The sequence below is a fragment of the Erpetoichthys calabaricus genome, chromosome 3 (assembly GCF_900747795.2).
Source record: "Erpetoichthys calabaricus chromosome 3, fErpCal1.3, whole genome shotgun sequence".
NCBI lineage: Eukaryota > Metazoa > Chordata > Cladistia > Polypteriformes > Polypteridae > Erpetoichthys > Erpetoichthys calabaricus.
The window spans coordinates 293,849,594-293,921,682 of NC_041396.2; the positions used below are offsets into that span (position 1 = coordinate 293,849,594).

At 43.7% G+C, this 72,089-nt stretch overlaps 1 protein-coding gene across 1 annotated transcript; it reads right to left on the minus strand.

Annotated features, from left to right (window-relative positions):
• Nucleotides 1–21,263: 21,263 nt before the first annotated feature.
• LOC127527129 (uncharacterized) lies at nucleotides 21,264–25,817 on the minus strand. The gene is made up of 2 exons (XM_051924781.1): nucleotides 25,123–25,817; nucleotides 21,264–21,285 (listed from the first exon to the last, which is right to left on the minus strand). Exons 1-2 carry the CDS (start codon nucleotides 25,800–25,802, stop codon nucleotides 21,264–21,266), a joined length of 702 nt encoding a protein of 233 aa, XP_051780741.1. The 5' UTR covers nucleotides 25,803–25,817.
• Between the last annotated feature and the right edge of the window lie 46,272 nt (nucleotides 25,818–72,089).

Consider the following 72,089-nt stretch of genomic DNA (forward strand, 5'->3'; position numbering starts at 1 on the left):
TCATATAGTGCCTTTCACATCTATCTATCTATCTATCTATCTATCTATCTATCTATCTATCTATCTATCTATCTATCTATCTATCTATCTATCTATCTATCTATCTATCTATCATATAGTGCCTTTCACATCTATCTATCTATCTATCTATCTATCTATCTATCTATCTATCTATCTATCTATCTATCTATCTATCTATCTATCTATCTATCTATCATATAGTGCCTTTCACATCTATCTATCTATCTATCTATCTATCTATCTATCTATCTATCTATCTATCTATCTATCTATCTATCTATCTATCTATCTATCTATCTATCATATAGTGCCTTTCACATCTATCTATCTATCTATCTATCTATCTATCTATCTATCTATCTATCTATCTATCTATCTATCTATCTATCTATCTATCTATCTATCTATCATATAGTGCCTTTCATATCTATCTATCTATCTATCTATCTATCTATCTATCTATCTATCTATCTATCTATCTATCTATCTATCTATCATATAGTGCCTTTCACATCTATCTATCTATCTATCTATCTATCTATCTATCTATCTATCTATCTATCTATCTATCTATCTATCTATCATATAGTGCCTTTCACATCTATCTATCTATCTATCTATCTATCTATCTATCTATCTATCTATCTATCTATCTATCTATCTATCTATCTATCTATCTATCTATCATATAGTGCCTTTCACATCTATCTATCTATCTATCTATCTATCTATCTATCTATCTATCTATCTATCTATCTATCTATCTATCTATCTATCATATAGTGCCTTTCACATCTATCTATCTATCTATCTATCTATCTATCTATCTATCTATCTATCTATCTATCTATCTATCTATCATATAGTGCCTTTCACATCTATCTATCTATCTATCTATCTATCTATCTATCTATCTATCTATCTATCTATCTATCTATCTATCTATCATATAGTGCCTTTCACATCTATCTATCTATCTATCTATCTATCTATCTATCTATCTATCTATCTATCTATCTATCTATCTATCTATCTATCTATCATATAGTGCCTTTCACATCTATCTATCTATCTATCTATCTATCTATCTATCTATCTATCTATCTATCTATCTATCTATCTATCTATCTATCTATCTATCTATCTATCATATAGTGCCTTTCACATCTATCTATCTATCTATCTATCTATCTATCTATCTATCTATCTATCTATCTATCTATCTATCTATCTATCTATCTATCTATCATATAGTGCCTTTCACATCTATCTATCTATCTATCTATCTATCTATCTATCTATCTATCTATCTATCTATCTATCTATCTATCTATCTATCTATCTATCTATCTATCATATAGTGCCTTTCACATCTATCTATCTATCTATCTATCTATCTATCTATCTATCTATCTATCTATCTATCTATCTATCTATCTATCATATAGTGCCTTTCACATCTATCTATCTATCTATCTATCTATCTATCTATCTATCTATCTATCTATCTATCTATCTATCTATCTATCTATCATATAGTGCCTTTCACATCTATCTATCTATCTATCTATCTATCTATCTATCTATCTATCTATCTATCTATCTATCTATCTATCTATCTATCTATCTATCTATCATATAGTGCCTTTCACATCTATCTATCTATCTATCTATCTATCTATCTATCTATCTATCTATCTATCTATCTATCTATCTATCTATCTATCTATCTATCTATCTATCTATCTATCTATCTGCTGAACGATGTCACACGCAGCCTAACATTCTCCATGGCTTCTCCAGAGACTTTCACATCTGTCTGTCAGGATGAACCTCCTCTCATCTGTGAAAAACACAGGGCACCAGTAGTGGACCTGCCAGTTCTGGTATTTTATGGCAAATACCAATTGAGCTCCTCGGTGCCCACTAGAGAACGTTGGGCCCTCACGCCACCCTCATGAAGTATGTTTCTGATTGTTTGGTCAGAGACATTCACACCAGTGGCCTGCCTGCCAGAGGTCATTTTGTAGGATCTTGCAGTGCCCATCCTGTTCCTCTTTGCCCAAAGGAGCAGATAGCGGTGGGTCCTGCTGATGGGTTAAGGACCTTCTACGAGGGTCCAGCTCTCCTGGAGTAACTGCCTGTCTCCTGGAATCTCCTCCCCTTGAGACTGTGCTGGGAGACACAGCAAACCTTCTGGCAATGCCACGTTTTGATGTGCCTGCCATCCTGGAGAAGTTGGACTACCTGTGCCAGCTCTGTAGGGTCCAGGTATGGCCTCATGCTACCAGTAGTGACACTGACCACAGCCAAATGCAAAATGAGTGCCAAAACAGATGAGGAGGAAAAAATGTCAGTGGCCTCCCTCCACCTGTTAAACCATTTATTCCTGTTTTGGGGGTCGTCTCATTGTTGATCCTCTAGTGCACCAAAGCCCCTCTGCTACTTAACTGACCAGATCAATAACCCAGAAGAGTCATGGACTTGATGCTGTACTCGGATTACCAAAGTGGTCCTTTCATTTTTTTGAGCAGTTTATTTTTTGTGGTCTGTCACATTTGGCACAAGTGGCAGAACAGAGAAGCAAACTGCATAAGTGCCGCTGCCAGCAGTTTCATCCCTGAGATTTCTGCACCCACTCCTTTGCCAATGCCAACCACCGAGTGGTTTACCTGTTCCAGTACCAGATCCCTTAGCATTCAGAGCTATGGCAGATCTCAGTGCCATCCACTTCACCCCTGGGTACACTGATTCCCATAGTGATACATATATATATGTTCTGCAAGTTCTGCGCCAATTGCTTTTCTAAAAAGTGTTTCAGATATTTCTGCCAGGCACTTCACAACAGAGCGGCTCGCTCAGTTTCAGCATCAGGCTGGCAGCTTGTCACCAGCTTTGTCTTTCCACTTGACAGGACGTGTTCTCTAGGAGCTTCAGTGAACTAAATAGATTATCCAAGGAGTTTATTGGAAACAACACTGAAAATCTTAATAAAAGTATTAACAAAAAAAAAATGGAAAAACAAAGCAATCAAGGGAGTAAAAAGTAAACAGTGTAAGTAAAGGAATCCCAAAAGACTAAATGAACAATAATTAAAGAACTCAAAAAAAAAACAAAGAAATACTCAAAGGCAGGCTTCCAATTAAAAGGAATTAATTAAAAGAAAATGTCAACTAGAACCAGAAATAAAATGTCAATTACTGTATTAAATAGCTACAACCATGGGCAATGCAAATGGGGGGGGGGGGGGGGGGGCAAGACCCCCCAATCCACACACATTTGTCCCAACACTAATTCTTAAAAATTAATAGATAGATAGATAGATAGATAGATACTTTATTAACATTATGGATTGACATTTTAAAGGTCTTTGGTTTACATAATAAAATTTGCATAATAAAAATCAAATAAATCAAAAAGTACTGTTCCGTGAAACATGTAAAATGTAACCATTTTAGTGACTGGAACTCCACTGATCTTTCAGGTGTCACAATTAAAGCACAGACACAAACTCCTTCACATTCAAGGCATCGCCTCACCTTGTGTGCCGGGTACTCATCTTTGCCAGAATGCCCACTAAATTGTCCTCAGCAGTGCAGCTAGTGATTTGCTTAACTGAACTCACACAGTCGCCATGAGGAAAAGCAGGAATTACATTTGGTGGACATTTTCAAAAAATGATGAAAAGATTCACCTGTGCATTTTAATGTTTCTATGAGTTCTGTGCTTTGTGATGGATGATGTGTTGAAGCTTCTTGAAGAACTTTAAAGATTCTGTGTCTCCAGAGTTAGACGTGTCCAAGTCAGGACAATGTAACAGTTAATACCAATATATGGATGCAGTTTTACTTGAGAGTGCACTACACAAGACACAGATAACCCTTATCACACACATGCCAGTAGGAGTCAACTAAAGGGCCTGAATAGTGACAACTCCATGTCCAACCAGGGGGAGGCGGAGTGCACTAACTGCCCCTCTCAATCCATCGCAGACCATTCTCAGGAAATCCCACAGGATTTTGGCGCCTCCGATGATGTCACTTCCTGTTCCGGAACACCTGATAAAGTCACTTCTGGCTTTGGTGCATTCCAACAACGACACTTCCAGTTCCACTTCTGACAACACCACTTCCGGTCCCGCCTCTGATGATGTCACTTCCCCTTCTGGCCCTGATGACGTCATTTCCTACCTTGGCCTTTAAAGCCGCCATATTGACTTCATATAGTCAGTTCTGCTTAGGACTCTGTCTCCTTTTGAGAAATTCCTTTTCTGCAGGCAAGATATTCTATCTATCTATCTATCTATCTATCTATCTATCTATCTATCTATCTATCTATTATATACTGCCTTTCACATCTATCTATCTATCTATCTATCTATCTATCTATCTATCTATCTATCTATCTATCTATCTATTATATACTGCCTTTCACATCTATCTATCTATCTATCTATCTATCTATCTATCTATCTATCTATCTATCTATCTATTATATAGTGCCTTTCACATCTATCTATCTATCTATCTATCTATCTATCTATCTATCTATCTATTATATACTGCCTTTCACATCTATCTATCTATCTATCTATCTATCTATCTATCTATCTATCTATTATATAGTGCCTTTCACATCTATCTATCTATCTATCTATCTATCTATCTATCTATCTATCTATCTATCTATCTATCTATCTATCTATCTATCTATCTATCTATCTATCGGGCCTTTTACGTCTATCTATCTATCTATCTATAGTGCCTTTCACATCTATGTATTATATAGTGCCTTTCACATCTATGTATTATATAGTGCCTTTTACATCTATCTATCTATCTATCTATCTATCTATCTATCTATCTATCTATCTATCTATCTATCTATCTATCTATCTATCATATAGTGCCTTTCACATCTATGTATTATATAGTGCCTTTTACATCTATCTATCTATCTATCTATCTATCTATCTATCTATCTATCTATCTATCTATCTATCTATCTATTATATAGTGCCTTTCACATCTATCTATCTATCTATCTATCTATCTATCTATCTATCTATCTATCTATCTATCTATCTATCTATCTATCGGGCCTTTTACGTCTATCTATCTATCTATCTATAGTGCCTTTCACATCTATGTATTATATAGTGCCTTTCACATCTATGTATTATATAGTGCCTTTTACATCTATCTATCTATCTATCTATCTATCTATCTATCTATCTATCTATCTATTATATACTGCCTTTCACATCTATCTATCTATCTATCTATCTATCTATCTATCTATCTATCTATCTATCTATCTATCTATCTATCTATCTATCTATCTATCTATTATATACTGCCTTTCACATCTATCTATCTATCTATCTATCTATCTATCTATCTATCTATCTATCTATTGCCTTTCACATCTGTCTATCTATCTATCTATCTATCTATCTATCTATCTATCTATCTATCTATCTATCTATCTATCTATTATATAGTGCCTTTCACATCTATCTATCTATCTATCTATCTATCTATCTATCTATCTATCTATCTATCTATCTATCTATCTATCTATAGTGCCTTTCACATCTATGTATTATATAGTGCCTTTTACATCCATCTATCTATCTATCTATCTATCTATCTATCTATCTATCTATCTATCTATCTATCTATCTATCATATAGTGCCTTTCACATCTATGTATTATATAGTGCCTTTTACATCTATCTATCATATAGTGCCTTTCATATCTATCTGTCTATTATATAGTGCCTTTCACATCTATCTATCTATCTATTATATAGTGCCTTTTACATCTGTCTATTTATTATATAGTGCCTTTCACATCTATCTATCTATCTATCTATCTATCTATCTATCTATCTATCTATCTATCTATCTATCTATCTATCTATCATATAGTGCCTTTCACATCTATGTATTATATAGTGCCTTTTACATCTATCATATAGTGCCTTTCATATATATCTGTCTATTATATAGTGCCTTTCACATCTATCTATCTATCTATTATATAGTGCCTTTTACATCTGTCTATTTATTATATAGTGCCTTTCACATCTATCTATCTATCTATCTATCTATCTATCTATCTATCTATCTATTATATAATGCCTTTCATGTCTATCTATTATATAGTACATTTACAATATGACACAATACAATGTATTTTTGTATAACCCTAAATCACACAAAAAGTGCTGCATTGGGCTTTAACAGGCCCTGCCTCTTGACAGCCCCCCAGCCTTGACTCTCTAAGAAGACAAGGAAAAATTCCCAAAAAAAACCCTTGTAGGGAAAAAATGGAAGAAACCTCAGGAAAGGCAGTTCAAAGAGAGACCCCTTTCCAGGTAGGTTGGGCATGAAGTGGGTGTCAAAATAATACAATACACAGAACAGAACACAAGTAATCATCAATACAATATAATAGTACAATAGAAATGTTACAAGTACAGAGCAGAATTCAACAGTAGGTGATATCCCATAATACGATTTTATACGGCACCCAGGTGCTCGTTGGTCTACTTCCGGCAGCACTTCTGGGTGTGGTGGAAGTGCTGCAATCAAGGGCTCAGAAGCAGCTGTAGCACACCCCCTGGCAGCGCCTGCAGAACCCAACAGGGCTGCACCAAATTTGAGCTCCCATGGAACCCTGCAGGGGTCCGAGGCACCACTGCAACCCAGGGGGTGCTGCCACCTAGCGCTCCGGGGGACGTAATGCTCTAGATACACATCCTCCCCAGTCCTTCCAGCATAGAGGCATCCCAGCCAGGGGCCTTTGCCACAAGGGGTATTTCAACCTTATTAAACCAGGGTGCCTCGTAGCTTTTGGTAGTGCTTAAGCATTGGTTTCAAATCTATCATTTTTGGCCCATTGCTCAGAATATGTTATATGAGAATTAGTCCACGTCCCCTCTGGGGCTTCATTTTCTATCCTGGCATCTCCCTGGGAAGCAAAAATCAATGCCTTATAAGTGTATGTAAAATCATCATTTCCAGCTCCTTAGACCTGCTAACCATGCGGGGAACAAATTGCAAATGCCTGGCCTTGCTGTCTTCAGAAGGCAATTCGTGGATTGGATTTTCAAGCAGCCCCAGCCGACTGCCTGTCCCCGCTGCATCACAGTTAATTAAACAAGCCGCGTCAGAGATGGTCTTTCATTTTGTCTGCCTTGAGACACCTTTGCTATAGTGGCTTGAATTAATTATTTAAAAGCACCGAACAATGAGGGCGTTGCTGCGGAGACCTTTGAATTTATTGCCTGGCCTTAAAGACGCTGACTGCATGGTGAAGGTACTCTTCATAATCCGTCACTACCGTGTCCTCATCAAAGGAACGCGTGATCTCTCCTTCAGGCTCTTTAATGAGCCGCTGTTTCCATTAGGCTGTTAAAAAGAAAAAAAAAAGAAGAGGATCGAGATAGGGAGCTGTCATAAACAGGCAGTCCATTTGTTAGAAAAACTGATAAGGTGACCTCACATCCATTTGTGGTAGTAACCCCCTGAGTTGACCAGACCCACCCATCTTAACACCACCAATGACTTCCAATCCCCTCCTTGGGAATCGCAAGATGTGGCAAAACCAACCCCTTCATCATGTCCCACCTGATGAAACTAGGTAGCTCAAAAGGCCTAAAGTCGCGGAGCAGTAGAGTCAGAAGCCGAAAATTCAAAACTCGTAATGCTATCCAAAAACGTGACTAGAAAAGCAGCTGACTAAGTAAATTCACCAACAGCTCCGTCTAAAAGTGTGGACTGTGAGTGCCGGACAACGGTAGCCTGGTGATGTCACAGGCCACGCCCACCCCGTATCACATGGCCTGTTTGTTGTGATCTCATTCGTTTTTTTGTGTCAATTCCTGCATGGATTTCAGTGATCTACATGTCTAATGAGAGATTTTGGCACTCAGGGATTTTGAATATCACATCATTTTTGCATTAGAAGCCTATCTGTGAATTTCCCATTGGGATTAATAAAGTATCTACAGTAATTCCTCCTCCATCGCGGGGGTTGCGTTCCAGAGCCACCAGCGAAATAAGAAAATCCGTGAAGTAGAAACCATATGTTTATATGGTTATTTTTATATTGTCATGCTTGGGTCACAGATTTGCGCAGAAACACAGGAGGTTGTAGAGAGACAGGAACGTTATTCAAACACTGCAAACAAACATTTGTCTCTTTTTCAAAAGTTTAAACTGTGCTCCATGACAAGACAGAGATGACAGTTCCGTCTCACAATTAAAAGAATGCAAACATATCTTCCTCTTCAAAGGAGTGCGGGTCAGGAGCAGATCATTTCACAGAGATAGAGAAAAGCAAACAGATCAATAGGGCTGTTTTTCTTTTAAGTATGCGAAGCACCGCGGCACAAAGCTGTTGAAGGCGGCTGCTCACACCCCCTCCGTGAGGAGCAGACAAAGTGAGACAGAGTTTGTTTTTCAATCAAAAATCAATACGTGCCCTTCGAGCTTTTAAGTATGCGAAGCTCCATGCAGCATGTCGTTTCAGGAAGCAGCTGCACAAAAGATCACAACGTGAAGATAATCTTTCAGCATTTTTAGACGAGCGTCCTTATCGTCTAGGTGTGCAAACAGCCCCCCTGCTCAATCCCCCTACGTCAGGATCAGAGAAAGTCAGCGCAAGAGAGAGAGAAAAGTAAGCCGGGTAGCTTCTCAGCCATCTGCCAATAGCGTCCCTTGTATGAAATCAACTGGGCAAACCAACTGAGGAAGCATGTACAAGAAATTAAAAGATCCATTGTCCGCAGAAATCCGCGAACCAGCAAAAAATCCGCGATATATATTTAAATATGCTTACATATAAAATCCGCGATGGAGTGAAGCCGCGAAAGGCGAAGCGCGATATAGCGAGGGATTACTGATTACAGATATCTATCTATCTATCTATCTATCTATCTATCTATCTATCTATCTATCTATCTATCTATCTATCTATCTATCTATCTATCTATCTATCTATCTATCTATCTATCTATCTATCTATCTATCTATCTATCTATCTATCTATCTATCTGACAAAGTTTGTAGCGTTTTGTTTTTTTTTAATGGACGACCCCATTTTGAGATATTTGCATCTGTTGTTTGCATTAACTGCTTTGCGCAACCCTTCTGGAGCCCTATGAGCAACGGCATGCAATTCCAAATTTGTGGATGCTGTGGAAAATACTTTGCATGCACATAAAGAAGAGTCTTAAGTCATCATTAGAAATGAACTCTAAAATGCGCATCCTTTTATTACTCCAACTGGTGGAGCCTCATCATATGAGCAACAAGGTGCCCCACATCTAGACTGGTTGGTCTTCAAAAAGCAGCAGTGTGATAAGCAGCGGGTCCCCAGCTTAGAAGGAATGGCCAGTTTTTAAATAAATAATCGCCACACTTGCGGCTTAAAGAGTGGTGGCCGGAGCGGTTCCCTTTTCTGCTCATGTCCGTAATTGATGTTAGGAGCTGCTAATCGCCGCACCTGTGCCACATCCCCATTATAAATAGTAGGAGCATGAGTGTGGAGATTACGTAAAAGAAAGATTGGAAAAGAGAGTGAAGGTTAGAGGAGGAGGAAGACGACGAAGAAGAAGAAGAAGAGGAAGAAGAAGCTGAGAACCATTGCAGGTGTGAGCAAGCGAGCAGGAAGAGCAGGCTTGCTGGTGGTTGCAGGCAGCTGGTAAGTGAGCCCTAGCGACACTTGGGGGTAGGGATGGGAATCGAAAACCGGTTCTTGTTGAGAACCGGTTCCCACTGTTTCAATTCCTTGGAATTGTCTGCCATTTTTGCAAACGATTCCCCTATCGATTCCAGTCGCCTCGAATGACGTCACCACATTGCGTAGCATCATTTACCCAGCAGGAAACATGGCGCCTAAGTGGCACAAACGCTCAAAAGTTTGGTTATACTTTACAAGAAAGGATGACAACAGGGCAACTTGCAATACTTGCAAAGTAGATATTTCATCAAAGGGAGGAAACTCTACGAATATGCAAAAGCATTTGCTCACAAAACATGCGATAACCGTAAATGAATGCCGTGTTTTTAATCCGCTCTGGACTAGTGAATTTCAACCCAGCAGCAGCGGTAACATTTGCAGGTCCTCTCCCGTTAATACGGCAGGTAACTAATCAACTAACATTGCATATTATGTTAGCGCGATTTGCCTTATTGCAAAACCTGCTATTGCTGTACATTGCATTTAGATGACCATGACGAGAGAGGCAGACAGAGTCCGGCTGTCTCAGATGCTGGCAGTTCTCGCTGCAGTCTACCGGTAGCTTCTCCTTTCACAGAGGCGGGGAAAAGTAAAATGACACAGGCCAGGATAGACGAATGTCACCGAGCAGTGACTAAGTTTGTGGTAAAAGGCTTGCACCCGTTTGCCACAGTAGATGCCCCCAATTTTCGGTAAGTGAATGTGTTTAATTGTAGGCTAAATCAGTGAATGTCAAAGTTGCATGTTCTCCTCTTACCAGATGTTTCATCTGTTTCCATTTATATATCTTTTAGAGAAATGACAAAGACTCTGAACCCTAAGTACAAAGCCCCAAACAGAGACAGTTTAACCAACCACTTGATCCCTGCTTGGTATGCGGTCGAAAAGGCAAATCTGATTTCTGAGCTGAAACATGTGTTGAAGGCAGCCATCACTGCAGATGGATGGACAAGTTTTAGTCAAGATCATTACCTCACAGTAACGCTGCATTATGTCAGGAATGGCCAGGCTCAAGAAAAAGTCCTCAAAACCAAACCAGTGTACCAGGCACAGACAGGAACAGCTGTAGCAGAGGAGATTGATGAGATCTTGGAGGAGTATGGTATCAAAGACAAGGTTGTGGCAGCCACTGTTGATAATGCGGCCAACATGGATGTAGCTGTCAAAAAGCTACAAATTCTCAAGTTTCCATGCTTTGCACACACCCTGAACCTTGGAGCTCAGAAGCTCTACAACTGTCCTGCCATTTCCAACTGGGCGGCAAGAATTCGCTCTGTGATTGTATGGATGAAGAGGTCCCACATGGCAAAAGTGGTCCTGAAGCAGAAGCAAGAATTGCTCAGTAAGCATAGTAAATAGTTTTTTAAGATTGCGTACATGTAAACAATTAGATCATGATCAAATTAAATTCATAAACTAAGATAAGGAATATTACATTAGCATTTAAGTTGTGGATGTGTTACCCCTCAGAGCTGCCCAAGCATATGCTCCTCCTAGATGTAAAGACCAGATGGAACTCTCTGTATTTGATGATGGAGAGATTCTGCGAGCAGTTTCCTGCCATCCAGGCTGCAGCCATCGATCCACGGATAAGAAAGTCCATGGAAAAGGAAAGGTGAGTAGTATTGAAAAATAATGATAATATGGCTTAACTTGGACTCAGGTTTTATTTTTGTTTGTTTTATGCAACATATCTGTTGTATTTTTGTTTTGTTGATATTGCAGACTGGCTAAAATGGGCAATGATGAGTTTGTGCTGCTCATGCGGAAGCACTACACCTCCACACTAGCAGTCTCCAGCGACAGAAGTCCGACCTGTGGAGAGATTTTGCCCATCCTGCAAAAGCTACAGCAACACTACACCATACAAGAAGATGACTCTGCCTTCACAAGGAGAATAAAGGAGAACATTTGGAAAGATCTTTCCAAACGATACCAGGTACAATTGATGATTTATTTATCATAAATAAAATGACAGTTATAAATACTTAAGGATAGTCATGATGTCACATTTTCCTCCCTTTTAAAAATTTAAGGACGCTGATATCCAGAGATTCCTGGAGGAGGCCACCATCTTGGACCCCCGATTTAAATCCAAAGTGGATAAGGATGAAGTCTGGGACAGGATCAGGGAAGCAGCAATTGCAGCAAACACAGAGGCAGGAGCAGATGAGGTATTTCAATATGACAGTGTCATTCATTGTAGCACATTTCCATTGTGAGAGTGAGACCTTTCATCTATGGATCTGTGGTACTTAGTTTGATTTGTTTGTTTATTTGTCACTTTCTACTCAAGCACCTGGAGCAAGGAGACACACAGGGAAAGTTGTTCGAAGATGAAGATGAGGATGAAGAAGACTATGTAAGTTTAGCTCATTGTGATGATAATTTAGATGTCATTTTTTGCTTAATTTTTTATTATGTCCATTTCATTTCAGGCGCCACCAGTAAAGCAAAAAAAAAAATGGCCTTGGAGGAACTCTTTGAAGAGGAGGACAATGAGCTGCAGTCATTCCAGCAACGGCAGCCTGTTCTTTCCCTGGCCCAGAGAGTGGATCAGGAGATCCAGCTGTACAGAAGCCTAACCCCCATCCCCTGCAAGGATAACGCCACCCTATGGTGGTGGAGCAAGAGAGAGACTCTGCCCCTGCTGTCAGGACTGGCTGAAAGCTTTCTGTGTGTGCAGGCATCCTCCACCCCGTCTGAGAGGGTGTTCTCCACAGCTGGAGAGACCATAAGTCCAGAAAGATCACGTATCCTTCCTGAAAAAGCAGATATGCTTATATTTCTGCAAAAGAATTGTTAATTTCCATAGTTGATGGTTGCAGAATTGCACACTGCAATTGGACTTGAGTTGATTGTATTTGTTGCTGGCTGATGTAGTTTTATTTTTGAGTGCTCAGCTCATATATACTTTTAAAAAGGAGAGTGTAAATGTTACTGGACATTCTTGTGTAATTGCCACAGTAATTTATGTTATACTTTGTTATTGCTACAGAAGAATATTTATTTTATTATTATTTTACATTTACAAATTTTTTTCTGGGGACCCCGTGGCACCCCATCGAGGAGCCGTAGGCTGTGGATCTCTTAAGATCTCACTGTTGGGTTTGTAAGGTCATGCTACTCCTAAATTTCTACCTTGTTCAAAGATAAGATATAAAACAAAGTTCTAAGCTAATCGACCTGTGTGTTCTCATTTTTTAAAAATAAGAATCGATAGGAGAATCGATAAAGAATCGAATTGTTAAACAGAATCGAAAATGGAATCGGAATTATGAAAATCTTATCAATTCCCATCCCTGCTTGGGGGCGGATGGATTGGGTGGTGGAAGTGCTGCCGTCCAGGGCTCCGGAATTCTCCAGGCACCCACTGACGGTGATCACTGTCCCCAACACGGCTGAGCTTCCAAGCTCAGTGGTCCCAGTGTTCTCCAGGGTTGTCGCCCTTTCGTGTTCCAGGGGAGGTATTGTCTCCAATGTATCGCCTCCCCCAGTCCTTCCATCACAGGGGCTTCCTGGTGGGGCAAGTTCCCCGGTCGTCTGCCACACTATGTATGTGTCTTAAGCTTAAGGGGCGACAGTAGACCATCTGAGTACACTTGTCCTTGCAGAAAATAAGTAAAGGGTAAATAGAGGGAAATACCACGATAATACAAGTACCAGTCAAAGGTCCCAAAATAGGTACAGTAGAGCCTCGATTATCCAAGGCAATGTCGGCAGAAGCGACTTCAGATAGTTGAAAACAAGGAAAAAGTGGATGACAAGTTGGGAGGTGACACAGAGAGAGAGATCAGCTGATGTTACCAAGGAAGTGCACCACTCACAGCGGTCAGAGGTGGGCTCTGCACGGCTCATAGACGGAGCCCTCCATTTAGCTCACTATACTTTGTCACTTATGAGGAACGGCCTGTGTCCTTACCAATGGAAGGAACGGGGGGAGAGAGTGAGCACAGGGTATTATCTGTCCTCCTGGCCATCGGATCTGACTTTATTCTTTGTTTCATAGTATTGCCAAATCTTATTTTATCTTCATCTTGTAAGCACTTTGAGAAACATCATGTGTATGAAAATGTGCTCTAGAAATAAATGTTGTTGTTGTTATCTCCCGTAGATGGAGCGCTTCAACTCAGCCCCGTTAAGTTGCATAGGTGCCGCTAGGGGGTGCTGCAGGTACTGGGGAGTCCTACTTCATGGGGTTTCTGCCTTACCTGCAAGTCCTTTCAAAGCACGTCTGCGGAGCACCGTACCTACTCCCCGGTGGTAGATAAAAGGAGTTACCTGCCTCACATCGAGGAGCCAGAGTTGGGAGGTGGAGGACAAAGCTTCCCAGGAGGAGTGGAGGCGGAGGGAAGCGTTTCCCACAGCTGAATAAAAGCTGCGTTTGTTGCTGGTCTTGTGCCTTGTGTCTGTCTGCATCGGGTTTGGAGAGCTGGTGTGCCCCCTACAGGCCGCCTACTACAGATCCAAGAAGACTCCACACTGGAATGGCTGCCAAAGTACTGAGGAAAGGGACAGAATACTTGTGTCAATGGGAGAGATGAATTGTTAATTTTTAGTAAATATGCAAAATTCCTAAACTCCGATTCTCGCTTTGTCACTCTGGCAATATTGAGTGTTTCTTGAATAAAGAAAAAGTGAATTGAAACAATTTCAGCACAAGGCTGCAACAGAGCAAAATCTGTAAAAAAGTGAAGGCATCTGAAGACATTCTGAAAGCAATGTCTTCTTCTTCTTCTTTCGGCTGCCCCCGTTAAGGGTTGCCACAGTGGATCATCTTCTTCCATATCTCTCTCTCTCCCTGCATCTTGTTCTGTCACACCCATCACCTGCATGTCACATCCATAAATCTTCTCTTAGGCCTTCCTCTGTTTCTCTTGCCTGGCAGCTCTATCCTTAGCACCCTTCTCTCTCCTCTGCACATGTCCAAACCAACGAGATCTCACCTCTCTGACTTTGTCTTCAAACCGCCCAACTTGAGCTGACTCTCTAATGTCCTCATTTGTAATCCTGTCCATCCCGTCAGACCCACTGCAAATCTTAGCATTTTAACTCTGCCACCTCCAGCTCTGTCTCCTGCTTTCTAGCCAGTGCCACCGTCTCCAACCCATATAACACAGCTGGTCTCACTACCATCCTGTAGACCTTCCCTTTCACTCTTGCTAACACCCGTCTGTCACAGATCACTCCTGACACTCTTCTCCACCCATTCCACCCTGCCTGCACTCTCTTTTTCACCCCTCTTCCACAATCCCCATTACTCTGTACTGTTGATCCCAAGTATTTAAACTCATCCATCTTCGCCAATTCTACTCCTTGCATCCTCACCATTCCACTGACCTCCCTCTCATTCACACACATGTATTATTCTGTCTTGTTCATACTGACCGTCATTCCTCTCTTCTCCTCTCATATCTCCACCTCTCCAGGGTCTCCTCAACCTGCTCCCTACTATCGCTACAGATCACAATGTCATCAGCAAACATCATAGTCCACAGGGACTCCTCTCTAATCTCGTCTGTCAACCTGTCCTGACCACTAGGGGGCGCAATAGACAGTTTAAATCAAAGGTGTATTCATACAAACACTTTTTCTAAAAGGCTTCAAATGTGACATAAACACAAATACAGTCCTTCTTCTCTCTCTTTCATCTCCTCCACACCTGCCAGGCACGCTCCATCCATCCTCCACACCCGACTACAACTCGCCAGGCTCAGATTGAGCACAATCTATTAACTATAACCCTTCTATTGCAAGCACTTCCTGGTCAAATGGGAGTCCCTGAAAGTAGGGATTGTGAATCCCGGCTGCTCCCCTTGGCCTACAGGGCTGCCCCACAGTACTACAGGTCCCAGCATGCCTTGCAGGTGTCTTTGCGGGAATCCCAACCCCGGGATGCTGCCATCTAGCATACTGGAAGAGAAAATATTCATTTCCCTCACACCTTCCATCACACGGGTAGAGATCCATATTCAGTCCTGGCCCAGATGCCGCCCATTAAAACGTAGATAACAGAAAAGAGAAACAGACAAAATACATGGGGTTGAAACAAAAATGGAAAACCCTGTGCCACTCACAGGACCTCCCGGCACTGCTCTGTATAAAACATCGGTGAGTTCAAACACAGTTCATCACGGTCTGCTATGCACATCCCATAAACAAGGCAGATTGCTTTTAATGTTGTACCTGTGCTCTGTAAATGATGATTGCCCACTTCATAAAAGATCATTCAGAGCACACAAAAAGATGGAAAACATGGTCAAGGGAATAGCAAACACATGAAATAAAAAAACAAATGAGAGCCGAAAAGTACAGAAAGCGATGAACAAAACAGGAAATCAGAAAGAAAAGAAAACAGAAATACAAAACGCCTTTGGGGGGGGCTGCTTTGATCTTGATGATTGTTTTTCGGTCCTGTGTCACGCGTTTACACACTCTAGTAGAGCTGGCACTGTAATTCTACTGCCACTCCAGGGGTTGGCGCTGTGTCCTAATGCCCTTGTCGCTTCCTCTCTCTGCAGACCGGATGACTGACAGCTATAACACTGCTGACCTCACGTCCGGTGTCCATGCACTTGGACCCGCCTCTTCCTGCCAGGAGGACTGAAAACTGGAAGCCCCACCTTCTTTGCCAGTTCAGTCCTGAACTCACGTCTGGAAAGACGTCTCTGCAGTTATTACATTTTTTTGTTGTTTTTGCTTTGTATTTCAATTATACGGGGATCCCAGGGTGGACTCTTTATCGCTGTCCTTTGATTCTTTTACACTTGAAATTGATTTCTTAACACTTTGACTCCTACGAGTTAAACCACAGTAGGCTATCTATAGTCAGCACTGCCAGGCAAAAGGAAAAGAGAAGGTTTATGGATGTGGTGAGAGAGGACATGCAGGTGATGGGTGTGACAGAGCAAGATGGAGAGGACAGGGAGATATGGAACAAGATGATCTGCTGTTGCAACCCCTAATGGGAGCAGCCTAAACACGAAGAAGAAGACTATCTATAGTCAGATGCCAGTGATGAGGCTGGCTGCAGCTCACATACTCCCTTGATCCCGGGACATCGACAGTCACAGACCGACAATGCAGTCTTGAAAGAAATGAATGAATAAATAATCCGGAATAAAACTAGTGACTTTTGTGGACGTTAAAACTCAATAAATGATTAAATTACCCAAATGATTCAAATCCATAGTTAAAATGCTGGCAGGACCCGACCCTTTAAAACCGCTCAGGAATTTTGGTGCCTCCTTCCAGAATCACATTAGGTCTGTTCGACACTTTTTAAAATCTGCCTCACGTTCCCACCATCATACTGTGGTGTTGATCAGGGAACCCCTTGGGCCCTGCTCCTTTGTCCCGCCGCCATACATCGGCTTTTCAGCAGGCACCTACTTGGAGCATTCAAGGATCAGGAGCGACCTTAGCCTATAAGCACTGGCCACTCGCTCACCCTGGGGCTACTTCTTGACCACTTGTGTCTACACTATAGCACCGGCTAAGCCACGATCCGCCATCTCCTTTTTTCTTTCTTCTTTCCCTTTAACCTCAATTGCAGGCCAAAAGCCTGGGTCTTGAGTTTGAGGCTAGGCTGGTTTTGGAGCCTTGTGGCCCGTCTTTTCATTTTGAAGTCTTTTTTGACTTTTTTTTTTTTATTTTATTTATTAATTTTATTGCAATCATTCCATACAAACAGAACAATTTATAACAAAAAAAAAATTGAAGACAAATAAAACTTGACTTTTTTGAGCTAGGAAATTAGAGCATAGGCAACATATGTGTGGAAGATGTATGTTTTAGGACTGCATTCTTTTTAAACAGTATGTATGTTTTTTTAATTTTATTGCTATTTAACAGTATATTAATATAGCGATAATTAGCTATGGTTCTTAGGGTATGTGGTGAAGTATTAATAAGATGTAAACGGTTCTGTAAGACCCTGGGAGGCCTGGAGGGGCTGGGTGGGTGTGTGGTGCCCATCCTGATTAAGCTGAAATAACCATTTGTGAGCTTGATGGCCTGTGGGAAGAAATTGTTCTTACATCTGCTTAATATTAATCTACAGTCGTAGCCAAAAGTTTTGAGAATGACACAGATATGAGCCCGCAGGGCTCAGTACTGGGACCTTTACTGTTTTCACTTTACATGCTTCCACTGGGATCTCTCATTAGGAAACATAGTGTTAATTTTCACTCGTATGCAGATGACACCCAGTTATACCTTTCATTTAAATCAAACGAAGTTTCTCCAATGTTGTCTTTAATTAGTTGTGTTAGTGAATTAAAGGAGTGGATGAATAAGAACTACTTGTCTTTAAATACAGATAAAACAGAGATGTTAATTGATGGAGAGAATGATGCTGATCACAATAATATTTTGTCATCATTTAACTCAGTTGGAATCCCAGTCAATTTTACTGAATCAGCCCGCAATCTAGGAGTTATCTTTGACTCTAGCATGTCATTTAAAGCGCATATTACAAAGTTGTCCAAGACATGTTTCTTCCATCTTAAAAATGTTAGGAAATTAAGGCACTTTTTAAATAAACAGGATTCTGAGAAACTAATTCATGCATTTATCTCTAGTAGGATTGACTACTGCAATGTGTTCACTGGATGTTCAAACTGTTCTTTATACAGCCTCCAGTTAATCCAAAATGTGGCTGCAAGAATTATTACAAGAACAAGAAAATACGAACACATAACTCCAGTTCTTAAATCCTTACACTGGTTCCCGGTTAAGTTTAGGGCAGATTTCAAAATCCTTCTTTTAACATATAAAGCATGAAATGGTTGAGGTCCGGCTTACCTGTCTGAACTTATCATGACTTACAAACCAGAGCGCACATTAAGATCTCAAGATGCCGGTCTGCTTATGATTCCAAGGATTAATAAAATAACAGTGGGAGGTCAAGCTTTTAGTTACAGGGCTCCTAAACTGTGGAATGGTCTGCCTGCTACTATAAGAGATGCCCCTTCGGTCTCAGCTTTTAAATCCCGGCCAAAGACTCACTACTTCAGTTTAGCACACCCTGACTAGAGCTGCTGATTAACTGTACAGACTGCATCTCAGTTGTTAGTCATTAGCACTTAAACATAAGTAACATGACAGTTATAATTGTATACTAACTCTCACTTATTCTGTTTTTCTTCTCGGTACTCAAATCAGGCACTTGGTGCCACGGCCCACCTGCCAAGTTGTTTTGCCTGCCTAAGGAAAAGTCATCTCTGATGGAGGATCGCAGGAATCGTGGGAAAGAGGGGTCCTTTCATCGGATTGGCTGGCCCAGCACTGTTTCAGCCATGGAATGGCCAAAATGGGGAGGCAGCTTGAAGGATGAGGTCTCCAGGACTCTATACAAATCCAAATCTTATTATGGGATATATCATCTACTGTTAAATTCTGCTCTGTACTTCTAAAATTTATATTTTTTATTTCTTACTATATTGAGAAATTGTTCTGTTCTGTGTATTATATTGTATTGTATTGACCCCCTTCTTTTGACACCCACTGCACGCCCAGCCTACCTTGAAAGGGGTCTCTCTTTGAACTGCCTTTCCTAAGGTTTCTTCTATTTTTCCCTACAAGGTTTTTTTGGGAGTTTTTCTTTGTCTTCTTAGAGAGTCAAGGCTGGGGGTCTGTCAAGAGGCAGGGCCTGTTAAAGCCCATTGCGGCACTTCCTGTGTGATTTTGGGCTATACAAAAATAAACTGTATTGTATTGTATTGTATATGAATTTTCACAAAGATTGCTGCCTCAGTTTTTAGGATGGAAATTTGCATCGACTCCAGAATGTTCTGAAGAGGATCAGATGAACTGCAATTAATTGCCAAGTCCCTATTTACCATGAAAATGAACTTCATCCCTAAAAACTACTTCATGTCAGCCCTGCCATAAAGGGACCTGCTGACTTCACCTCAGTGGTCCTCTCGTTCACACGAGTGACAGTGATGAGGACAAGGCTGGAGGTCACTCTGTCACGCTGATTGAGTTACAACAGAGAGGTGAAGAAGGCTTCAGGGCTCCTAAGAGAGTCCAGCAAGTGCCAGGATTGTCTCCTAAAGTGGATTCAGCTGCGGTCACCACCAGGGCAGAGCTGGCTCAGGATTGGCAGCAGGCAGGTGGAAGTGAGGTGAAGACTTTGGGAGGATGGCCTGGTGGGTGTCAAGAAGGGCAGCAAAGAAAAACATCAGGGATAGACTGATATTCTAGGATTGGACTGCTGGGGAGACTGGGGTCAAGTCATTGTCTCTGATGAATCCCCTTTCTGATTGTTTGAAAAGGTGAGAGGCACTACCATCAGTCCTCTGTCATGCCAACAGTAAGGCATCCAGAGACCATTCATGTCAGCCAAGGCAGTGGGCTCACTCACAGTTTGGCCTAAGAACACAGCCAGGAATAAAGAATGGGACCAAAACATCCTCTGAGCACAACTTCTACCAACCATCAAAGGACAGTTTGGTGACCAACAATGAACAATCCAGCAGGATGGAGCACTGGGCCATAAGGGAGAACTAAGTGGCTCGGGGAAGAAAACATCGAAATTTGGGGTCCACAGCCAGGAAACTCCCCATTGAGAACCTCAAGAGGTGGGTGGACAAACAAAAACCCACCAATTCTGACAAACTCTGAGCATTGATTCTGCAAGAATGGGCTGCTGCCATCAGTCAGGATTGGGCCCAGAAGATGATGGACAGCCTGTCAGGGCGAATTGCAGAGGTCTTGAAAAAGAAAGAAGGGCCAACACTGAAGATAGCAGGGTGAGTCAAAATTATGTTAACATTTGAATGGTGGAAACAATTTATTCACAAAACATACTTCATATGATTTATAGGAATGTCTCAACCTGTTTGCCATCATGTTCAGCACACAAAAACCAACGAGCAACAGTACCATTTTAAAGCCTGGACACACATTTCAGGGGGAACAGATGTCTGTATTCTGAGGGGAACACTAACTGTCTGTATTCTGTCCTTCATGTCATTGATATCAGAGCTCCTTCACCAGACCCCATTACCAGAAATCACAGGGTGTCAAATCCGGAGAGTGTGGAGGCCATGGCAATGGTCCATCAACCTGGAAAGGTGTGGTTGAGATCAAAATAATCCATTAGTGATAACATAATTTTGACTTACCCTGTTTTGACTCTTTGCATGAACTTCATGTCATTGTTAATAAAAGCCTTTGAAACTTTTGAACTGCTTGTAATTCTACTTCAGTGTACCATAGAAACATCTGACAAAAAGATCTACAAACACTGAGGCAGCAAACTTTATGGAAACCAACACTTGGGTCATTCTCAAAACTTTAGGCCATGACTATACAACGCCTTGCTGATGGAAGAAGTTCAAAAAGGTTGAGGCCCTGGTGTGAGGGGTCAGTGATGATTTTCCCAGCCCATTTCATGACTCCGGTCCTGTAAGGTGGGCAGACTGGCACAGATGATATGTTCATCAGACCTGACTATTTGTTGTAGCCTGTTTTTGTCACCTTTAGTCACTGATCCGGACCACACTGTTACAGATGAGCGGAGAGCAGACTCACTGACTGCTGCTGTGTTGAGCTGAATCAGCAGCTCCTATGGAAGGTTGAACTTCCTCAGATGGCGCAGGACGTACATTTGCTGTTGTGCCATTCTTTATGATGGGTCGTACATTGGCCTCCCATTTTCAGTCCCAGACAGATTATGGATCTCAGAAATGTGAATGTTTCCACAACTGTCACAGTAGTGTTAAGTATGGGGGGGTGGGGGGGCGCTCCTAAAGTCCACTGTCATCTTCCACAGCGTGTTTAGCTCCAGATTGTTCTGACTACACCAAAGGGCCAGCTGCTCAACCTCCCATCTGTATGCAGACTTGTCACCATTCCTGATAAGCCCACTGATGGTTGAGTCATCTTACTTGTCATCATCCTTAGAGGTGCAGTCATTAGTATACAGAGGAAGAAGAGCAGTGGGGACGCCCATGTTGATCGTGTGACTGCGTGATGTGATTTCCCCCTGATGTTTCACTATTGGCAGTGGAGGCAGAGACAGAGTGCTGGGTGAGTTTCACCTGGAGGAGTTCCAGGATGATGGTGTTGAATGCAGAGCTGAAGTCCACAAGCAGAATCTTTGCGTATGTCCCTGGGTTGTTGCAGGATGTGGTGCAGACCCATGTCAACTGCAGCATCCACTGACCGGTTCTGTCAATAAGAAAGCTGAAAGGGGGGTCCGAGAAGGGAGCTGTGGTGTCCTTCAGGTGAGCTAACACCAGTCACTCAAAGGTCTTCGTGACCACAGATCTGCTGTCATTCAGTCCTGTTATACTGCATCTTTTGGGGACTGGTAAGACTGGGGCTTGTTTGAAACATAAAGGAACTTCACAAAACAACAACATTTATTTCTAGAGCACATTTTTATGTAAATGATGTGCTTTACAAGATGAAGAAAGAAAAGTTTATAAAAAAATAGAAATATAAAAATAAGATTAGGCAATACTAAATAACAAAGAATAAAGTAAGGTGTGATGGCCGGGCGGACAGAAAAAAACAAAAACAAAATTCCAGAGGGCTGGAGAAAAAAAAAAAACAAAATCTGCAGGGGGTCCCAAGACCACCCAGCCCCCACTGGGCATTCTACCTACCATAAATGATCCAACTCAGTCCTCATGATTTTCAGGCTTCACATGGAAGATTTACATGATGATGCTGGTCATCTGGACCTCTGGCCTTTAATCCATTAATGGAGGGACTGCATGGTGCCCTGATCAGGTGGTGGGGGCGCAGATCGGCACCACAGAAAACCAGAAAAAGAACAGCAGAGAAAGTAGGAGTGAGTACGGGCTGTGGAGCCACCATGAATGAGAATGATAACTCAATGCTGTCAACACGTGCGCTTTGGAGGCAGGCTAAGGGCTTAACTAAGGGTGGCAAACAAGAGTGGGTTTGTTTGAAGTGTACTAACCTTTCCTCCCCTTCTCCTACAGATCCCCCGATGGGAAACCAACTTAGAATACTTCCTGCTTCCCTTGCCTAACCGCGCCTCCTACTAAGGTCACTTCCGGCCTCAATTATTGGACCCCAGCTCTTCGCACGAGTAGGAGACAGCCAACAAACCCTAAGGTGAGTGAATACTCGAGATAAGGGGCTACGAAGGAGTAATAACGTCTCTCTCTTCAGAAGCAAAGACGGAAAATAAAAACACCCTACCCCGTTCCAGGACTCATCATGGCCGACTCCCACCGTCACTTCCTGCTCCCTCCCGACGACTTCACTGACGGTCCCACTATGGTGACGTCACTACCTCTTGTGTCATTTCCTGTAGCCATTTTGCTTGTTTTTGTTTTCCCTATAAATACCCCACTGTTTCAGATCTCTATTTTTGAACCTGCTGTTCATTTTCATTTTGACCTGTCCATTGGACATTATAAGGGGCGATTCCCCAACACTTGCAAACGACTGGAGCTCGAGTTATTTCTAATTTACGCTGGCTATTAGAAAAGCGCAACTCCTTTTGTGTTTAGTTGTCCCTGTTCTGGACATGGAACCAGACGCAGCTCTGGCGTCATTTATTGAAACTTTGAGTTGTTTTGTTTTGTATGCTATACAATAAAAGGGGTGGGCGGTCAGGGGCAGAGGGGGTGGTCCACTCCAGGTGGCACATTTTTGGGGGCAGCATTATTGGCCAAAAGGCTCAGTACAATTCGTGTGTAAGCAGCAGGGTTCAGAAAAATATCACTCATGAATAAAAAAAGTACAATTCTCTGATTTTTATCCACAAATGCTTCAAAAATAATTATCAGACTGTCATTCTGTGACAGCATCAGATACAACAGTTGAAATTTATAAGGCAATAACAAAAATAAACAAACATTACACCGATAATAATTTCTAGGAAGATAAACAACTTTTTTATTATTTTGTTTCGTTATCGATCCGAATGCGTTCTTGTTCTGCGCAGAAAACTTCCCCTCCTATCACCTGTACACTACACTGGTTCTGGTTTTTGCAGCGTAATTATATTAAACTAATAATAAGAACACGGCTTATCAGTGCGTCTCTATCATATTCTTGTCTAGTTGATGCTTATAAATAATTAAATGTGAAAAATTATTGATATTTCTCTATATATGAATAAATCTAGGCAAAATGACGTCTCTATACGTCATTTTAATTTTCTATTTAAATAGGATAACATATTCAGATACGTTGGAGGGCAGCAAATTGAAGCACCGGCCCACCCTGAGTGGTGCGAACTCAAGCTACGCCACTGTGGACAGTTCCCCAAACCTTTTTCTGCCTTCTTTGTGTATCTTAACAAATGCATATATAGAATATCAGAGTCGCACTAAAATGAAGCTCTGAGAAAGCCATGTTCACATAATGTGTTATTCTTCTTCTTTCGGCTGCTCCCGTTAGGGGTTGCCACAGCTGGTCATCTTCTTCCATGTCTTTTTGTCCTCTCCATCTTGCTCTGTCATACCCATCACCTGCATGTCCTCTCTCAGCACATCCATAAACCTCCTCTTAGGCCTTCCTCTCTTCCCCTTACCTGGCAGCTCTATCCTTAGCACCCTTCTCTCATTATACTCATCATCTCTCCTCTGCACATGTCTGAACCAGCGCAATCTCACCTCTCTCACTTTGTCTCCAAACCGTCCAACTTGAGCTGACCCTCTAATGTCCTCATTTCTAATCCTGTCCATCCTCGTTTTAAGTAACTATGGGCATGAATAAAATTAGAGAACCTCACATTTTCTCATACATCCCACTCAAATATTAGTATGGGGATGAAAAGTTATCTGCTGGCTGGAAAAGCTACTTTAAAATATTTTTCAGAGTGAAAAAACAGAATCTGTGTTCAAACTGAAATTATTCAGCTGCTTTTCACTTCCTTAAAAGTGAATTTTCTCCAACGTCATTCTCAGTTCCCTCCTTTACGGTGTTCTACCTCACAAAACAATGCATTCCAACATATCAGAAAAACAACAAAGGATACTAAGAACTAGGAAAAATTTCAACAAGAATTTCTTGAACCTTCAAAAGACTCACACAATGACAAGTAGTATTTGCATACAGGCAAGGGCTTTAAGTGCTGCAATAAAGGTGTGGATCACTAAGCACAGCAGTTATGAAAATGTGTCAGACGTCTTTGGAATGCAACCTAACCTTAAATTCTGTAATTTTACTCAGCAATTTAATTGCTCATTCACAGTCGAATATAAAAATGGACGATTTTTCAGTCTTTCCACTGATAACTACAATATCTTTTTCATCTTTCAGCTGCTTCTGTTAGGGGTTGCCATAGCAGATCATCTTTTTCCATGTCTTTCTGTCCTCGTCATCTTGCTCTGTCACACCCACACCTGCATGTCCTCTCTCACCACATCCATAAACCTTCTCTTAGATCTTCCTCTTTTCCTCTTACTTGGCAGCTCTATCCTTAGCATTCTTCTCCCAGTATACCCAGCATCTCTCCTCTGCACATGTCCAAACCAACGCCATCTCGCATCTCTGACTTTGTCTTCCAACCATCCAACTTGAGCTGACTCTCTAATGTCCTCATTTCTAATCCCATCCATCCTCATCACACCCAATGCAAATCTTAGCATCTTTAACTCTGCCACCTCCAGCTCTGTCTCCTGCTTTCTGGTCAGTGCCACCGTCTCCAGCCCATATAACATAGCTGGTCTCACTACCGTCCTGTAGACCTTCCCTTTCACTCTTGCTGATATCCGTCTGTCACAAATCACTCCTGACACTCTTCTCCACTCACTCCACCCTGCCTGCACTCTCTTCTTCACCTCTCTTCCAACATCCCCGTTACTCTGTACTGTTGATCCCAAGTATTTAAACTCATCCACCTTCACCAACTCTATTCCCTGCATCCTCACCATTCCACTGACCTCCCTCTCATTCCCACACATGTATTCTGTTTTGTTCCTGCTGACCTTCATTCCTCTCCTCTCTAGAGCAGATCTCCACCTCTCCAGGGTCTCCTCAACCTGCTCCCTACTATCACTACAGATCACAATGTTATCAGCAAGCATCATAGTTCATGGGGACTCCTGTCTAATCTCGTCTGTCAACCTGTCCATCACCATTGCAGTTTGTTAAAGTGCTCTACTGTATCAGCCTGGTAAATTTCTATCAGTCAGCTCTTCCAGATTTTAGGTGCCTAACAGTAGAAGGCCGTCTCACCACTTCTTTTAAGTTGAGCTCTTGGAATTCTAAGAAGATCCTCATTTGAAGATCTAAAGTTACGATCTGGTGTGTAAGGTGACAGAACGGAGCAGATAATTTAAGGCTTTGTCAACCATAAGCAGCATCACAACATGAATGATCTGTTGAAAAACGAGTAAAGACAGGGGCCAGCTGATCTGCATGGATTTTTAAGCTGGAGGGTGAGACCCCATGTAGACCTGGGGCCTCATGTATAAACGGTGCGTACGCACAGAAATGTTGCATACGAACATTTCCACGCTCAAATCGCAATGTATAAAACCTAAACTTGGTGTAAAGCCACGCACATTTCCACGGTACCTCATACCTTGGCGTACGCAATTTCTCCACTCAGTTTTGCAGACTGGTGGCACCCAGCGTCAAAGCAGTGCTACTGTTCCTGTGTGGTCGCCCTTTCTTTCTTAGCTCCACATTCCTGACGCGGCTTTATAAATACACTGAAACTAACTGCATATTGTTTATTAGTGTAATGCATCTGATTGTAATTAACCTGCAGCAATATAATGGTCCAGGGAATAGCCATAGTATTCCAAATACCATAACTGCTTTAGCGTTGTAACTCTCACTGCATCTTCTTCTTCTTTCAGGGTTGTAACAGCAGATCATCTTTTTCCATATTACTCTCGCTGCACCACTCAGAGTATTTATATCACTGTATCTGAGTGGGGAATCTGATCTGAGCAGCTGATCAGAAAGAGAATTATCGGTATACAGTATGAAGCAGACGCTGACTCAGCCATGGCAAAACGCTTTTGAGACTTCGCGGTTTAGAAAAAGTTTCATCCCAAGAACTCTAAACGCACTCAATCAGTCCATCAAGTGCTCCTTGTAGAACTATTTACTTATAAGTACAATCACCTCACTGTAAACGTGCACTACAGTTATAATATTGCACAACCTGTGGCACTTTATAAAGCGCGTATTTACATATGATGACGGTATTCATTTTTAAGATGAAATGCAGCAAAATATGTTGATTATATTATACAGATAAAACTTTAACTTCATTTAAACAATCTGCATTGTTAATAAACATGTGAGGACACGGTGCCGCAGCGCTAGCTAGTTCAGGGATTGTTCCTGCCTTGCGCTGTATTCTTGCTGGTGCTGACGCTGACTGGAAGGATAGACGGATATAATAATTAAACATGTACTACGAAGATATTTCAATGTTACTTAAATGTTTTGAAGAATCGGCGTTCTAAGCTTACAGATGGCTTAACGTCTATTACGTCTATTACATAGCTGATTGTGTGGCGAATGGGTATTTGGAGAAAGAAAAGTAAGGACAGGAATTGGAGGTTAGTACGTTTGAAAGAGACAGTACTGCTGTGATAAATTATTTCATCGAAGGTCGCGCATGGTGCAGCAAGCCTCTTGCGTGAGATATGAACAAGCACTGCGCCACCGTGTTCCCATGTTTAATAACATGCTTTCATTCCTATCATCATGAAAAAGATATCACGTATACATCTCAGTATTTTAATTATTCAGAGACCTGTAATATCTCGAATGTAATGGATTATGTGTCCTGTCGGAGAAAGAGAAAGTCCGTTTAAGAAGCAGTTAGTGATTCACACATATAGAGCACATAGAAGATCAAATACAGAACAAAGCATTTAATGTGTCACTTTAGTTACAATGGGATTTGAGAAACTAGTAAATTAAACGATTTTAAGATGAAGTTTATGATGTTCTACTTTAATGGCAAAATAAACTACGTGATTAAAGTGGAAATTTCGAGATTAAAGTTGACATTTCGTGCTTTTTTCCCCACTGTGTGCCTATTTTTTTGTCTGTACCCTAATAAACTTTCATATGACACTCAGACGGTCCGCTACGAGTCGCCTTTTCACGGCAACTTTGATATGTGATTTCTTTTTTATTTCGGGCACTGTGCGACTTTGTGAACTTGAGCCTTCGAGTTTCTCTGTCACTCGATCAGCTTCCTTTTGTTGATTATACCACTGTTTAAACCAACAAATAGTACGTTTTTCCTTTGCCTCCACTTGGTATTCGCTGAAATTCTTATATTTTCCCCTGTGCTTTTCCCATTGTCTTTTCTCAGAAGGCTATTTATATTGATTTGCATATTCAAAGAGGCGTAATTCTGGGAGGAGTTGGGGCGGGACAGAAGGCGCGTGCACGTACGTTACTTTTCACGCTGATCAGGATTTATGTAGTGGAAGAACGTGAAAGTTTGCGTACGTACAGATTCCTGCATCTGGATTTTTCTGTGCGTACGCACATTCCCGCTTTTGTGCTTACGCCATGTTATAGTACGAGTTCTACGCACGGCGTTATACATGAGGCCCCTGATGCTTTCTTAATTTGAAGAGTTGATACACATCCTTTCCAGAGATATTCAATGCATGTTGAGTGGGAGAATGTGTGTATATGGGGGACCGGAGGGGAGAGTCGTAAAGGTCTGTACATTGAGCGGGCTGGACATAATGTCGATTGCATTCTGGGGCTTATCAAACTTCCAACAAACAACAATCCGTCTGTCAGCCTGTAGCGGTCAGGAGCCGCTAAGATTCACACCGTCAAAGGTGACGGTGATTTATTTATTTTAATAGAGGAGAATCCCAGGAATGTCCCCAGCCTTGGATCGCCCCACACACACTCACAACAGAGACCAATAAAGCACACTGGGAAAGGCAAACAATTAAGCATATAATGTAACAAAATTAACTAAACGAAAACAGTAATACCACCCCTGACCCCTTCGGCGATATTACATTTAACATATATACACGCAAACACCACACAGCAAAGTCCATGAAAACCAATCCGGATGAAAAATGGGAAGTGACGAAATTAAGCCCAGCGATCTGTAGGTTGAAAGGGTGAAGGGAAAACACAGTCCTACCGGTAGTTACTGAAAGGATGAAATCAGATGGATGGTTCAGGAGCGCTCCACTCTTTCGGAAAACCAATGAATCCAACACAGTCCTCAGTGCACAGGTAGACAGACGATCCAGACCCCAACAAACAAATACATTCCTGGACACAATGATTAATTAGAGTTCCAATAAGAGCAGGCAGCAGGACAGATGAACGCAACACACAACGCACCAAACAAAACAAAACCTTTTTTCCTTTTGCCTTCTGCCCTCTTTTAAACCTCCTTTGACCACCTTTGACCCCAGCAGCCCCTGCAAGGACTGCTGGGAGATGCAGTTCTTATAAAGTAGCACTGCTACAAGCCACTGCAGTGTAAGGGGATGGTTTCCTGTAATTTGTGATGTTTTGTAGTCCTTTCCACCCTGATGCAGGGACTTTGGCTAAAAACGGGTTTGTCATCTTTTCAGCGTAACTCTTTTTAGCTAATCTGATTTCTTTTGTCAGTGTGTTCCTTGCCTTTTCAAACCGTTTCCTATCCTCACGTCTATAGGGGGCTTCCTTGGCCTGACAAAGCAGCTTGAGTTTGTTGTTAAATTTTGACCAGTTGGGATAGGGGTCTCCAACAAACCATTGCGCATATAGTAGGATGATAAAGGGGGTGGACTAAACAGACTCTCGTTACCAGATGCAGCCTTAACTAGCTGTTAAATAGGGGATTGGGAATGGGGGACTCCAACAAAACCAGGGTCCACTCAGCAGGATAATGAAATGGGTGGCCTTATAGGCTCTCTTTACCAGAGAGTGCTTTCATTAGCCATTTTATTAAGGGGATTGGAATAGGGGGCTCCATTAAACCAGTGTCCATTCAGGATAACAGTGCAATGGGTGGCCTGACCTGGGATCTTCTAATCGCAATAATCTCAAACCCACATGAACATTTCAAGGGGTCAGTGCCTGGCAGCACTAGATAGAAAATGAACTTTGGCAGGGCATTAGTCCGCAGCAAAGCCCACTCACAAGCGCTCATGGCCGACTTGTCATAAATGTCGGGTTGGTGGGGTGGGCAAAAAAATCTTGATTGAGTTTCAGCAGCAGAGGATGGCAGCAATGCTGCTATTTACAGGTTTATAGGGTTATATAAATGAAGCATTAAAACCGCCAACGCTTCGAGAAGCCTGCTCTTTGATACACATGGCAGAGCGGAGGTTTGGAGAACTTGCTGGAAGGCAGTGGAGGCCACTTTGGAGTTGTTTATTTTGATTTCTATTTCTAGGAAATTTTTCTGCTATTTTGGAATAACCAGGAGATCAATGTAGTGCTTCATTTCTCATAACATGAACAGCAACAACAACAACAATAATAATAATAATTGGTATGCCAGTCTTATCCACTTAATTCTTCCAAAATAACATTAAGTTGAGTTTTGAAGGTCCCTAAAGTCCTCTGGTCTACCACAATACTTGCTCTCTTATTCCATGAGTTTCTGTTTCTCTGTGTGAAATGAGATAGATAGATAGATAGATAGATAGATAGATAGATAGATAGATAGATAGATAGATAGATAGATAGATAGATAGATAGATAGATAGATAGATAGATAGATATGACAGGCACTATATAATAGATAGATAGATAGATAGATAGATAGATAGATAGATAGATAGATAGATAGATAGATAGATAGATAGATAGATAGATAGATAGATAGATAGATAGATAGATAGATATGACAGGCACTATATATAATAGATAGATAGATAGATAGATAGATAGATAGATAGATAGATAGATAGATAGATAGATAGATAGATAGATAGATAGATAGATAGATAGATAGATAGATAGATAGATAGATACTTTATTAATCCCAAGGGGAAATTCACATACTCCAGCAGCAGCATACTGATACAAAAAAACAATATTAAATTAAAGAGTAATAAAAATGTAGGTTAAAACAGACAATAACTTTGTATAATGTTAAATGTTAACGTTTACCCCCCCGGGTGGAATTGAAGAGTCACATAGTTTGGGGGAGGAACGATCTCCTCAGTCTGTCAGTGGAGCAGGACGGTGACAGCAGTCTGTCGCTGAAGCTGCTCCTCTGTCTGGAGATGATCCTGTTCAGTGGATGCAGTGGATTCTCCATGATTGACAGGAGTCTGCTCAGCGCCCGTCGCTCTGCCACAGATGTCAAGCTGTCCAGCTCCATGCCAACAATAGAGCCTGCCTTCCTCACCAGCTTGTCCAGGCGTGAGGCATCCCTTTTCTTTATGCTGCCTCCTCAGCACACCACGGCGTAGAAGAGGGTGATCGCCACAACCGTCTGATAGAACATCTGCAGCATCTTATTGCAGATGTTGAAGGACGACAGCCTTCTAAGGAAGTATAGTCGGCTCTGTCCTTTCTTACACAGCGCATCAGTATTGGCAGTCCAGTCTAATTTATCATCCAGCTGCACTCCCAGATATTTATAGGTCTGCACCATCTGCACACAGTCACCTCTGATGATCACGGGGTCCATGAGGGGTCTGGGCCTCCTAAAATCCACCACCAGCTCCTTGGTTTTGCTGGTGTTCAGTTGTAGGTAGTTTGAGTCGCACCATTTAACAAAGTCCTTGATTAGGTCCCTATACTCCTCCTCCAGCCCATTCCTGATGCAGCCCATGATAGCAGTGTCGTCTGTGAACTTTTGCACGTGGCAGGACTCTGAGTTGTATTGGAAGTCCGATGTATATAGGCTGAACAGGACCGGAGAAAGTACAGTCCCCTGCGGCGCTCCTGTGTTGCTGACCACAATGTCAGACGTGAAGTTCCCGAGATGCACATACTGAGGTCTGTCTTTAAGATAGTCCACGATCCATGCCACTAGTTATGAATCTACTCCCATCTCTGTCAGCTTGTCCCTAAGGATCAGAGGTTGGATTGTGTTGAAGGCACTAGAGAAGTCTAGAAACATAATTCTTACAGCACCACTGCCTCTGTCCAAGTGGGAGAGTGATCGGTGTAGCATGTAGATGATGGCATCCTCCGCTCCCACCTTCTCCTGATATGCAAACTGCAGAGGGTCAAGGGCGTATTGAACCTGTGGCCTCAGGTGGTGAAGCATCAGCCTCTCCATGGTCTTCATCACATGTGACGTCAGAGCAACAGGCCGGTAGTCATTCAACTCACTAGGATGTGATACCTTTGGGACTGGGGTGATGCAAGATGTTTTCCAAAGCCTCAGGACTCTCGCCTGTTCCAGGCTCAGGTTGAAGATGCGCTGTAGAGGACCCCCCAGCTCCGATGCACAGACCTTCAACAGTCGTGGCGATACTCCATCTGGACCCGCTTGGCGCGAAGTCTCCTCAGCTCTCTGCTAACCTGCGCTGCTGTAATTGTGGGTTGGGATAAACTCTCTCCTATGCTGGTATCAGCAGAAGGATGGGTGGAGGGTGCAGTACTCTGAGGTGAGAGTGGGTTAGGGTGGTCAAACCTGTTAAAAAAGTTGTTCATCTGGTTTTCTCTCTTCACATCTCTCTCAATGGTGGCACCCCACTTCGAGCTGCAGCCAGTGATGATCTTCATCCCATCCCACACTTCCTTCATGCTGTTTTTCGGCAACTTCTGCTCCAGCTTTCTCCTGTACTGCTCCTTCGCCGCCCTGAGCTGGACTCTAAGTTCCTTCTGCACGCGCTTGAGCTCATGCTGATCACTGCTTTTAAAAGCCCTTTTCTTCTGGTTCAAACGGCCCTTGATGTCACTTGTAATCCATGGCTTGTTGTTAGCATAGCAGCGTACAGTTCTTACTGGAACTACAATGTCCATACAGAAGTTGATGTAGTCAGTAGTGCAGTCAACAACCTCCTCAATGTTCTCACTATGTGATCCCTGCAGGATATCCCAGTCTATATTTCCAAAGCATTCTCTCAGATCCTGCTCTACCTCAGGGGACCACTTCCTGAATGAGCGTGTGGTTGTAGGTAGGACCATCACTCTTGGTTTGTAGTGAGGCTGAAGCAGAACCAGGTTATGATCTGCTTTCCCAAGCGCAGGCAGAGGGGTGGCACTGTATGCGTCTTTAACGTTTGCATACAGTAAATCAATAGTCTTATTTCCCTGGGTGTTACAGTCCACATACTTGGAGAAGGCAGGTAATGTTTTGTCCAGCGTCACATGGTTAAAGTCTCCAGCGATTAGCACAAGCGCCTCAGGGTGCTGCGTTTGTAACTTAGCAACAGCAGAATGGATGATGTCACTCACTGTCTCCACGAGGAGGGATGTAAACAATAACCACAATGACGTGTCCAAACTCTCTGGGCAAGTAATAGGGATGCAGACTTACGGCCAACAGTTTGATGTCCCTGCAGCAAGTGGAGACTTTGACGTTAACATGTCCAGAGTTACACCACCGTGTATTAACATAGAGAGCGAGTCCTCCTCCTTTGTGCTTCCCACAGGTACTTGCATCTCTGTCCGTTCCAACTGTGCTAACCCCGGGTAGCTCCACATTAGCATCTGGGATGGTGGTAGTTAGCCACGTTTCACTAAAACACAACAAACTGCATTCTCTGTAGGTCCTGACATTTTTTACCAGCGCAGCCAGTTTGTCGATCTTATTTGAGATTGAGTTCACATTTCCCAGAATCACAGAAGGCACCAAAGGCTTAAAACGCCACTTACTCGCAAGCCGCTTCATTTTTAGCTTAGTGCCGGCTCTGCTGCCACAATACCGCCTTCTTACCTCGTCAGGTAAATAGGGAACCACACCGGCACTGGCATTTGTTCTCAGCGCTCGAAGTTGAGTACTTGAATAGGCGAGTCTCGGCGTGTAAAAATCCATGCCCACGTTGTAAAAGTAAGTGTGTCCAGGGAACGAATCCACATAAAATAAAGTGATAGGAGTGATCAGTAAAAAAGAGAAAAATAAAAGTAGAAAAATGAAGTCGTACACAGAGCTGCTGAAAAGGCTACCACTCTCAGCGGCGCCTGAGTCAATTGAAGTCAATGCAAGTTTACAGCGTCAGCTATTTCACTGTCTGTATTTTTAATTCCCCTTTACTATTTCTAGATAGATAGATAGATAGATAGATAGATAGATAGATAGATAGATAGATAGATAGATAGATAGATAGATAGATAGATAGATAGATAGATAGATAGATAGATAGATAGATAGATAGATACTTTATTAATCCCAGGGGGAAATTCACAATTCTGATGCACTTCACCTGCTCCTTGAGTGATCTTTTACCACTGTCACACACGTGCGATTAGGAGGCAGTCAAAGAGCCTAAAGGTGAGTGAACTATCACGAGATATGGGTGTCACGTGGTACTTACCTGGATCTTCTTTCTACAGAAAACCCGAAGAAAAATAATGACCTCCACTTCCGAGTATCAAAATGGCCACGACTACGTCACTTCCAGCCATCGTCAATGACATCACTTCCGGCTCCTCAAGATCACATCACTTCCGACTCACTGCAATGACGTTACTTCCGGTTCCTGTTCATAACGTCACTTCCTTCCAACCGTTTCCTTTTCACAAAATCCTGTCTGTATTTAAACGATCATTTTCACAAAGTAAAACTGTCAATTGTATTTTCAATCTTGAAGACTTTTGATCTTTTTTTTTCATATATTGTCTTAGGGCAATATACGGGGACGGTCCCCAAACCTTTTTCTTGTCTTTTGACTTATTTTCTCGGGATTTTTTCCACACCACTAAAATACTGAAAGAATCTCTTAGGGTCGTCTTTTGCCTTATCTGCTGTATTCCTCTCCAACTGTCTGTTATCCTCCCTGATATCCTTCTTAATGGTTGCCCTCATGTTCTCATACACCCTACAATTCACATTGCAGTTATTCGTCTTACACGCCTTATAAAGCTGTTTTTCCTTGGCAGCTTCAGTGTCATGCATACCCACCTGCCTCCTGGTTCTTTCTAGTCAGGACAATGCAAATAATAATAATGATCCTCTAACTGGAGTAACATAAGAGACACAGATGGTGGCAAAATAAATGAAATGATCGATACGACAACATGACTGTAGCTCCAGACTTTAAATGCATTTCAAATGACTGATTTAATTCAAAGTCAAAACATAAAGGGCTCCCTAATGGGCCTACAATACAACTTGTATTAAATCTTGGCAAATCTCATCCACCATTGCTCATTACCGTGAATTGACTGATGACTCTCCTCACGCTCACTACTGGCTTGCTATAAATTTCTCTGGTTGGCTTCTTGTCACAAACTCTCTGACTTAACGCTGATGCTGCACTCTCTGTGCAGGACAAAGAGAAAACATGGGTTGGTGTTTAAAGATAATCGATAATCTTTGATTACATCAAATTTTGTAATTATATGTTATTAATATGCTTGTTTTTTTTAAGGATATTTTCATGTGTGAGGGACAGCTGCTGTCCTTACCTGACCAGGACACCCTCGTAATGGAAGAATAGGGGGAGACATTTTCTTTACAGCACTGCCTCCCCTGAAACACTAGATGGCACTGAACCCAGGCTGGAATCCTTGCATGGGTGCCCACAGGGCATTCTGGGTATTATAATCCTGTAGGGTCCCATGGGGGCAGCCTGGGGGAGCTGCAGGATTTGGGAGGCCCTGATCTGTGGGACTCCAACTTCACCCAGAAGTACTTTGAGGCTGCAGCTCCACATCACTGGAAGCACTCCTAGGCGCTACATAAAGAAGCTGCCTTCCTCACATGGTTGAGCCAGAATCAGGAGGAGGAGGAGGACAGCACTTGCATGGAGGAGTGGAGGAGGCAGAGACCAGTGACAGAAAGGAAGAAAAGAGTTGTGTTGTTTGTAATTTACTTGAGATTGTGGTGGTGGGAAACGCTTATAGGGAAGAGATTCCCATAATAGAAGACTCTTTAGCCTTTTAATTTGTGTCTGAGCCTGTTTGTGTTGGTGTCGTGAGCTGGAGTTCCCTCAGGTGTCCACACATGGTTTATGGGAGTATTTTGGTAAGATTCTGACTTTGCTGTCACTAAAGGGTACCAGTTAGGATGTGTTTCATCTAGAAAAAATGCTCACGAAAGGTACTTAAAACTCCAATGTTCTTTTTATATTAGTGGACAAGTTAATCCAGGAAAAGCTTAAATTATTACTTTTGATTTACATGTGGGCGGCACGGTGGCGCAGTGGGTAGCGCTGCTGCCTCGCAGTTGGGAGACCTGGGGACCTGGGTTCGCTTCCCGGGTCCTCCCTGCGTGGAGTTTGCATGTTCTCCCCGTGTCTGCGTGGGTTTCCTCCCACAGTCCAAAGACATGCAGGTTAGGTAGATTGGCGATTCTAAATTGGCCCTAGTGTGTGCTTGGTGTGTGGGTGTGTTTGTGTGTGTCCTGCGGTGGGTTGGCACCCTGCCCCGGATTGTTCCCTGCCTTGTGCCCTGTGTTGGCTGGGATTGGCTCTAGCAGACCCCCGTGACCCTGTGTTCGGATTCAGCGGGTTGGAAAATGGATGGATGGATGGATTTACATGTACATCCTCATCCTCATCAACTGTGTACCTACTAACGAATGGCCACCTTCTCTGTGAGGAGTTAACAATACCTTAACAACTACCTCAGCTGCCTCCACTACAAGGACTGAGTCTCAGAGCCAAAAACCTGAAGCTACAACTCAAGCTCTGCTCTTCACCGAAATTCAAAGATATGTTGGTCCGCATCCCAGACCACTACCTCTGAAACAAATGTGCAAAGGCCTAGAGCCGCTACACGGGCTGTGCTTTTGCTTGGATTCATGGAATCACTCACATGTGAATAAGGGGGCATTCTAAGGGATTGTGCATTGTTTGAAATTGTCCACCAAGTCAAGAGGGGGCACTGTTATTCACATCTTCTTCTCCTTCGCCTATAGACCACAATCTCCAAATGTCAAGGACCCGTGGCATCACTCCTGTTTCTATCTCTTAGTCCTGCCTCTTCCAGTCAATCAGCAGTTAATCAAAGTATGGACTCATCTGAAAAGACATCTTCATTATTTACCTATCAAAAGTTTTTTTTGTTTTGATATCACCAATAATATACAGGAATCACCAACTGCTGCCCCATATCTTTTTCTCTCTTATTGTTTTACAATGGATATGGCAGTCTTCTCCCAGATCACTGCCTTTGAAAGGACTCTGCAAAGACCAAGAGCCGCTACAAGAGCTCTGCACTCTCCAGGATTCACGGATATGCCATTCTGCTCCAAGATTGCTTCCTCTGAGATGACTCCACAGAGTCGCTACAAGACCTCAGCTATAGCTGACATTCATGGATATGTCAGTCCACTCCCTGATCGCTAATTTCTACAAAGGTCAAGAGAATCTAGAAGAGCTCTGCTTTAGTTAGGGTTCACTGATATGTCAGTCCGCTCCTAGATTGCTACCTTTGAAAGAATTCTACAAGGGCCAAGAGCCTCTACAAAAGCTCTGATCTAGCTGTGATTTATGGATGTGTCAGCCTGTTCCCACATCATTACCTTCAAAAGGACTCTGCCAACACCAAGAACCACTACATGAGCTCACCACGAGCTAGGATTCATGGATATGTCAGTCCACTCCTTATCAGACGGTTGTGGCGAGTGCCCTCTTCTACTCAGTGGTGTGCTGGGGAGGCAGCATTAAGAAGAAGGACGCCTCACGCCTGGACAAACTGGTGAGGAAGGCAGGCTCTATTGTAGGCATGGAGCTGGACAGTTTGACATCCATGGCAGAGTGACAGGCGCTGAGCAGACTCCTGTCAGTCATGGAGAATCCACTGCATCCACTGAACAGGATCATCTCCAGACAGAAGAGCAGCTTCAGCGACAGACTGAGGAGATCGTTCCTCCATCAAACTAAGCGACTCTTCAATTACACCCGGGGGGGTAAACGTTAAAGTTATTGCCTGTCTGTATATCAGCATTGTTATCACTCTTAAATTTAATATTGTTCTTTATCAGTATGCTGCTGCTGGAGTATGTGAATTTCCCCTTGGGATTAATAAAGTATCTATCTATCTATCTATCTATCTATCTATCTATCTATCTATCTATCTATCTATCTATCTATCTATCTATCTATCTATCTATCTATCTATCTATCTATCTATCTATCTATCTATCTATCTATCTATCTATCTATCTATCTATCTATCTATCCCTGTGATAAAGCTGATGGGACAGCAGGGGAGTTGGGGTTTAGTATGGTGTGGTGGTTAAGGCTTTGGACCTCCTTGTGGATTTAAGTCCTACTACTGACACCACTGTGTGTCCCTGAGCAGGTCACCTGACCTCCCAGTGCTCCGATCGGAAAACCAAAAGAAATGGAACCGATTGTGTTATAAATGCTGAAAGTCACCTCAGATCAACGGGTCAGCCAAATGAGTAGGTATAAATGGAAAAGCAGAAGGGGGTCCTTAAGCATGCCCTGCACCCCCCTTGGAGATTTCTCACTATTGACGAGTATTGCCAGAATGGCGAAGTGGGAGAAACAAGGGCTGGGCTTGCCAACATTGGGGGCTTAAAGTCTAAGGGCATTGGACAGGTGGGGTGGAGGAGGGTCTCTCATTGATAGGGGGTGAATGCCTGATATTAGGAACTAAAGCTCCGTAAGCCCCCCTCTGACAATGCCACTACCCTCAATCACACCCAGGTGACTGGCAATTCTAAAGATGGGGTCTTGTAAGAAGGACTGATGGGCCGGACCACCTTGTAATGTGCCCTAGATGGGCCTCAGCTCCTTTAATTAATCCAAAACCTTAAGAACTCTCAGGGCTTTCATTTTTATTATTCTCTGTGTTGAAAGCCGAATGAGCAGCCCTCTGTGTATCCTTTGAAAGAAGAGTTGTTCGGAGAATTTTGTGGTCCGCTATGTTAAATCATCTCAAAGCAAACGCTAATACATTCAGCCACAGAAGACGCGGCCGCTCATGTTCTCCAACTCCAGACAACAAATCCATATTGTTTTAATATTTCCGCAATACTATCACAGCAATTATGCAGAGGCTGCTTAGGGCCAGAATCCGATTAGAGAATTGATTGAGTGTAATCCAGTCAGAGGTCCACGAGAGCCCCCCCTTCCATCACATCACAGGCATCCTGCTAACAAGATTAAAGCACAAACCCCACCGATTAGCAGCCCTCATGTATTCCAAGAAGGAATTGAATCCCAAATGGCCGAAATTGGATCTGAGTGCCGCTCTTACTGCTTTATTTACAGAATAACAGACAGGCGCCTCGAGCGGTGAGCCAAGCAACGTGTCAGTGCGCCACGGCAGGGGGTGTCTGCCTCAGCTGGGGATCGGCACAGACGCAGGCGGACCGCCAAATTCATCCGTCAAGTGCGATGGCTGCAGTGTGGCGCCCGATGCCGCAGTGGTGGCCTTTATCTCTCTTTGAGATTTGTGTGCTGTTGGTGCTGAGCTGCAGTGTGTCTGGCCTTACAAGGGGAAGGAGGCTTTGGAAGAATACCACCTGAATATTCACATAGGATGGAACCGACTGACAGACAGACAGACAGACAGACAGGCAGGCAGGCAGACAGACAGACAGACAGGCAGACAGACAGACAGACAGAAAGGCAGACAGACAGACAGGCAGGCAGGCAGATAGACAGACAGGCAGGCAGACAGACAGACAGACAGACAGGCAGACAGACAGACAGACAGACAGAAAGGCAGACAGACAGACAGACAGACAGACAGGCAGGCAGACAGACAGACAGACAGACAGACAGACAGACAGACAGACAGGCAGGCAGGCAGACAGACAGACAGACAGACAGGCAGACAGACAGGCAGGCAGACAGACAGACAGACAGGCAGACAGACAGACAGACAGACAGGCAGGCAGACAGACAGACAGGTAGGCAGGCAGGCAGACAGACAGGCAGACAGACAGACAGGCAGGCAGACAGACAGGCAGGCAGGCAGGCAGACAGGCAGGCAGGCAGGCAGGCAGACAGACAGACAGACAGACAGACAGACAGACAGGTAGGCAGGCAGGCAGGCAGGTAGGCAGACAGACAGACAGACAGAGAGACAGACAGACAGGCAGGCAGACAGAGAGACAGACAGACAGGCAGGCAGGCAGACAGGCAGGCAGGCAGACAGACAGACAGACAGACAGACAGGTTCATTGAATGAATGAAAGAATAATTAATCTCCTCACTTACTGACTGGATTGCTGAATTTATTGACAATCTGACAAGAAAATTGAAAGATTAACCAAATGATGTAGCAATGGATTGAATGCCTGACTGACTGACTGACTGACTGACTGACTGACTGAATGAATGAATGAATGAATGAATGAATAATTTCCTCACTTGCTGACTTGCTTGATGATTGCTGAATTTATTGACTATCTGACTAGAAAACTGAATAATTAACCAGTTGATGTAGTGATGGATTGAATGAATAAATGAATGATTTCCTCACTTACTGACTTGCTTGATGATTGCTGAATGTATTGATTATCTGAATTGCAAATTGAAGAATTAACTAACCAAATAATGTAATGATGGATTAAATGATTGACTGACTGACTGACTGAATGAATGAATGAATGAATGAATGATGAAAAGGGTGATAGGTATCACACCACTTTGGCTACTGTGTGAGGTCAATCATAGCAGTTTTATTTTGAATAAACATTAAAAAATAGAATAAAAAAATGGACTCTAATCCAAATCTACAACCCAATACCAACAGCTACAAACAATAACAACAAAAAAAAAATCAGAAAACTTGGACACTCAAAGCAGTACTTACAACACCATCTTTCCTGCACAAACTCCAGCAGACCCGTCTCTTACACCAGAATATAAAGGCAGAGGGCGGTCCTAACACCAGTGACATCAGAGGGGCCCCACCTCTTATGGGTTTCACACAAGGAACACGAGAAAACAACTCAGATATGCAATACTGTACTTACATAGTAAACAATAAATAAACATAAAATACAAAGAGCAGATGAAAAATCATATCTCAAAAGCAACAAAAAAATTAAACTTAAAATAAGCATAACCCAGGAAGTAAACCCTGGTTGTAACTTAGCAGAATGAATGCTCGAATAATTGATTTGGCTAATTCATTACCTCACTGACGGACTGACTGACTGACTACCTGAATGATTGATATTTTCATTATTTGCCCCAATGGCTTTATCTAAGATGAGTTGCAGCATTTGACGTAAAGTTGATTTCATTTCTTGGGTTTTTCAAGTTGGAGCCCAGGCAGATGAAGTGACTCGCTCAGAGTCACACAGTGGAATTAGTGGTGAGATTTGGACCTACAAGCTTGAGGTCTGAAGTGTGAGGCCTTAACTACAACACCGCATCACATCGCACCACACTGCCTACCTGTCTGTCTGTCTGTCTGTCTGCCTGCCTAAGTGGTGGTTGACTGATAGGTTGAGCTGGGGGTTCTCAGACTCAGTCCTGGGGGTCCACTGTGGCTGCAGGTTTTTGTGCCAACCAGATTCATAAGGAGTGACATCAACTGCTAGTGCTGATCTCTCACTTAATTAGCTGCTTTTGTTCGTTCTCTTATTCTACATTCAGAAAAGCACAGCAGCATGACTTTTACATTTATAAGACATTTACAAATATGTCTGTTTAAGCTAGAGATTTAAATGCTTAACTCTCTTTTGTTAATTTCATTATACCCAGTGTTAGGATATAACGGGCTGGACAATGACATGACATGACATTATACTTTGCCCTTTCTCTGTGCAGTTTGCCCCCTTCATTGTATCTTAATAATGACAACGAGCAGAGCGGAGCAGACAGCCAGACAGACAACACTGAACTGTGAAAGGCTACCACTACTTTAGCAGCAGACCCACCAATTACTAAATAATGGAGTCATTAAACAATTAACCCAGCCACAGAGGATGCACAAACCAATGTGTTTCTTCGTGCCGGTCCCAATCCTGGATAAATGGGGAGAGTTACGTCTGGAAAGGCATCCAGTGTAAAATTTTGCCAGATCAACATGCGGACAACAATACAGGAAGAAATGGGAAAAAGACGATATGTTGTGACAACCTGTAATGGGGCAGGAGGAAGAAGAAGAAGAAGAAGAAGAAGGTGAAGAAGAAGAACAAGAATAATAAGAAGAACAAGAAGAAGAAGAAGAAGCATTAATTAAACAATTAGAAGACCTGAAAAAGTAGAATTAAAATCAAGATGAAAATATTGTTAAAAAGGAAACAAATATACATTACTCTCATATAACTGCTTAGTACATTTTATTTATTTATTTATTTTTACCAAACTCAGTTTTTGAATCTCTACATTGTTCCCAAAACACAAATAACAGTTCACTCAATTAGGCCGGGGGTCCAATTTAAAACAGGAGCTGGTTGGAACAAAAACCTGCAGCTACAGGGGCTCCCCAGGGGTTGAGTGATGAGTTGATGAATAAATGAATGAATTGGCTATCTGAATGACTGTCTTCCTAACTACTAGATGATTAATTAATTGGTTAATTGTGTGACTTATTAAACAATGGATTGATTGATTGGGTGGTTGCTTGATTTAAAAGTTATTGGTGGATGGACTGACTGATTGATTGAGCAAGTGGTCTTTTGAATACACAATGGGAGGTCTGAAAATTTAAAGACCACCATATGAAAAGAATTTAGGAGTCGAAGTGGACTTGACACTATCAACTGCCAGACAGTGTTGAGAAGCCATTAAGAAGGCTAACAGAATGTCACGTTATATAGCGCCTTGATGTGTGGAGTACAAGTCACAGAAGGTTCTGCTCAAGCTTTATAACACACTGGTGAGGCCTCATCTGGAGTCCTGTGTGCAGTTTTGGTCTCCAGGCTACAAAAAGGACATAGCAGCACTAGAGAAGGTCCAGAGAAGAGCGACGAGGCTGATTAGAGGGCTACAGGGGATGAGTTACGAGGAAAGATTAAAAGAGCTGAGCCTTTACAGAGATGAAGAGGAGACCTGACTGAAGTGTTTAAAATGATGAAGGGAATTAGTGCAGCAGATCGAGACGGTGACTTTAAAATGAGTTCATCAAGAACACAGGGATACAGTTGAAAACTTGTTAAAGGTAAATTTCACACAAACATTAGGAAGTTTTTCTATACACAGAGAACCACAAACACTTGGAATAAGCGACCACTTATTCAAGAGACTTTCAAAAATCGTCTTGATGTTTTTTTGGAAGAATTAAGCGGAGAGGACTGGAGAGATTTGTTGGGCTGAATGGCCTTTTCTCATCCAGATTGTTCTCATGTTCTAATGAACAAGGGGGCTCTGCCCCCTGCTCACTTCGCTCGCCTACCCCCGGTGTTGGGTAATCTGAAATACATTGATGAATGTATGAGATATGTTTGTAGCTCCGTTAGTCGAGCTGTTTGGTTTTGGAGTCGAGACAGTTTTGCTTCCGCGGTTTCAGACGCGCATTGTAGGCGCCGACCTCTATTGTTTTTGTCCATGCGGGCTCATGTTTGTAGCTCCGTTAGTGGAGCTGTATAGTTTTGGAGCCGTGATCGTGACTCCATTAGTTCTCCGTTGTTTACCGTTAGTAATATGAATAATTGCACTTACTGTTAATACGGAGCGTTTTCTGTGGTTGTATTGTTAATAATGCATCACTGTAATGTGATTCACTTATGCGTTCGTTTATTCTTATTACAGTTTGGACGTGTGAGGATGACGTACGTTTAAAACGGAGCGTTCGTTTATTCTTATTACGCATTGTAGGCTCCTTCGGCTTTCGTACTAACTCGCGCCTTCCATACTATTATGCTGTGTATGGTGGACCTTTGTGGACTCCGTACTTTTTCCCGTTTCACTCTGGGGCGGGGGGCTGAATCCTCTTTTTTGTGTGGCTGTGTCGTTACCTATGGGCGCGTTGCCTCATTTCTTATTTACGTTAGTTGAGCTCCTTTGTTTTTGAGCCGTGACGCGTTGTAGGCGCTTATTTACGTTAGTTGAGCTAATATTATACCTCCGGTGCCGTGTGTGTGTTTCATGTGGTAGTCGTTGTAGGCGCATGCGCCCTCCGTACTATCTCGGGTTTGACTATGCTGTGTTTTGTGGACGTTTGGGGACGCCGTGCTCTCTCCGGTTTGATTGTGGGGCGGGACGCCGAAGCCTGTTGTGTTTGTTTTGTCTGTGAGTACTCATATTATTGTATTACTGTAATGTGATTCACATATGCTGTGGAGTCCGTATCTCTGGGACTTCTGTACCATCTCGGGAGTCTGCCTGCGGTGTGTTAGACGCGCGTTGTAGGTGCCCGCACCTTCCGTACTATGTCGGGTTTGACTATGCTGTGTAGTGTGGACGGTTAGGGTTCCGTATTGTCTGTGCTCGTTGCTTTATTTCGTATTTCCGTTAGTTGAGCTATCGGCGCCTGCGCACTATGTCTCCTGCGTCCATGGGCATGCCATGTACCTGCGTCCATATCCGGTTTATTCTCGGTTAGTAATATGGATTAGTAATATGGATGAATGAATTATGAATGACTAGCTGACTGTCTGATTGAATGTATGATTGATGGATTCATCAGCAGGGGGCGCCAGCTCCCTGGGAATGAGTTCTTTTGTAATTGTTACATAACTCGAATCTGTATAGATATGACATAAAAGGCGATACCACTCCCTAGTGATACGGCGGCAAGAAATCACGCAAGGGAAATAACTTAGCTTTGTTTAATGTCGGCCAACGCTGCATAACAGATGAAGGAAGCCCATGACAAAACCGGGAGTAGGGGCACGAGGTGAAGAGTCTGTCAATGTCGTCGGTGAAGTGGAAGGCATTTTCAGGACCGGATGACGCTCCCTTCCATCCATTCATTGGCATCAATGGTGTGCTTGGCAGTGTGCCAAGGCTTTATACTGTTTTTCTCCACTTACAGGACCCCCCCCCTTAGGTGAACATACAATACAATACAATACAATACAGTTTATTTTTGTATAGCCCAAAATCACACAGTAAGTGCCGCAATGGGCTTTAACAGGCCCTGCCTCTTGACAGACCCCCAGCCTTGACTCTCTAAGAAGACAAGGAAAAACTCCCAAAAAAACCTAGTAGGGAAAAAATGGAAGAAACCTTAGGAAAGGCAGTTCAAAGAGAGACCCCTTTCCAGGCGTGCAGTGGGTGTCAAAAGAAGGGGGTCAATACAATACAATGCAGTACACAGAACAGAACAATTTCTCAATATAGTAAGAAATAAAAAATATAAATTTTAGAAGTACAGAGCAGAATTTAACAGTAGATGATATATCCCATAATAAGATTTGGATTTGTGTAGAGTCCTGGAGACCTCATCCTTCAAGCTGCCTCCCCCATTTGGCCATTCCATGGCTGAAACAGTGTTGGGCCAGCCAATCCGATGAAAGGACCCCTCTTTCCCACGATTCCTCCGATCCTTCATCAGGGATGACTTTTCCTTAGGCAGGCAAAACAACTTGGCAGGTGGGCCGTGGCACCAAGTGCCACATTTGAGTACCGAGAAGAGAAACAGAATAAGTGAGGGTTAGTATACAATTATAACTGTCATGTTACTTATGTTTAAGTGCTAATGACTAGCAACAGAGATGCAGTCTGTACAGTTAATCAGCAGCTCTAGTCAGGATATGCTAAACTGAAGTAGTGAGTCTTCAGCCGGGACTTAAAAGCCGAGACCGAAGGGGCATCTCTTATAGTAGCAGGCAGACCACTCCACAGTTTAGGGGCCCTGTAACTAAAAGCTCGACCTCCCACTGTTATTTTATTAATCCTTGGAATCATAAGCAGACCGGCATCTTGAGATCTTAATGTGCGCTCAGGTTTGTAAGTCATGATAAGTTCAGACAAGTAAGCCGGACCTTGACCATTTAATGCTTTATATGTTAAAAGAAGGATTTTGAAAACTGCCCTAAACTTAACCGGGAGCCAGTGTAAGGATTTAAGAACTGGAGTTATGTGTTCGTATTTTCTTGTTCTTGTAATAATTCTTGCAGCCGCATTTTGGATTAACTGAAAGCTGTATAGAGAACATGCAATTCCAAACAAGACAACGGTGCTTAAACGAGGGTACAATTGCATGCTGACTTAACAGATAGAAACAGCACACCGTTACGGCATCTCACTGTCTGACCGCCCGCTGTCCATTTGTCCCAAACCCATCTGCTTGCCTGGCAGTTGTATCTGAGCCCCTGTGCCGAATCAGCAGTGCATGTGAGCAGAAACAAGCACATTTTATAAGATAGATCTGGACAGAGCACAGTGACATATTAAACTTATGCTTACAAAATGATTAACTGATTCCATGACTGACTGACTAGACCAGGGGTCCCCAACTCCAGTCCTGGAGGGCTGCAGTTTTTCATTCTAACCCTTTTCTAATAATAAATAATAATAATACATTTTATTTATATTGCACTTTATATTTTAGCAATCTCAAAGTGCTACAGAGTAAAAATAAAAATAATAAAACAAGAAAATCTATTTATACTTTAACAAAATATCTTTCTAAAAAGATGAGTTTTTAGATTCCATTTAAAAACATCAGTCGACTGTGGGGCTCTCAGGTAGTCAGGGAGGGCGTTCCACAGCCTCGGTGCCACAGATGAAAAGGCCCTGTCACCCATGCTGCTGAGCTTAGGGGACTTGGAGGGTGTTAGTGTGTACAGAGTGGAGGGTACGTGAGGAGGTATGAGGGGTAAGAAGTTCCTGCAAGTAAAGGGGGGGCATAAATGCACTGATGGGTGAGGAGGGAGACCTTGTACTCTATTCTGAGTAGGACGGGGAGCCAGTGAAGGGTTTTCAGGATGGGGGTGATGTGATCATGCTTTTGCACTCTCATCAGGACCCTTGCAGTGCTGTTCTGAATATACTGAAGTCTCTGGATACTCTTGCCAGGAATCCCAATGAGGAGGAGTGCATTACAGTAATCCAGCCTGGAGGAGACAAAGGCATGGACGAGCTACCAGGGTGAGACTTGGGTGGAGTTTGGCGATGTTCTTGAGGTGGTAGAAAGAAGACTTACAGAGGTGTTTGATGTGGGTGTCAAAGGTGAGTTGAGGGTCCAATTTTAACACCCAAATTGGCAACAGATGTGGAAAAGGGGATATTTTGGCCAGCGAAAGTGATACTGGGGATGGTAGAAGAGTGGAGATGGTGTGATGTGCCAACTAAGATGGCTTCTGTTTTGGATCTGTTTAGCTGAAGAAAATTGAGCCTCATCCATGCCTCTATCTCCTTCAGGCAGGTAGTCAATGTAGATGTTGGCAGAGGAACAATAGAGGAGGTAGGGGTAGTCCTGAGGTAAAGCTGAGTGTCATCAGCATTGCAATGGAAAGATAAACCATGTCTGTTAATGACATTTCCAAGAGGGAGCATGTAGATGGTGAAAAGGATGGGGCCTAGCAAAGAGCCCTGTGGGACACCACAGGTGATGTTGTGGGTGTGAGATTTTGCGCTGCCCAGGGCGACATGCTCAGTTCTGCCGGTCAGGTAAGATGTGAACCAACTGTGAACATTTCCTGAGAGTCCAATGGTGTATTGCAGGCGGTGAAGGAGGATGTTGTGGTCTATTGTGTCAAAAGCAGCTGTCAGGTCAAGGAGGATGAGTAAAGAAGGGGAACAAGTATCTGCTGTTATCAGAAGATCATTGGTGACCCTGACCAGGGCTTTCTTAATGAGTGACCTGTTTTTGCTGCTAATTTATCCATCCATCTATTATCCAACCTGCTATATCCTAACTACAGGGTCACGGGGGTCTGCTAGTGCCAATCTCAGCCAACACAGGGCGCAAGGCAGGAAACAAACTCCGGGCAGGGTGCCAGGCCACCACATGGTGCACACACCCGCACACACTAGGAACAATTTAGGACCGCCAATGCACCTAACCTGCATGTCTTTGGACTGTGGGAGGAAACCCACTCAGACACAGGGAGAACATGCAAACTCCACGCAGGGAGAACCTGGGAAACAAACCCAGGTCTCCTAACTGTGAGGCAGCAGTATTACCCACTGCGCCACCCACTGCTAATTCACCATCCATCCATCCATCCATTTCCCAACCCGCTGAATCCTAACACATGGTCACGGGGGTCCGCCGGAGCCAATCCCAGCCAGCACAGGGCACAAGGCAGGAACCAATCCCGGGCAGGGTGCCAACCCACCGCAGGACACACACAAACACACCCACACACCAAGCACACACTAGGGCCAATTTAGAATCGCCAATTCACCTAACCTGCATGTCTTTGGACTGTGGGAGGAAACCGGAGCACCCGGAGGGCTAATTCACTTCTTTTGAATTAATTTTAATTGATTTGCTTTGAAGTCTCAGACCCCTCAATTGTTTCTTTTTTCTTAATTAGCAGCCAAACAATAATGAGATACAAAATGAGCCAAAACAACTGGTGTCCATCATACAATATCTGAAAATAAAGAAAGGTGAACGTCTCAGGAATGTTGATCTGCTCAGGACCCCAGTGCTCTTACAAAAGAGAAAATCAACAGTTTTGGAAATGTCTGCTAATGCACCACCAGAGCAGCAAGAAGCCATGGAATTAAAGAACGGGTTTAATTAACAACAGGACTCGACGCCTAATGAAGCAACTGGTTGGAGTTTGAGTTCTTTCTTCTGTTGGCTCACTCACTTCACATTTCACTTCAGTGTGGGTGCCATTTAAGGAAAGAAATGAAGCAATTCAGTTAAAATGAAGTAACTTAGCAGCACAAACAGGGCACTGATTAAAAAAAGGGTTAGAATGAAAACCTGCAGCCACGGTGGTCCTCCAGGACTGGAGCTGGCGAGCCCTGGACTAGACAAGTGACTGAATGAATATATGAATAATTGGTTGATATCATAGACAGTTGATAGGTACCGGCAGGCCAAGCGGAATGCAGCTTCGGTGGTTACTGAGGCAAAAACTCGGGCGTGGGAGGAGTTTGGGGAGGCCATGGAGAACGACTTTCGGACGGCTTCGAGGAGATTCTGGTCCACCGTCCGGCGTCTCAGGAGGGGGAAGCAGTGCAGTGTCAACACTGTATATGGTGGGGATGGTGCGCTGCTGACCTCGACTCGGGACGTTGTGGGTCGGTGGGGGGAGTACTTTGAAGACCTCCTCAATCCCAATAACATGCCTTCCAATGAGGAAGCAGAGCCTGGGGACTCAGAGGTGGGCTCCCCCATCTCTGGGACTGAGGTCACCGAGGTGGTCAAAAAACTCCTTGGTGGCAGGGCCCCGGGGGTGGATGAGATACGCCCGGAGTTCCTAAAGGCTCTGTATGTTGTAGGGCTGTCTTGGTTGACACGTCTCTACAACATCGCATGGACATCAGGGACAGTGCCTCTGGATTGGCAGACCGGGGTGGTGGTCCCCCTCTTTAAGAAGGGGGACCGGAGGGTGTGTTCCAACTACAGAGGGATCACACTCCTCAGCCTCCCTGGAAAAGTCTATTCTGGGGTTCTGGAGAGGAGGGTCCGTCAGATAGTCGAACCTCGGATTCAGGAGGAACAGTGTGGTTTTCGTCCTGGTCGTGGAACAGTGGACCAGCTCTACACCCTTAGCAGTGTCCTGGAGGGTGCATGGGAGTTTGCCCAACCAGTCTACATGTGTTTTGTGGACTTGGAAAAGGCGTTCGACCGTGTCCCTCGGGGAATCCTGTGGGGGGTGCTCCGGGAGTATGGAGTACCGGACCCCCTGATAAGGGCTGTTCGGTCCCTGTACAACTGGTGTCAGAGCTTGGTCCGCATTGCCGGCAGTAAGTCGAACCCGTTTCCAGTGAGAGTTGGACTCCGCCAGGGCTGCCCATTGTCACCGATTCTGTTCATAACTTTTATGGACAGAATTTCTAGACGCAGCCAGGGTGTTGAGGGGGTCCGGTTTGGTGGACTCAGGATTGGGTCACTGCTTTTTGCAGATGATGTTGTCCTGTTTGCTTCATCAGGCCGTGATCTTCAGCTCTCTCTGGATCGGTTCGCAGCCGAGTGTGAAGCGGCTGGGATGGGAATCAGCACCTCCAAATCCGAGACCATGGTCCTCAGCCGGAAAAGGGTGGAGTGCCCTCTCAGGGTTGGGAGCGAGATCCTGCCTCAAGTGGAGGAGTTCAAGTATCTTGGGGTCTTGTTCATGAGTGAGGGAAGAATGGAGCGTGAGATCGACAGGCGGATCGGTGCGGCTTCCGCAGTAATGCGGGCTCTGCATCGGTCTGTCGTGGTGACAAAGGAGCTGAGCCGTAAGGCAAAGCTCTCAATTTACCAGTCGATCTATGTTCCTACCCTCACCTATGGTCATGAGCTATGGGTAGTGACCGAAAGAACGAGATCGCGAATACAAGCGGCTGAAATGAGTTTCCTCCGCAGGGTGTCTGGGCTTTCCCTTAAAGATAGGGTGAGAAACTCAGTCATCCGGGAGGGACTCAGAGTAGAGCCGCTGCTCCTCCGCATCGAGAGGAGTCAGATGAGGTGGCTCGGGCATCTGATCAGGATGCCTCCTGGACGCCTCCCTGGTGAGGTGTTCCGGGCACGTCCAACCGGGAGGAGGCCCCGGGGAAGACCCAGGACACGCTGGAGGGACTATGTCTCTCGACTGGCCTGGGAACGCCTTGGGATTCTCCCGGAAGAGCTAGAAGAAGTGGCCGGGGAGAGGGAAGTCTGGGCATCTCTGCTCAAGCTGCTGCCCCCGCGACCCGACCTCGGATAAGCGGGAGACAATGGATGGATGGATGGATGGATATCATAGACACGATACCTAATTCACGGACTAATTAATTACTCATTTTTGAATACACTGGCTCAATGAATAGACTGACTTAACCACTACACCGGGATCGTTAAGTCAGTATGAAGAGCTTGGGTTTCAAATCCTGAGATGGTGGGCTCTAATCTCACTTCTGATGCCCTGAGCAGGTCACTTCACCTGGCCTGTGCTCCAACTGGGAAATCAAAGGAAATGTGACCAGCTGTCTTGGTATCAGTTTAAGTACGGAATAAACGATCGAATCATTCATTGTTGGTTTATTGAGTGTTATGCCTCTGGTTTGGTCTTGGAAGAAAAGCCCCTTTCAGTCTGTGCCATAAGTCATGCAGTCGTTATCTTTATTCTGTACTAGCTGTCCCCTGCAGTAGTAGTGAAAGAGGATAAACTTTAAAAATCAATATGTATATGCACCCTGCGGTGGGCTGGCGCCCTGCCCGGTGTTTGTTCCTGCCTTGCGCCCTGTGCTGGCTGGGATTGGCTCCAGCAGACCCCATGACCCTGTGTTAGGATATAGCGGGTTGGAAAATGACTGACTGACTAAACTGAAAGGTATCGCTAGCTAAGCAGAGGCAAGCTACACTCTTTAATGTGGCGACAGGTAGACCAACTAGACCTGCCCGGCTCCTGACGTCACACTTCCCCCTCCCCTCGGCCTGCAGCCACTCCCTCGGATTAGCGCGAATAAATCGCTCCTGCAAGCGAACTTATGATACTTAGCGGGATGAGAGAAGTCACAGAATCAACCGGAATGTTCAAGCAAATTCTGGAAACAAAAACCCGATCTAAATCCACTAAGCAGTTCTCTCGTTTGCTAGCTAAGCGGAGTTAAGGTTACACCCCGATGCAGACGTGTGAGTGAGGAAGGCCCCGCCCCCCCTTCCCCGCAGCCCGATGAGTCCCTCTCGATGAATTGCTCGAACCGGAATGTTTGAGCAAATTACAGGAAAAAAAACACTATCTAAATCCGTTAAGTAATTCTCTTGTGAAAAGAGGACAGGCAGATAGACAGACATTGGATTTTATACTGTATATATAGAGATGTTTGTCTATAATATCACAGATTATTGTTATAGCCACTGCCCACGCTGACTATATGACTCGCTTAGGGTCACACAGGGCCATCTTAATGCATGGGCATGCTGGGCAGTTGTGCCCACAAGCATAGGGGCCCCATGCTAATCTTTGTATGTTGTGACTTGCTGTCAATATATACAGTGCATCCGGAAAGTCTTCACGGCGCATCACTTTTTCCACATTTCATCCTCATCCTTGAGATGTTTCTGCAGCTTCATTGGAGTCCACCTGTGGTAAATTCAGTTCACTGGACATGATTTGGAAAGGCACACACCTGTCTATATAAGGTCCCACAGTTGACAGTTCATGTCAGAGCACAAACCAAGCATGAAGTCAAAGGAATTGTCTGTAGATCTCCGAGACAGGATTGTCTCGAGGCACAAATCTGGGGAAGGTTACAGAAAAAATTCTGCTGCTTTGAAGGTCCCAATGAGCACAGTGGCCTCCATCATCCGTAAGTGGAAGAAGTTCGAAACCACCAGGACTCTTCCTAGAGCTGGCCGGCCATCTAAACTGAGCGATCGGGGGAGAAGGGCCTTAGTCAGGGAGGTGACCAAGAACCCGATGGTCACTTTGTCAGAGCTCCAGAGGTCCTCTGTGGAGAGAGGAGAACCTTCCAGAAGGACAACCATCTCTGCAGCAATCCACCAATCAGGCCTATATGGTAGAGTGGCCAGACGGAAGGCACTCCTTAGTAAAAGGCATATGGCAGCCCACCTGGAGTTTGCCAAAAGGTACCTGAAGGACTCTCAGACCATGAGAAAGAAAATACTCTGGTCTGATGAGACAAAGATTGAACTCTTTGGTGTGAATGCCAGGCGTCACGTTTGGAGGAAACCTGGCACCATTCATCACCAGGCCAATACCATCCCTACAGTGAAGCATGGTGGTGGCAGCATCATGCTGTGGGACTGGGAGACTAGTCAGGATAAAGGGAAAGATGACTGCAGCAATGTACAGAGACATCCTGGATGAAAACCTGCTCCAGAGCACTCTTGACCTCAGACTGGGGCGACGGTTCATCTTTCAGCAGGACAACAACCCTAAACACACAGCCAAGATATCAAAGGAGTGGCTTCAGGACAACTCTGTGAATGTCCTTGAGTAGCCCAGCCAGAGCCCAGACTTGAATCCGATTGAACATCTCTGGAGAGATCTTAAAATGGCTGTGCACCGACACTTCCCATCTAACCTGATGGAGCTTGAGAGGTGCTGCAAAGAGGAATGGGCGAAACTGGCCAAGGATAGGTGTGCCAAGCTTGTGGCATCATATTCAACAAGACTTGAGGCTGGAATTGCTGCCAAAGGTGCATCGACAAAGTATTGAGCAAAGGCTGTGAATACTTATGGACATGGGATTTGTCAGATTTTTATTTTTAATAAATTTGCAAAAACCTCAAGTAAACTTTTTTCACGTTGTCATTATGGGGTGTTGTGTGTAGAATTCTGTAACAGAACAAAATGTGGAAAAAGTGATGTGCTGTGAATACTTTTTGGATGCACTGTATATGCTCTACTATACTATACTAAACTATCAATATTTGTTATTGTGTTACAAGTGGACATTTGCATTTGCCTTTGTTTTAGTATCACGTTCACCTCTGCAGCCACACGTGCCTGTATGTGTTGTGACAAAGGCGCTATATCAACACCTGACCCGACACAGACAGATACGGGATGCACACTTCTAAAACAAATAAATGTTTTATTTTTTTCTTCGCCTGTGGACAACGCCTTCCCCAGTTCCCACAGGCACAACACAATCCCAATAAGCACCCAACACAATCACCACAATACTTTTCTTCTTCTTTTCTCCTCCACTCCTCTCCAGCCAGCTTTGTCTCCCTCCTCCCGAGTCTGGCTCCCAGAGTGGTGGCTGCTGGCTCCTTTTATAGCCCACCCAGAAATGCTCCAGGTGTCTGACGACCCACCTCTGGTTGCACTTCTGGTTGTGGAGGAAGAACCTGCCCACATGGGCTCAGGAAACACTGCAGCACCCCCTGGTGGTGGCTACGGACCGCAACAGGCTTGAGTTCAAAAATCCCATGCAACCCAGGGGGGCTGCCATCTAGAGTTCTGAGGGAGGTACTGTCCTGACCTTGCTTGCTCCCCCGGTCCATACAATGAAGAGGCGTCCCGGCCAGATAAGAATCTGTGACAGTGTACGGATCTCACGCACTACAGAATGTAAAAGCTTATATATGTTAACGTCACTTCAACTCAATTCTTTGTAAAGAAACTTCACATGTGTTTGTGTAATAATAAATAATTCATATTAACTTCATACGGTGCCATCTTTGTATGGTTTACCTATTGAGTATCATTTACGTGCTGAAATGTTTGTGTTCTTCAAGGCTCATGTTATATTGTTCATATATCTGTGTTGATTAATCTTTGCTGTACAGCATGTTTTTTAATGTTTAAACACTGACTTTGTTGGAAGTACCAATACAATAAATATATATGTGTGTTTAATTTTATCGACCATTTACATTTTCATTCCTGTGAGTGGTTGTGCAGGTAGGAGCCCCAGTGCGCTGCTTTGCCCAGGGGAGGCCTATAATGGTGAGAGTCCAGTGCTTTAGCCGCTACGCCACACTGCCTCACTGTCTGCTGGTCCATAAATGTTGGGTCCTTTTTGGGGTGCACTTGAGCGGACCCCGCAGTGTACTGTCTACATATTCACCGCTGGTTCCTGCCCTCCATCCAGTGATGCTCAGACAGGCGTAACCCTAAACTGAATTAAAAGGATGTGAGAAATACTTAAGTTCTGCATCATCAAGAGCCGGAAGCAAGAGGATCGCTGGCAAGGCCCTGTGCCTCCAATGGCTGCACACAGCAATGCCAGACAGCCAGGGGGTATTGGTCTCTCAGGATCTCACATGTTTATTTTTCCAAAACTCCTAATATACATTTACTCACTTTAGGATGTGTTGCAACCCGGCCCTGAAGCCATCCCCACCAAGGCACAAGGCTGTCATTCACCTTGAATTCAATGCCAGTCTTCCTCTGGGCACAGTTGAGCTGTGGTACTGCAGTGCAGGCAGCTGATCCCCTGAAAGAGACCACTCTTTTCTAAATGTAAAGCCTTTCAGGGGAGGTCAGTCTGGCACGGTGTGGCACTTACCAGCCCGTTCTGATTATTCAGAAGCAGGTCCCAGAGATAAGGAGCACTGCCAGCAGGGAGCCACTGGGCTGTCTGGCTGCTGGCAGGACTCATATTGCCATCTCCTCGCTGTCAACAGACGAGTCTCCAGATGAAATCAGTCTTGGCACACAGTTAGAGTAGGGAAATCGATCAAAACAGGAAAAAAAATATGTATTCGGTTTAAGGGGATTTAGAAAGAGAGAAGAGCAAGAGAAGAGCGGAGCGACGGGGAGACAAGCAGCTGTCAGTCGCAGGGCATTGTTTCCAAATAATGATTTGCCGAGGATGACAGCAGGAGTCGCGCACTACATGCAGATGCTTTGTGCCTGTGCTCGGGTTATTTTTACGGTCATTGATTTTGTAATCTGTAAGCCCCCCCAATCCCTTTGACAAGTGATAAAAGAAACAAACACTTATGTTACCCACAAAGGAGCAGCGAGAGCAGAAACTGCCAATCTAACGCCAGGTGACATTATAGCTTCTTGAAGGGTGCGCACCTTCAGGACGATGCTCAGTTCTAGAGCTCCTTTCAACGTGGGCAGGAAGAAAATGACAGGGACAGTTCTGTCTGTGTGGAGCTTCCATGTTCTCTTAGTGTTGTTGTGAGGTTTTTCTGCAAATATTTTAGCTTTCCTACCACTATGTGGTAAACGTTTCCAGATATCTGACTATCAAACCTGTATGAGCTTGTTGGACACCCCATCCCAAAACTACAGGCATTAATAAAGAGTTGGCACCCCCTCCCCTTTGCCTCTTTCATTGGCACCGATCACAAACAGACCAAACCAGGATCAACTTCACTTTGTCATTTACCACAAACTTATTTGGAGATGGTACAGCAACCAAGGAGGAGAGCAGGTAAACGTTTTATTCACTCATTATAAGTCTTAATTCCTAAAATGGGCCTAAAGCCCATGTGTGTGGGTGTGCCATTGACCCCCAAAACACCCTGGATGGTTAGCAGCACTAAGGCCGGACACCCAGTGTGTTTATGGTGTTTTTTGCTTTTTTTTGGGGGGGGGGGGGGGGGGGTCTCTAGCTGCAATGGCTGAGCTGGAATCCAAAGCATTGACTTGCCCTGTCTGTTTATGTCTTTTATTTTTTTTAACATGGCTCCTGTGGCATTTTAGGGTTAGAGTAGGTTCTATCACCCTTGTATCCAGCAGGGGGCGCTCTTTCTCCCCTGCAGAACAGACTAGAGCCAATCCCATCTGTAAGAGCCATTTGCTTGTTATTTCAGTTATGTTAAATGTTTACCTTGTAAACACACGAAAATAGGTTTGGGGCAGCCACCCATATATTGTCCCTGGCTGCAAAAGGGTAAAGAAAATAAAAATGATATGCTTAGGTTGAGTTCCAAGACTGAACTGATGAGGCTTTTGGAAGATGGTGGTTTTATAAGCCGTGAACCGGAAGTGATGTTAAATCAGGCAGGTTTTCCCGTATTTGCCATGCAGAGATAACAGAGGTGGGTTTAGTGCACCCCCTGGCCTGGCAGGTAATTACCTCCACTTGGTCCGCTCAGCTCCTTCCTAGTCGCATGTGTGTGACAGCCTGTATATTAGTGCATAGTCCATGGGAAGTTCTTATAACCCCCCACAAGCTGAACTGAGTTGGTATATTCTAACGATTTCTTGTCTCTCTCTCTATAGATTCGGCTCAGTTAGTGACCTGCCTTGCCGTGAGTAAGTCATGGAGGGCACCCGTGCCTTAACGTGCTCAGTTGTAAGTAAGGCAATGAGCTTCACTGAATGTGCAGCGGCAGTGTTGTGCGAGTTCACACCTCACAAGAACGAGCTTCAAGTTCAGTTCCCTCAGATTGAAATGAATACATTCACGTTCATAGGTCACCATTTCAATTTTGAACTAGTTCATGCTCAATTCATTTTGTATTTTTTAAGGAGTGAGAATAAATGGCTCTATTCAATAAGGGCGCGCACAAAAAGGCGAGCTTCAAAAGGGCGACCTCAATTGAGCGCGGCGAATAAAGGCGTTCGTAGATAATTTAGTTCAAATGGCTCTGGAATATGTGAAGAGCAACAAAGGTGCAGATCTACTCGTAGTCGAAGGCTACACATTCAGAAAGGAGAAAACTATCAACGGGAAACACATCTGGAAATGCACTGAATATAGGATTGGAAAATGTTCGTCTCGCTGTCATACCAAAAATGGATTATTCGTCAAGAGATAATATTCTTATTTTCAATATAAATATTCTTGCTTTCGCCTTTTTATACGTTTAATCATTGCCTTTATCTAATAAATTTTCTTCACAAATTTGTTCCAGAAATAGTTCGTTAGAAGTTCATGCATTAATTAATTGGATGTTTTAAGATTCTTGCTTTCGCCTTTTTATACGTTCAATCATTGCCTTTATCTAATAAATTTTCTGTAATAATTTTGTTGCGTTTGCCTTTATTCGCTCTGCCCAATTGAGGTCGCCCTTTTGAAGCTCGCCTTTATTTACGCGCCCTTATTGAAGGATACCAGAAGACCCATGAGTTTACTTTTGTCAGTTTTGTATGCCTTATATTAGGCTAGTACAGTGCTCTTGAATAAAATACAATAATTATGAAGACTTTTTTTATTTAAATACACTTTATTGAGCTATACCCAGCAACAAACACGTATAACCATTGTGACACTAGAGGGCGCTGTAGCTCCTCAAATGAAGCAGACAAAACGTTCAAGACACCAGGTAAAAGCACTAATAATATTTTTAATTATTTTCTTAAATAAAAGATTATGCCACAGAAGACACCACCATCACCCCCAATAAACAATAAATCAATAATCAAATATATAGTAAATCAATCCTCCTCTTCTCCCAGCAGCTCCGTCACTCTCCCTCCCAACTCTGACTCAGCTTGCTTGGTCTGCACCAGTCCTTTAAATAGTCCTTGACCCGGAAGTGCTCCTGTCCTTCAGTTCATGTGATTCAATAGCACTTCCAGGTCGGATAAAGACTTATATTTTTCTTAAGCCCGGAATGTACTTCTGTTCTTCCGTCCCTGTGACTTGGGAATACTTCCAGGCTACAGGGAAAATAAAAATCCCCGCGTCTCCCTGCAGCATCACACGATGGCACCCATGGCACCCAGTAGGGCTGTGAAGCCGAACTCCATCTCCCTTGGTGCCCTGCAGGAATCCAGGGCACCTCCATGCTGCAGGGAAGATGCCATCTAGCGGCCTGGATGTGTCGACCGGGATGAACTGTCGGCCGTCCATCACACCCTACATGCTATTATCCTCCCGGTCAAAAAAGAAATGAAATAGATGCAAGTTTCCACATAAATGACCGCTCTCTTTCCAACCCTGTGGCAAAAATGGTGACTGTGGAGTCAGTCTGTAGGTAAACTAACTGATTACGCTGCTGGTCAAAATTCGCATCACATATTGCGTGTTGTGAATAAAGGCGCTATATAGTGCCCGACCCGACCCAGATTGACACGGAGGCACGTGTAAAATAAAACAAATACTTTTATTTTCTTCCCCAGTGGGCGCTCGTCTTCCCCGTGATCCACAGGCAATACACAGTCCCAAACACACAACAGTCACCAAGCACTTTCTCCTTTCGGCACCACCACTCCTCCCAGGCAACCTTGTTCTCCTCCACCCGACTCCGGCCGCTGAGTGGTGGTCGCTGGCTCCTTTAATAGTTCACTCGGAAGTGCTCCAGGTGCTTGAAGTTCCACATGGGCTCAGGAGTCCAAAACACAGCACCCCCTGGCGGTGCCTGCGGGATCCAACAGGGCTGCACCCAACTCCAATTCTCAGGGAGCCCTGTTGGAAATCGAGGCACTGTTCCATCCCAGGGGGGCGGCCATCTAGTGTCCAGGAGGAGGTATTGCAGTGTCCAGGGCTGCTCCCCCTTAATATAGCGTGCAGGATCATCCCGGCTGAGCATGGACGTCAGCCGCCTGCCACAATGTCCAACGGGGAAAAATATAAAGTGGCCTCATGAAGTACAACTTTTTTCCTAAAAGCGAAAGCGGAGCTTCACCGCGTGCTCGTGTCAGCGGGAGTGCAGCTTAAGCACAAGCAGGCAGACACAGACAGTGCGTCTCTTGCTCAGAAAGCGGATGCCACTTGCTTGTTTCACAATAATTAAGATTAGGTATTGTCACACACGTGCGAATCAGTAGCAGCCATCAAGTCCTGAGGTGAGTGATACTTCACGAGGTGAAGGGTTGGTTATGTGCGCCGATATCTCTTTCTCTTTGCCAACAGAAATAAAGAAGAAAAATAAGAACTATCTTACCTTATTTCTGGACTCACAAAATGGCTTCCACAACAAAACACGCGACTTCCACGATGTCACTTCCAGTTCCTGCACAGTGACTCACTTCTGGCCTCCACAGATGACATCACGGCCGGCGCTTTCTTTACGACGTCACTTCCGGCCAACCCCGATGATGTCATTTCCTGCGGCCATTTTGTATAAAAACGCATTGAACCAAACTGCCATTGTCTGATGTGATCTATTTTTGATTAATTTATAACCATTATTCTGATCAACTTTGTTCGGCGGACAATATACGGGGTCATTTCCCAAATCTTTTTGAGTATTGAACATTATTTCTTATCAGAGTATATAAGTAGGTTTCACATTTCTCTTATCATTTTAGCCCTAAAATAGTGACTTAACATCAGGGACCTATTTTATTGACCTTAAGGTTAGTGTTTGGGCGAGGGGAAGACCCGACAGCGCCTATTTGATGTGACGTTATTTTTTCCAAAATGGCAAAAAAATCATACGAAATAAATCCATCCATCCATCCATTGTCTCCCGCTTATCCGACCCTTTTGATGACGTCACGTCCAGGTCCAAGCCTATGGAGGAGGATCCATCCGGTTTCGCCCTAGATGACATCACTTCCTTTTTATGACCTTTAATGCTGTCATCTTTCACATATAGTATCAGTTCAGGCGAGCACATCGGAGGAGAGAGAAACTCGCTTAGCCACTGTGAACTTCGTACCCGGGCACAGACAGATGCGGAGGCCAACAGTCCAAAACACACACAGTTAATTACACAACCCCTTTTCCACAACACAACACACAGTGCCCAAATCACCATTAAAGTTCTTTCTCTAACTGCTTCTTCTTCTTCTGAATCCACTCCTCACCAACAAGTTCCGTCCTCTGCCTCCCGACTTCGGCTCCCCGAGTGGACTGAGATGGGCTCTTTAGTACAACACCTGGAAGTGCTCCATGTGCTCCCCAATTAACATCCTGCAGCACTTCCGGGTCTGGTGGAAGCGCTGCATAGCTCAGTTCTGGAGCTGCCCAGGTGTCCCCCTGGCAGCGGCCACGTCGCTCCACAGGGTTGGGTTCCCCAGGTCTGTGGCCCCCATACAATCCAGGGAGGCTGCCCTCTTACATTCCAGAGAAAATACTGCCCTTTTCCTGGTCCTTCCTTTCTCGTTCTGGTGAGGCAAGGTCCCTGGTCTGTCACACCACTGATAGACAACAGAGGTGAGCACATCGGCAAAATGAAACCTCAGAGGAGAGACAACCTCGCTTGATTGATTAAAGTGCCAGAATCGATGGTTTCTAGAAGCCTGGGCTTTTTACAGCACAGGCTTATACAGCTAGTTTCTTATAACAGCTTGAATTTGAACAAAAAACATAAATAGAAACAGAAATAATTAGAAATAATGATAGAAAACACTCATGAGAAGCATATTGTTAAAAAAACGCTTCTTTGACTCATCAGCAACTTTAAAACTTACAAACATTCTAAGCAATCAGTCCGTTTATAGTGCCAACTATAATAGCGAGGATAATGTAAATAATAAGGTGGAAAGATTTAATACTAAAGTGAGGGCTGCTGTTGACTCAGTTGCACCTGAAAAGACAGATAAAAAATCTTCTAGCATTGTTATACCATGAAAGACATAAAGAGTGTCTGATTTGAAGAGAACATGCCGTAGAGCAGAGCGTAAATGGAGGAAGACTAAACTAACTATTGACTATGAAATATTAAAAGTTAAAATAACAGAATACAATAACACAGTCTGTCTTGAGAGGCGCTGCTATTTCTCTAAGATTATAAATAACAATGCTAGTAATCCCATAGTGTTATTTTCGATGATTGATCGTCTGTTAAACCAGGTAACTCAAAGGAATGCCTCCTAAGTACTTCCAGTAAAACTTGTGAGTCTATTGCTGTATTTTTCAATCAAAAAATTAATGATATTAGAAATAACATAGTATATCTCCCCAACATTAAGGATCCTCCTAAACCCCAGTACTCCGTTATAAACAAATTAAACTCTTTCACTAGGATAGATTTACCTGATTTACATAAAATAATTTCTCAAATGAAACCCTCCACCTGCGTCCTTGACCACAATACCAACAAATTTTTTCAAAGAAGTATCGGGCGTGCTAATTGATGATGTTCTTGACATAGTAAATTCATCATTAGATATGGGGGTCTTCCCACACTGTCTTAAGACTGCTGTAGTTACTACTTTACTTAAGTAGTTACCCTACTTAAGAAAAATAACCTCGACCCCTCTGCTCTTGAAAATTTTAGACTCATCTCTAACCTGCCTTTCTTAAGTAAAATTCTAGAGAAGGCAGTCATTATACAGTTAAATGATCACCTCAATAAACCTGCTATTCTTGATAAATTTCAGTCAGGTTTTAGAACAAATCACAGCACAGAAACTGCACTTGTTAAAGTAGTAAATGACTTGCGGGTAAATGCAGACAGAGGCCATTTATCTGTTCTCATCCTCTTAGATCTGAGTGCCGCATTTGACACCATTGATCATAATATTCTTAGAAATCGCCTTAGTCAATGGGTGGGCCTCTCTGGCAGGGTCTTAAATTGGTTTGAATCCTACCTGGCAGGGAGAAAATTCTTTGTTAGTTGTGGTAATTACAACTCAAAGACACATGATATTCTATATGGTGTTCCACAAGGCTCTATCCTGGGTCCGCTGCTCTTCTCAATCTACATGCTTCCGTTAGGTCAGATTATCTCAGGGCACAACGTGAGCTCCCACAGCTATGCTGATGACACACAGCTGTATTTATCAATAGCTCCTGATGACCCCGATTCTCTTGATTCACTAATACAATGTCTAACCTGTATCTCAGAATGGATGAATAGTAACTTTCTCAAGTTAAATAAAGAGAAAACTGAAATCTTAGTGATTGGCAATAATGGATGCAATGAGGCTATTAGAAATAAACTGGATACATTAGGATTAAAAGTCAAAATGGAGGTAAAAAGCTTAGGGATAACTGTTGACTGTAATCTAAATTTTAAATCACATATTAATCAGATCACTAGGACAGCATGTTTTCACTTAAGAAACATAGCAAAAGTTAGACCTCTTATATCATTGCAAGATGCTAAGAAATTAGTTCACACTTTTGTTTTCAGACAGCTAAATTACTGTAACGCACTCCTCTCAGGACCACCCAAAAAAAACATCAATCAATTACAATGAGTGCAGAATGGAGCTGCCAGAATCTTAACAAGGAAAAGTAATGCCAGTCTTAGCGTCGATACACTGGTTACCTGTGTCATTTAGAACTGACTTTAAAATCCTACTGATGGTTTACAAAGCCTTCAATAATCTGCTCCATCCTATTTCACAGAATGTCTTTCACCTTACACTCCAAATTGTAACCTTAGATCTTCAAATGAGTGTCTGCTTAGAATTGCAAGAGCTAAACTTAAAAGAAGTGGTGAGGCGGCCTTCTGCTGTTATGCACCTAAAATCTGGAATAGCTTGCCAATAGGAATTCCCCAGGCTAATACAGTGGAGCACTTTAAAACACTGCTGAAAACACATTACTTTAACATGGCTTTCTGAGAGCTTCATCTTAGTTAAATCCTGATGCTCTGTATATTCAATTAATTATCATTATTATTCCTGGTGGCTCCAAAATCCATACTAACCCCTGCTTTCTCTGCTATTCTTTTTCTGGTTTTCTGTGGTGACGATCTGCGCCACCACCTCCCGATCAAAGCACCGTGGTGTCCCTACACTGATGGATTAAAGGCCAGAAGTCCACATGACCGTCATCATCAAATTCTTCCATGTGAACCGTGAATACCATGAGGACTGATTGAGGTCATTTATGTTACGTAGAATGGGGGCTGGGTGGTCTCGTGACCTCAGAACCCCTGCAGATTTTATTTTTTTCTCCAGCCGTCTGGAGTTTATTTTTTTTTTTGCTTTTTCTATCCTCCCTGGCCATGAGACCTTACTTTTATTCTATGTTAATTAGTGTTCCCTAATTTTAATTCTTATTTATTTTCTTTTTTGTCTTTCTTCATCATGTAAAGCACTTTGAGCTACATTGTTTGTATGAAAATGTGCTAATATTGTGAATTTCCCCTTGGGATTAATAAAGTATCTATCTATCTATCATCTATCTATCTATCTATCTATCTATCTATCTATCTATCTATCTATCTATCTATCTATCTATCTATCTATCTATCTATCTATCTATCTATCTATCTATCTATCTATATTAATAAATGTTGTTGTTGTTGCTGTAATAAAAATACTGTTAACATACACCGGATTTTCTCATTACAGTATTCAGCTAAATTTTTGCAAGATAACACGCAGACTTCATCAAAATATACTGCTCAAAAAAATGAAAGGAACACTTTGTCATCTGAGTAAATCATCGAGTCAATGAAACTTCCGGGTTATTGATCTGGTCAGTTAAGTAGCAAAGGGGGTGATTAATCAAGTGTATCATAATTACTGTGAGTCACCTTGGATAAAGGCATCAGCCAAATAAGTAAATGGAAATGGAAAATTCACAGGCTGAGGCGGGGTTACATGATTGAACAGCAGCAGAATGGGGCGGGGTTACATGATTGAACAGCAGCAGAATGGGGCGGGGTTGCATGATTGAACAGCAGCAGGATGGGGCAGGGTTACATGATTGAACAGCAGCAGGATGGGGCGGGGTTGCATGATTGAACAGCAGCAGGATGGGGCAGGGTTACATGATTGAGCTGTAGCACGATGGGGCGGGGTTACATGATTGAGCTGTAGCACGATGGGGCGGGGTTACATGACTGGACAGCAGCACGATGGGGCGGGGTTACATGATTGAGCAGCAGCAGGATGGGGTTGGGTTCCATGATTGAGTGGCTTCAGCAGGACTAGATAATTGAGTGTCAGAAGGTTGGGCGGGTCTAATGGATTATGTCAGATGGGTGGGCAGGGATAATTGATTGAGTGACAGCAATGTGTCTGCAAAGAAACCACCCTCACATCTTTACTGCACTTCTCATGAAAAGTGTCTGATGGCTGGTCAGACGTACAAGCTGGTGCAGTTTTCATTTGTGGGTTTACCTGTCTGCGTGTGATTCAGTTTGACTACATAAGATATACGTATACTAAGTGACAGCATTGAAAATTCCACAGCACCAGATTAATATTTCAATTTTCAGACCACGCTAAGGCACTTGTGGTTCCCATCAGGTATTTTGTACAACGCCTGTGAAGGTGGCATCACTGAACTGTTTATGAGAGGAATGAGTGGATCCTGGCTGTTACTTTAAAATGAGCCCAACACGAGCACAGGAACTGAACAGAAAACTTCCATTCATCCATCAGCCTTCCTTACCCCTGTCTCCTTGTTGCAGGGCAGCACCACTGCGTCGCCTCACCAGCCCCAACTGGAAACATTTACATTTATTTGCTTGGCAGAGTTTTTTATCCAAAGCGACTTGCAAAGGAAACATAACTGAGTAACATTAGGCTCAGGCCTGCTTGTTCAGCAAGTATAGCAGGGCAGGTAACAGTGAAGTGAAGTGAAAAGATGTAATAACTCATACATCTACAATCACAGATTATAACAGATAAACAACAAATTAATCAACAATTTAAAAGACAGCAGAGCAAAAGTTTTTTTCTTTCTCTTCAATCAATTAGACTGACATTTGCAGAACAAATGGGCCTTCAGTTGCTTCCTAAATACATTGAGGGAGTCAGCAATTCGGATGGAGGCGAGCAGCTCATTCCACCAACTAGGAACTACACAGGAGAAGAGTCTGGAATTAGACTTCATACCACACAGAGGTGGCATCACCAGACGCTGTTCACTGGCAGACCTGAGTGGGTGAGAAGGAGTACACTACCTCATTAGTGCCTCCATATACTCAGCCGCTGACCCACTGACTACTCTGTAGGCAAGAATCAGGGATTTCAACTTAATGTGTGCTGCCAGTGTAGCGACCTGAAGAGGTCATGTTGAAGCTCGTTGAAAGTTTGCTGCACAGCATTTGGACAAGCCAATGAAATACTGAATAGAAAGTAGAGTCTGGTGAGAGGAGAGCAAAACTGAACTCTGTGGATGTCATTACACACACACCATATCTGGAGGAGAAATGGCACTGCACATCACCCCAAAAACACCCCACAATACTGACAGACTTCATAGAATTGAAGGAAGGATGAATGGAGAAATGTAGCGGGACATTCCTGATAAGAATCTGCTGCCATCTACCAGGATGCTGAAGAAGAAACGAGGGGGGACATTTCAACTAGACAAGGACCCCAAACACACAGCCAAGGAAACTCTCTGCTGGTTTCAGAGAATAAAGAAGCCTGCTAGAATGGCCGAGTCAATCACCCGACTGGAATCCAACTGAAAATCGATGGAAAGAACTGAAGATCAGAGTTTGTAGAAGAGACCCCCAGGACCTTCAAGATTTGAAGACAGTTTGTGTGGAAGAATGGGCCGAAATCACACCTGAGCAATGCATGCTGTGAGTTTCTCCATTCAGGAGGCGTCTTGAAGCTCTCATTACCCACAAAGGCTTTCCTACTAAGTATTCAATAAATTTCAGTAAGCGTGTTCAATACGTATTCCCTGTGTCATTCCACTTAATTACACGTAACTCCATTTATGGACTTATTTGTTTTGATTTCTTTGTATATGTGGATTACTTGGGTTGTTACCGACATCTGGTGTCAATTTCATGTCAATAGCCCCATTGGAAATATACTTACTGAGAAACATGTTAACCCGTTCAATTTTTACTTTTCCCCGCTCTATGTTGGTAGCTCTAGCAAGTCGTAGCTGGTCGACCACAGTCAGTAGAGCCATCTCAGTCGAGTGGTTCCTCTTGAAGCCGGACAGGTTGGTATCGAGCAACTCATACTGTGCAGGGAAGGAAGAGTCCTGGTTAGAAACATCACATTCAAGAGTACTGGAGAGAAAGGGAAGGAAAGAGACAGGCTTGTCGTTGTTAACGTGGGACGAAATCAAGTGTTGGCTTTTTGAGAAGTGAGGTTATCAGAGTTTGTCTGAGGATGGCAGGAAATGTGCCTGAGCTGAGTGAGGTGTTCATGAGTATTCTTTTTGGAATTAGAACAGGCCTCCATTGCTCGCCTACAGCTGGTGCAAAATGCCTCTTCTCGATTTTTAACTGGCACAAGAAAGCATGAGCACGTTACCCCAATTTTGGCTTCCCTTCACTGGCTTCCAGTTTGTTTTCGAATCCATTTTATGATCCTTGTATTTCTTTTTTGAAACCTTTAATGTTTATGCCCCATTTTATCTTTCGGAACTGCTGCCCCCCTATATACCTTCTCACCCCCTAAGGTCAGCAGACCCCGGATGCCTTTACTTGTTCCTAAGACACGACGCAAACTCCGAGGTGATGGGGCTTCTTCAGTTGGTTTTGCGATTTGCCGTTGCACATTAGGCCAGCTCCTTCACTTGCTGTCTTATTTAAAAACACACTTGTACTCCCTGGCCTTTGACCCAGTGTGACATGTTGACTATCTGTGGTGGCTCTGAGGCTAGGGATCTGCATTGGCAATCGGAAGGTTGCCAGTTCGAATCCCGTAAAATGCCAAAAAAAGGGACTCCGCTCTGTTGGGCCCTTAACTTGCAATTGCTAAGCGCTTTGAGTAGTGGAAAAAGCACTATATAAATGCAAAGAATTATTACAGGTATCCTTTGATTAATTAATCCATTGTAATAGCCACGTTATGCAAATAAATATAAAAACTAATGGAATAAAATATAACTGATCCATCATTTAAAATGTGGAAAATCTACATGGACTGCGGTGGGCTGGCGCCCTGCCCGGGGTTTGTTTCCTGACTTGCGTCCTGTGTTGGCTGGGATTGGCTCCAGCAGACCCCCGTGACCCTGTAGTTAGGAAAATGGATGGAAAATCTACATGGAAAAAGTACTTGTATTTGTGTGTATAAAATAAATGTCAAAATTCAAACAAAATCTTTATTAATTAAAACTAACATCATGTTTTAGAAAAGAATTTATGGAGGGGAGAATTTTTAGACTGTTCGTTCTTTCTTCAGGCTTTCGTAGATCCGTTGTAACAAGCAACTTGACTTTCTAAGTTGTGGCAGTGCGGTGGGCTGGCGCCCTGCACGGGGTTTGTTTCCTGCCTTGCGCCCTGTGTTGGCTGGGATTGGCTCTGGCAGACCCCGTGACCCTGTAGTTAGGATATAGTGGGTTGGATAATGAATGAGGGCAGCACGGTGGCGCAGTGGGTAGCGCTGCTGCCTCGCAGTTGGGAGATCTGGGGACCTGGGTTCGCTTCCCGGGTCCTCCCTGCGTGGAGTTTGCATGTTCTCCCCGTGTCTGCGTGGGTTTCCTCTGGGCGCTCCGATTTCCTCCCACAGTCCAAAGACATGCAGGTTGGGTGGATTGGCGATTCTAAATTGGCCCTAGTGTGTGCTTGGTGTGTGGATGTGTTTGTGTGTGTCCTGCGGTGGGTTGGCACCCTGCCCAAGATTGTTTCCTGCCTTGTGCCCTGTGTTGGCTGGGATTGGCTCCAGCAGACCCCCGTGACCCTGTGTTCGGATTCAGCGGGTTGGAAAATGGATGGATGGATGGATAATGAATGGATGGATGGAAGTTGCAGCAGACGAGCGCACTTCTGCCAACATCAGGATCCATTTCAGTAACTTGATGTTTAAGGGTGTTCAAACGTAGAGAACATTGCATCATATTGTTTCAATGTTAAGAGATCTTCCATTTCAATCATAATCGGAGTGCGATTACGCAATGATTGCATGCTTGCAGTCTTTGATGTCAATTTTCCTTGGTCGCGGTAGGTATCTGCCTTTGCTAAAATTGTCCTGATCGTCGATTCATTGAAGCCGAGTTCCCTGCCAATGTTTGCTTTTGTTTCGCCACGATCGTATCTTTTAATTATCTCAAGGTTCACATCTGCAGCTTCAGCGACAGACTGCTGTCACCGTCCTGCTCCACTGACAGACTTAGGAGATCGTTCCTCCATCACACTAAGCGACTCTTCAATTCCACCCGGCGGGGTAAATGTTAAAATTATATAAAGTTATTGTCTGTCTGTATATCTGCATTGTTATCACTGTTTAATTTAATATTGTTCTTTATCTGTATGCTGCTGCTGGAGTATGTGAATTTCCCCTTGGGATTAATTAAGTATCTATCTATCTATCTATCTATCTATCTATCTATCTATCTATCTATCTATCTATCTATCTATCTATCTATCTATCTATCTATCTATCTATCTATCTATCTATCCAAAGTAATAAGCTTTCTTCTCTTCTTTTCACTTTCCGATTAGGACTCACGCTTTTGCTTGTTCATGTTTGGAAAGGGCAAGCGCTTAAAAGAAACAATAAAAAAGTGAACAACTGGCGAAAATATGCAACGACAACGTCCACTCTCTATGGTGACTGTTGGCAACTGAATTGGTGACTCGTGACCAGAGGCGTAGCTCAGGTTTTCAGCGCCCGGGGACAACTGAAGATTTGACGCCCCCTCCTGTTTGCCAAAATGCAATGGGGAACATCAATTCGGAGCCCCCTGGATGCTGCACCCGTGGACAGATGTCCCCCCCCCCCTTGCCTGCTAGTGCTAGTGACTCCATAAGAGTTCGAATGGCCATTATGGCCGCTGAGCTGGGCATAGGGGGGACGGTGACACCTGCAAGTTCAGTCGCAACCTCTCATTTCCACTTTTGCGCAATTTTAAAAAACTGCGCTAATCAGATTTATAGTCTCGATATTCAAGGGGCTTTCACATTCAAAATAAGAGCGTTATTCAAATAAAACCACTTTAAACACGGGATACCTGTACTTTGTATTATGAATCTCGTCAGTTCTTATGCTTTTCTGTGTTTCTATTTCTTTTGCCCTTTGGTTATTGTTTGTCTGATATGTTGGGTTTTTATTGTACAGCACTTTGGTCAGCCTTGATATTATTTATAAATAAAATAAATAAATAAAATGATGTGAGTAATTGCAGGAATGAGTGAGGGGGAGATGGTGTGAAGGAGGTGTGAGGGGATAGGGCCAAGTGGACAGCTAGTGGAGAGGGTTAGGGTCAAGTGGACACAGCGGACTACATCAGTGACCTTCTCCATCACTATGTGCCCGCCCGCCCACTAAGGTCCTCTGATTCTGGTAATCTTGTTGTGCCCCCCACTAATCTACACTCCATGGGTGACAGGGCCTTCAGCTGTATAGCGCCCAGACTCTGGAATGACCTACCGAAATTAATCAGGTCAGCTGACTCCATGAATTCTTTTAAAAAACAACTCAAAACTCGTCTGTTCAGGAAGGCTTTTAGCTCTACGTGACTTTGTTACCTTTCTCTCAGTTTACTTCTCTGTCAAGATGCTCATGTAACCTGTGTGTGTGTGCGAGACCATCAATTATGTTGTCTGTTAGGCATTTCTCTGAACTTACTACAGTATATTACTCTTCTTTATTTATTTGTCTGATTTAGTACAATGCTATATACTATCTTAAACTCTGTGAAGTGCCTTGAGCATGGGAAAGGCGCTATATAAATAAAATGTATTATTATTATTATTATTAGGAGAGGAGGTCGGAAACATCAGTGGCAAAGAGTGGAGGAAATGTGCAGAATGCTGGGTGATATTTGGAAGGAGGCATCATGGGTGGCAGCGAGGGTGAGAACTGACCGCTGATAGCAGCCTCCCTATCCTAGGAAAAGGTGGCAAAGTTACCAGTAGACAAGGAGTGTCACACACATGACGATTGGGAGGCAGCTAAAGGGCCTGAATAATAGGAGTACCACAGCAGGCCAGAGGGTGGCGAGCTGCACTGACTTTCTCTCTCAATCCTCTGCAGACCATTCAAGGGAAATCCCGTTAGGTTCTGGTGCCATCGATGACATCACTTCCGGTCCCCGTGTTATGGAGGAGGCAAAAGCATCACTCCTGAGTCCAGTACGATGGATGACGTCACTTCCGCTCTCGACGACATCACTTCTGGTTCTAGTCCCAATGATGTCACTTCCTTTTCCTGGCCTTTAAAGCCGCCATACTTTCGACCTCAAACCAGTTCTGTTTGGGACTCTGACTTGTGAACATCTCACAACTCTTTACCCTTTTGTAGCCAGGGCATATCATACGAGTGGCTGCCCCAAACCTTTTTGATGTCTTTTTGGTTGTTTTTGTGACAGGAGCTTGGTGGAGGAGGAGGAGGAGAAAGAGGATCAGGAGGATTAAGAAGGGAAGTGAAAGTAGAGAACAGAGAGTGTGTGTCGCTGGTGCTGTTAATTCTGCTCTGGTAGAACCTTGATGGTGGCTGAAAAAAAGGACGCAAGAAGGGACTGATGCTTAGCCAGGTCTGCCTGAGCCCCTGGCTTCCTCCATTTTCTTTCAGCTGTCCTGAGCTCAGTCCGTGTGGGGTCCTTCGGAAAACCCGGGACAGGAGGGTCTTTCACATGCATGCCTGGATGAGAGGGGACAAACACTGTCAAGACCGGAGGATAGAGTCGGGCAGAGGGCATCTGTGGCAGTGTTGGCATCAAGAGAGGAGATGTGGTCAGGAGGAGGGAGAGCAGAGGAGGCACCTACTAAGGTTACATTTCATTTAAGTGTAGAGGACCACAGACACATGGAATAAGTGACCAAGGAGTGCGGTCGACAGTTGGACTTCAAGGACCTTCAAAACTTGACTTGATGTTGTTTTGGAGGAATTAAGGGAATTGACTGGACATCATTTAGGAAAGACACACATGTACCTGTAGAGAACAGGTCTTCAGGACAAACACCAAGCCAAGGAACTCTCTCTGTTAGACCCCCATGATCAAACTGTGGAGGGGCATGGATCAGGTCAAGGGGATCAAACCATTTCTAAAGCTTTGAGAGGTGCACAGAGGCGTCAATGATTGTGAAATGGAAGAAGACGGGAGCTACCAGGACTCTACCTAGAGAAGGCCATCTGTAGCAAGGAGGTTTTTAGTGCTGTGGTAAATAACTAAGCCTTGACACAAAAATGAGGTTTGGGGGGCAGCCGCTCATATACTTGGAAATGGCTGTGAAATTGAAGAAAGAGGTTGCAAAATAGTGGTCTTTACAGACAGAAGTTTGGTACAGATGGGGTGGGTTTTAAAGATGTAAGGAAGAAGTGACGTCTTCAGGGGTGGGACCAGGAGTGACGTCTTCAGGGTGGAACTGGAAGTGACGTCTTCGGGGGTGGAACTGGAAGTGACGTCTTTGGGGGTGGAATCAGAAGTGACGTCTTCAGGAGGGTGAAATGTCTTTGGGGGTGGATCCGGAAGTAGCACCTTCAGGGGTAGAACCGTAAGTGACATCTTCAGGGGGGGTGGAACCTAAAGTGATGTCTTCTGGGGTGGGACCAGAAGTGACGTCTTCAGGGTGGGACTAGAAGTGACGTCTTCAGGGGTGGGACTGGAAGTGACATCTTCAGGGGTGGAATCAGAAGTGACGTCTTCAGGAGGGTGAAATGTCTTTGGGGGTGGATCCGGAAGTAGCACCTTCAGGGGTAGAACCGTAAGTGACATCTTCAGGGGGGGTGGAACCTAAAGTGATGTCTTCTGGGGTGGGACCAGAAGTGACGTCTTCAGGGTGGGACTAGAAGTATACGTCTTCAGGGGTGGGACTGGAAGTGACATCTTCAGGGGTGGAATCAGAAGTGACGTCTTCAGGAGGGTGAAATGTCTTTGGGGGTGGACCCGGAAGTAGCAACTTCAGGGGTAGAACCATAAGTGACGTCTTCGGGGGTTTGGGTGGAACCTAAAGTGATGTCTTCTAGGGTGGGACCAGAAGTGACGTCTTCAGGGTGGAACTGGAAGTGACGTCTTCAGGGGGTGGAATCAGAAGTGACATCTTCGGGGGGGTGAGACCGGAAGTGACGTCTTAGGGGTGGAGCCTGAAGTAACACCTTCAGGGGTAGAACCAGAAGTGACATCTTCTTATGGGGGGATGGGTGGAACCTAAAGTGATGTCTTCTAGGGTGGGACCAGAAGTGTCGTCTTCAGGGGTGGGACCGGAAGTGATGTCTTCAGGGTGGAACTGGAAGTGAT

Excerpts from the sequence above, each read along its gene's own strand:
- LOC127527129 (XM_051924781.1), bottom strand. The coding sequence starts at position 25,802 with ATGATGCTTGCTGATAACATTGTGATCTGTAGTGATAGTAGGGAGCAG. Across the intron at positions 21,286-25,122 it reads ATGGATGTGGTGAGAGAGGA|TGTGGTCCGGATCAGTGACT; the intron begins CATGCAGGTGTG and ends CATCTGTAACAG.